Source organism: Thunnus albacares, chromosome 16, assembly GCF_914725855.1.
Source record: "Thunnus albacares chromosome 16, fThuAlb1.1, whole genome shotgun sequence".
NCBI classification, from domain to species: Eukaryota; Metazoa; Chordata; class Actinopteri; order Scombriformes; family Scombridae; genus Thunnus; species Thunnus albacares.
In genome coordinates, this window is record NC_058121.1 from 21,011,842 (window position 1) to 21,083,930 (window position 72,089).

Genomic DNA, 72,089 nt, shown 5'->3' on the forward strand with positions numbered 1-72,089 from the left:
TTGCCGGAGGTAGCACATGATGTTTGGTGGCTGTTGGGTGAAAACTGACTGACCAGTAAATCTTTGAAAATCAAACCAGAGGAAAATCCATGCAAGTCAATGGGGAAAGAGAAAGAAACTAGATGCAAGGAGTACCCACACACTGAATCAGAGCTCCCTTTTCTATATTTGCAATGTTTTGACCAACTACTGTTGATCTTCCTCAGGCAAAGGAAGACCTGAGGAAGATCTGTACTGTAGTTGGTCAAAACTCCTTTATTTGGCGCCCTAGGCAACCGCTTACGTGGCCTGTGCCACAGGCTGCCCCTGCTGCTTGGTCATCTTGCTCTCTTCTCTGCCAGGCCAAGCAAATCCGCCTGTTCTTGATGCAGGACCCTGCTTGACCACATGTGTCTGCTCATAATTAGGTAAGGCCCTTTTGTTTTCAAATGCTGCTACTAGAAATGCTTGTGTTTGACTATGGGTACAGTAATGTTATTTTGTCCAAATCGACTGAATGTTGAAGTGAGCTAACTTAAGCTTTGTATGGTTAACATGCCATAGAAATGATCCAAAGGGATAATGCTAAATTTGGAGACAACTTTGGTAATATCAAGTAAGCAGGGACAAGGCCCAGCACGGCCGCGTTTGCTTAGCGGGCAGCATATGATGTGCGTCACAACACCCGCACCAACAAGTGTGTGGGTGTACATTGGCATCTCGACTTGCATGATTGCGGGTTGACGTGTGTCAACCACAGCAGCTTGGATCTAAAAAAATGAACAATATATACTTCTTTGCCCTCTATTTCTGTTCTGCTTCAATCACAGTGCACCTCAATGTTTACATGTTAAAAACTGTTTTGCTTCCACCCCAATACAATGGAGTTGATTGGAATTGAACTTGTGGTGCTTAAAGCATGGAAACTGACTGAAATTTGACAATTAAAAAGGTGAACTGACCCTTTAATTTATAACCATTTTGTCAAAAGTTAAATTGCGCAATTTGTGTCTATGGAAATTTGCTGTTTTTTTCCAGCAAATACCCTACTTTACAGTAAGTAGTATTTACAGCTTACTTCTACTGGAACAATCTGAGTAATCCAATAAACAACAGTGATGCAAAACAGAAATACAAAAGTTTGTACAATGAGTAGTTTTACATGATGAATTCTCTTTTGTTTGTCTCTCTGTTCTTCTCTATTTATACAAGTGTCCAAAATGCACCACAAAGTATTTTTCACTTGTACCAAAGCAAACTTTACGGTGGTTACATGGGAATGAACTTGAGTTGAGGAAAGAACTGCAGAGGAGTCAGTTTATAAATCAGTTGTAGCATATACAGTACTTTAATACCTGGCAAATGCCTTAATAGGATTTGTCAACAGTTGTATTGCTATGTTTTCTAATACTATACTGCTGCCAATGTTGTCAGCATGCTGCTTTTCTATGATCTTTTGGGTGCCATGCTGTGTGTGTGACACACTTTCATCATGGTGTAGTTTAACTGTATTCCTTGTTGAACAAAACAAACCTCCTCAGCCTGAGGGGTTTCTCATGTCTAAACATAGACCTCAGAGGATCATTCTGATCGACTGCAGAGTTCCCAGGGTAGTGCTTTGGTTCCAGTCATGTTTTACTGTAAATTTAGTGTCTGCGAGCCTGGCCATGCATGAAAGTGAAAACGCAGGCAATAATATGTGACGTTTTAATATAAATAAAAGTCATTTCCATTTTTTTTTCTTTTGTATTTGCTGTTGTAAACACTGATAAGTGGGTCGCTGTTTCCCGGGAAAAACCCTTGGGTGTGCAAGCAGTAATGAATTTTATGTTTCTGGTAGCAGCAACAGTGGTTTGTTTAGAATAAATAGCAGAACTGGGCACACAGCATCAGTAGCCACACTGGCTAAACACACAAGTGGTACCTACAGAAACAGAAAAATCAAGAAAGTGGAAGACAGGTTTCTTTTTTTCCTTTACGGCTGGATCTGTAGTTTTTATTTCTAAGATACTGTCTAACTTGCAAGATAGTAGTGGCTCTAGATCTTCTATGTGCTATTTGCTTAGGAGCGTGACACCCTTGTATTAAAAGGTTGGGAAGGGGAAAAGAAAACTGCTGGGTTACACTTTGGAGGGTGTTTTGTGTATAACTTTGGATTAGGAAGACTGGACTGAGCTGCACCTTGACAGCTTTGTCCTTCATTAAAAAAACAATGTAAAGTCTCTAACACTCACCAATGCCCTTGGAGTCTGACTGAAACTTGAATTCTCCTCTCTTTTTGTATAAGTAAATAAACTCGGAGACGTGCTTCTGTGGTGTGCTACAAGTTGCCCTGCATAGCCTCCAAACTTTGATACACAACGTTTTTTCCCCTTTTCAACAATCATAAAGCTGGTCGTTTACCATTAGACATTGTCTGTCCCTTTACAAAATTCAACATTCAATGACCTATTGTGCTGTTAAGTTTGTATTCCACTCGGAAAGTGGAAGCTAGTTAGCTTAGCTTGCTAATGTTAGCAGTGATTCCTAATGAATGTTAATTAGACATGTTACTTGTCTAATTAGTATTAGCTGTCTCTCTTTCATTCATTTGTTTATGGTGATGGCAGATGACCACACTCTCAAAACTCACAACAGTCTGTACGTTACATGGTGTGAGTTATGGAGTCTCAGAGTAACGTAGGGGGTACTGAAATCCCTGATAGGGGCTGAGCAAGGCTAACAACTTCAGCACCCCAAAGTTGTAATTGAAGTGAAGTTGCAAACTATATTTAGAGAACGCCCACACAGATATTCCACCAATCAAATGCTTACATCATCAATCGGAACGAAAACTTAACACCTCCTGGAGAGCAGCAATGTACGGTAATTAAAATTTTGAAACAAGTGCAAGCACACAAGTAAAATCAGCAAGGATATAAATACTGATTTCTTGTGAAATTCATTTTTATTTTAGCTCCACTTTAAACATTTCTCGTGCCAGTGATTAGGCTTGGAGAGCAGCATTCGTCGGTACCAAATTAACCTTGATCGCACTGCGGTATAGAACAAATCTGATGAATTTGCATATGTGTGTCTCCACACATAAACCTTCATTCTGTTATTTATAGTCTTTTTACTCATCTCAGTGGAAGGGCCCATGCTTGTGGTTGTGGCAGCTGTTGCCAGTCCAGTCATGTCAAAGTAAATGTGACACTGGTCTGAAGTGATTGCGGGGCGGAGCATTGCAAAACACCACAGAGGTGATCATTTAGCACCAACATGTTGGCAAAATAAGAAAAAAAAAACACCCACACAATAACACAAGTCAAGTCAAGTCAATTTTATTTGTATAGCCCAATATCACAAATCACAAATCTGCCTCAGGGGGCTTTACAGTCTGTACAGCAATACAACATCCTCTGTCCTCAGACCCTCGATTCGAATAAGGAAAAACTCCCTAAAAACCCCTTTAATAGGGGAAAAAATGGAAGAAACCTCAGGAAGAGCAACAGAGGAGGGATCCTTGTCCCAGCACAGACTGACCGGGTGTGCAGAATATAACAAAAATTACAGAATACATCATTGAAAAGGAAAACAAAATTATAATGCATTAATAATAAATATGAAGAATGTGATGAAGAGGATGCCAAGCAGCTTCCAGGTGCCACCAGAACAGAACAGGACCTGTGCCACGCGACCTTCATCGACATGGAGACCTGGCAGGAGGACAGACTACACAAGCACACGGGGGAGACTCACATCGCACTGTTCACATACACAAGAACAGAGACAAGAAAAGACATTATTCACAGAGGAGAGAGAGAAGGATAAAGACATCATTCAGAGAGAGAAGGCAGTTGGGGGCCTGCGACACTCTTCTGACTCGACACACTCTGGCTAAGCCCTTCTGGATCAAGGTCTCTTATATTTGGTCCCACAGCCTCACTTGGCATTCTGGTTTTTGTCTCATGGCTCTATGGGGAACCAAAGAAGATTTAGTGGTAAGACATCTTGGTGGACGGACACGAAAAACAAAAAGACATCAGAAAAGCAGTGCCTCTGAGCGTAATAAGTATTTCTTTGGGATCAAGACGGCCAACTTGTGCAGAATTTTTGAGTCATGTTCTGCTCCACTTTGTAACCTTTACAGCTTGGTCTCCTCTTGTCATTTTCAACAGAAGTGCAACTTGGTAAAGCAGAAATGCCCCCCCCCCCCCCCCCCCCCTTCCCCCCACCCCCAAAAAATTATATATATAAAACCTCACAGCAAGGGGAGGAGGGGAAGAAAAAGGCATTTCAAAGTTGTGATGTTTGACCTAGAAAAAATGCCTACGAATCCTCTTTGAATTAGTGTTTGGAATTAGAAGTGGCAGCAGCACAAGCTCTCACTTCAAAAACAAATGGATAACAGTCAGGTTCCGATTTTCAGGGTCAGACTCCAGCTTTATTTGTTCGAGCTGCTACATCACCATCTTTGGTAGTTGGTACATTCTAATTAATGGCAGTGGAGGATGTTTGTTCATTGATGTTTATCTGCTTTGTTGAGAGAAAACTGCCACCATCACGAGTCCTCAGCAGCTAGTGTGCACGCTGATTATGGCTTTATTCGTTCGACACTGAATCTATGCTGGAAGTGATCCCAGCGCAGACACACACACACACACACACACACAAACACGCACACATACATAACCATGTGCTGTTTGTTATTAGCGCAGTTGTACACAAAAGTAAATGAACTGCGAGGACTGTACTGTGTTGTGTTGCTCTCTGTCACACACACTCAGACACACAATGTTGTGACTGATAAAATGATCAAATGGCAGCAGAATGCTGATTACAAGGAGTGATTCACCATCAACAGATGTTGTGTGATCATAAACAAGAGGATTTTTGTCAGAGCCATGAATCAAACTGCCTGCGCTAATGCTGCTGTGTGCGGCACAGAGCCTCATCAAGGTGCTATTATTATTCTAGGCAAACTTGTACTCCAACTCTGAGGAGAGAACAACTGGCTGAATTAAAGCTCAGGGTGAGTTAGACTTCCTCTTTGATCACGAGCAAGAGATTCAAAGTTTCCTTAAGATCTAAAACTTCGAGTCCAACATTCTTCCTCTGCTTCCTTCATCCTATTAAGTACTGATACTATGATACTTTCATACTAATAAAACTAATAATAGTATTCAGGGGTTCTGCTAGGTTTGCTAAACTGTTACAAAATGAAATTTAATCAAGGATTCATGCAGTGCATGTGACTTTGCTCTGCTGCTTTTCTTAATCTTTGCTTATTTGAGAAAATTCCCAAAGAACATTGCAACTCACTCCATTACACGCTTCTTCTTTTCATGTACTTCAGAGTGCTAATTATTCTATTTGTCCACAACTTTGTGATACGCAAAGAAGAAATGCTGGATTTAACACTTCCTACATGATCCATGAATGGATAACACCTTGACGGGTCTCTTTATGAACCGTTACAAGAATGAAAATGATCAGAGCTACTGTCACCCACCTCATGCATATATAACAAAAATACTATTTAGTGAGAGCAATGATTCATTTAATTTATATATGGAGCCCAAACTCGAAAAGTAAAAGGCTTATTTTACACAATTCCCTGGTGAGTATTTTGCTCTCTACAAGGTCTAAGTGATTAAAAAAACCCTTGTTAAATATATAATCAATGTAAGACAGTGGGAAACATTCATTTAGTGGTTGAACACCCACTGAAGGTGGTGGATGCAAAACCAAGTTTGTCCGTAATCATATTAAATGGGATGCGAGCAAATTGACCCGAAGCGCTGTGGGATAGTAGGTGTAATGCAAATACACATTTTGACTTGTTAAAGTAAGAAAAGCACAGATGTTAATTATAACATTAATGATGGCTCTGTTTTATTCAAGTGCCCCAGTAAGCCATGAGAGTGTGACAGTGAGCAAGCAGCTACATGGCATTCTGCTGTCATTAATTTATTATTTACACCTGTGCTTGTCCTCCTGTGACATGTCAAAATGTCTTCTGTGAAAAGGCCAATTGGCTGTTTATGCTGAACACACCTGCGGTCCAGCGGTAATCATCATAGATGATTATGACTTCTTAATTCTGTTATTTACATTTTAAAATCAGGAAAAAAAACCCCTCTATTTTTACTCTTCAATTTGTAGATTTTCATAAAATAATACATTTTTTTCAGGCAGGGCTCATAAAAATAAATACAGATACAATTTTTAAAAGCCTCTCTAAATTACCAGCTATTTGTGTTCCGAAGCACGCAGGAAGATAGGAAATGTGTAATGACTTGACAAAACGGCCTCTGAAGTCAATGCAAATGGTTCAATAATACTGTTTGTACATGTATTTCACTATTGACAATTTGGATTATGCCTCTGTAAATTTACCTGTCTGGCTAGAATCAATAGTTCACTCGGGATGGCTCTCCTTTAAAACAACCTAAGCAGCAGAATCCAGCTGCGGCCCATTAGCTGGTCCATAAGATGCCTGCATGCTGTATCCAGGAATATGAGAGCTGTGTGCTCTGCTGTGCATGTAGAGTAAGTCAGACTATGACTGGGGACCGCCTCATTAAGGTGTTAATTGGGTTGGTTACCTGCACTGTCCCACACTGCCCTGGGCAGTGTGTGTTCTTGTGTGTCAGCATGTGTGTGTGTGAGGATGTGAGTGCATATCTGTTAACCGTATGCGGTGGTAAGATGTGGGTGGGTGTTTGAAAAAATAAAATATATATTGGCAGAGGCCAAAAGAGGCATGGGGTGATGGAGATGGGATCTGGGGAGAACCCTGGTTCTCTTGGGGAATCAAAAACAGACGGGCGTTTTGATGAGATGTTATTTGATTCTGACTGATACAAGACCCTCTCTAATTGGTCTGCGCTGTGAGAGAGATGGCTCCCAGGCACAGCTGTCACTGGATCAGATGTATGCTGATGTGTCCCTGCATCATCAATGACCTTTTTGAAAAATGAAGGCCAGCACTATAGAAAGCTGTCATGTTGAACAGAGTAAGAGATGACGGTAGGGTTACAGAAATCAAGTTACCAACCTGATTCCACTTGTCACAATTTATTTTCTATGACAAATCAGTTCCTTATTAAAAGAGGCCACAAAGGAATACAGCCATTACACTCAGGTAAAATAATTATAAATATCCACTTTACTAAGTATTTTATTGCTGTTCATACACATCAGATAAAGGTTCTGAGAGTATGGCAGCACTGGGTTTTCTCCACAATTTGAACTGGGCCACGACCAATATGAAATAAATAAACTACAGAGATCTAAGGGTAATACCTCTTGGGATTTTTGGATTACACAAATCTAATATGTATCCTTTGGTATTGTTGTCCTTGGATACAACTGCGCTTGGTTGTCACTTTTCATGTGAACAACCAAGTGCAACACTGAATGTCTTCTCGGAGAGACAGTGAAACCAAAAACCTTTGATTTCTGACGTCGTTGGACAACACGTCATCACCAAGCATAAACCAACCCTAAATTAGCTAAACAAATATTGCTCACTGTATCCCAGAAGCTTGACTCATTTTTGACTTGATTTGACCACAAACCAAGAAATCTCATGCGAAACCAAGCTTTACGTGTGGAAGTTTGCTGATAAATAAATAACAAGACAAGAGTCTACAGCCATTCTAGCAGCTCTTTGGGGTGATAGACAATGGCTTGAGGTAAAGGCTAACTTCAGCATGCTTACATACTCAAATATCAACGCCTACATGATCATGTTAAGCATGTTCACCATCTTAGTTTGGTGTGTTAGCATGCTAACATTTGCTAATGACATAATTGTTAGCACTAAACACAGATTTTCACCTGATGATGGTGCAAGAGAAAATGTGAAGGGATCACCAAAGTTATTACAATTCGTCCTGAGGGTGACATGAATGTACCGAATCACATGGCAATCCATCCAATAGTTCATTTCACTCAAAATCACAGATGTCAGCGTCATGGAGGAAAAGGCAGGGGATCACCAAAGTTATTAGGATTAATCTTCTAGGTACTCTGAGTTAAATTTATTTGCAAACCATCCAGTAATTGTTGCGATATTTCAGTCAGAGTGGTGGACTTACCATCCCTAGAGCTGATTGTGTGGCTAAAAATACATAATTAAATAAGTAATAGATAAATACATAAATTAAAAAAGTAATACTGAGTCGAAATCCTCATGACATCCCAAAATCATTTGCTAATTTTCATTTAAAAAGTATTTATATAACATCATTAGATACAAAAATGAATTAAAATATAATTTACATTTAAAAAACACAAATTTGTAGTAAGTAAGTAAGTAATTAAATTTTTATAGTTAATTGTTCAGTTATATTTTTTGTAATTTTTATTTCCCAACATGAATGTCTAAATGGTGTTTAACATCCCTCTCTAAACTGTTGGAATTGAAATTATGGTGGAGAAATACTGAAGCCTTAATTTATTTATTATTTTGTTGGACTAAAAGTAGTCAAATTAAAATATATTGCATCCAAAAATACTGGGATCAGCTTATAAAACACCCACTATGTGCAAGTTTTTAATTGTACATTGTAAGGTTGCTAAAACCTCCCACATTAAAAAAAATGGAATAAAAAATACAGAGGACATGACCTCAGTGGTAGCTGCAGTCCTGGTCACACTTCTCAGCAATATTTTTGCCAACTGCACTGAGTTGGGTCCAGTCAGGTCCGCAGCCAATGTCAAGTTCAGCCTCAGGTGAAAATATCAGTGGCTGCACACCTGGCATTAAAGTGCGTCTTGGGTGATCTGAATACAAGTGGACAACTCTAAATACAGGTGTGAAAGCAGCCGAGACGCATTGAGGACACACTGAGATCCGATCGCTCAGACTACATTCAGAGGTGGTCTGGGCTGCATTTTTTTAGCAGTGTGTAGGCAGTGTGTCCTGGGCCCCATCTAAGGACCACCTACTCAACTGACGTCCTCTGTGTAAGTGGAAGTACGTACTCATTTGCACGCAAGCATAGTAGTTCCAGGTCTGAGAAGTGAAGCCAATGTGGAATTACCTTAAACCTGCGTTCTCTCTACTCACCAGCAGGGGGTGACTCCACTTGCTCCAAAAAGAAGTCCGTTTGTATTGAAGTCTATGAGAAAATAACTCTTCTCACTTGATTTATTACCTCAGTAAACATTTTCCCAATGAGTTTATAGTCTTAACCACTAGTTTCAAGTCTTCCTCAATACAGCATGATGTTCATTTTGTAAATTATGGCCCTATTTAGAGTAAAATAGACAATAAAGCAGGGTATGCTTTAGGGCGTGGCTACCTTGTGATTGAAAAGGTTCACCATGGTGGTACGCTGTAGTTGGACCCTGGGAAGCTCCTCCCCAGCTCCATGCTCTTGACCAAATATGGTCACTTTTTATCACTTCTGGCTCCAAAAAACCAAGATGGCAACGGTCAAAATGCCAAACTCGAGGCTTCAAAATGGGAGACCACAAACCAATGGGTGACGTCATGGTCCATTATTTTTATACGGTCTATGTTCACACGCCAACAGCAATAACACTGTAGTTGTAGCTGTGTGTGTCTGTGTGTGTGGAGCTGAGGGGGGGGGGGGGGAGTTTAGCCCCGCCCTTGGTGAAACACAGAGAGCAGAGGAGAGGAGAGAAGAGTCTACATGTACCGTCCAAGAGCCTCGACAGATGCGACTATCTCACTCGCCAAATCCATTGATTTTCCCGAGACCAATTACCCTGGCGTCAGAGATCTCACTCACAAGTTCCGGACAACGGGGATTCTCTGACTTTAATCACACATCAATGCTAGCCCCTCAGAGCAATCTCCACTGTTTATCCCTAGCCCCAGCCCTTTGCCAACTCTATATCGATTACTACCCAGCTTTAGCCCTGTACTGCGATCTGACGCTATCTGTGTCCATCCGCCAGCCGTCCCCCTCGCTCTCTCTGCCTGGCCAGAGGGGGCTTAGAAAAGGGAGAAAAGAGCGGAAGAGAGATGATTTCCTCATGAAACTGCCATTGATTTTGTGACATGCTGATGCCATCTCTTTCTCTGTCAGGAGAGAGAGTGAGCAAATTATCTGGTCTTGACAGAGTGGCATTGGTGTTTATGTAAAACTGTGAATGCTTGTGGTAAACGGGGTGAAGCCCGGGTGGTTATTTCGCAGCCAGGCAGGAGGAATGTGATAAGATGTGGTGATTTACTCACATGCTGTTGTCCAATATGAGTTTGTGTTCACGTCTGGAGCTGCAGAGTGGTTTTTCCACAGTTAAAGTCACGTAACTTTAACAAGAGGAAATAACACTTCTTCCTCTTACAAAAAAAACGTTGCATATATAGCCTAAGCAATAAAATGCACTCTTGTTTGACTCCATAGACATTTTTCTCTGTAGACATTTTGACATGTCATAGCAGGATACACACAGGTGTAATTAATGGAATTAATTATGGCTGCATTCCAAGTGTGCAAGTGTGCCAGATATTGTGTATGCTGGCTCATTGGCATAGTTTATTGGGACCCCTAAGTGGAGCAGAGCAGTTGTTAATAATTATCACTTACACCTGTGATTGTGACTTCATACTTCTGCTCCATTACTTTCCACAGTACTTTTTACTCCACTAGCCTACATGTGACAGCTAGAGTTATGTTTTTTTTCACTGCAAGATTTGAAGTATAAACCATTGTTAGTAACTACCTCAACAATATATGAAATACTTGAATGAACTTGACCAACTTTAACAGTAAAATTTTGCCTGCACATAAATAGATCAATAGGCTCCAACACAATATAAAGTAATATATAACACTCACAGGGGACATTTTTCTGCATCACAGGTCTCCTATAAGAGCAGGTGTAAATGATAATATTATTGATGGCTCCCTTCCATCTCAGTAAGCCTTGTCAGCGAATGATCCAGAGCCTGGATCTGGTTCACCTAAATGGAGTTCAGCCATCATTTAGCCGTCTATGTGATCAAATCTCAATATGCAAATTCAGTAAGAAGGGCTCTTTTTTAACAAACATGGTACATCTCAGGTCAAGGGAAGCTATTCAGGATATTCTCAAGGGGCCGCAAAGGAATGTGCAAAGTGACAGACATCCGCTGGCTACTTTTCAGAGGCTTAGCTAAACTAAACTAAACATTAATTTTACTGTAAAAATGTAATAAGTGCCAGTGGAGAACCTTCCCCATCGGTTACGTCACCTATGTCTTGCAAGTTGTACTTACCCCTATCCCAGAGCGATGCTGCAGTATGGGCTCTGCTTATTATTATTATTATTATATCTGGTTTTTCGACAGGCAGCATGAGATAGCAGGAGGAGGCAGAGTTAGCTGACTTGTTCTGCGGATTTTTCCCTTGAGAGTGTGGCCAAACTTTACAGATTGCATTAACACCTGGCTGAGATCCAATCACCATCTCCAGTGAACCATTAACATGTTTTTCCTTATCCAGCTAAGTTATCCAAATACAGATTGCATGTTAATGCCAGGTGTAAAATGGGATTTATGACTCTTCCTTACTTGTTTTATGTCACATTTAAAGATCGCAATGGTCTTATAAAAAATGTAAAACAAGAAGAAAACAAACCAGTGCCTCACCAGGAGACATGGTTGCTTTTTTCCTGCTTATGGTCCTGTTCCACTCACTCTCAGTCTGATCACCTACTGATGATGTTTTTAAAGAAACTAAGTCAAGGTATTCTTAGTGAAGCCAGAGAAATCAAATGTACCATTAGCCTGTCATTACTACAGCCACTTGTGGCCAGAATAGTAAAAGTTGTAAGCCACAAATAACTTTATTTGTGTCTTCATCTGCCACCCGCTTATTTTTTCTTGCCCTTCAGCTACACCACATGCTGACCATGTCTTCAGCCTTTGATCACAAGCAACATTTTATTAGCAGAGTTCTTATGACTTGGAGATAGATGTGAAATAGTTCACCACTAACTGCAGTTTGATTACCTCATCATAATTTGGCTCACTGGTGTCACTCTGGACCCTCGTGGAGCCAAAGTACTTGATGTGTGTGTGTGCATATGAGTTTGGCACATTATTTTTGGAGTTTGTGGGTTCCAACAGAGGTGTGTGTACTTGTACGTGTGTGTGTGATTGTGTGTGCATGTGTGTGTGTGTTTTGGCTGAGTCACGGTGGTGCTGGCAGGGTCGAGACGGGCTGGGCTGCGATGCGTTAAGTTTGGACGGGGTGGAGGAGCGGACGTGGGAACCCTCTCTCCTGTTCTCCCATCTGTTCTGCTCCATGGAGATGCAAGAGGTGATAGAGGTGCTGAGAGCGTGTGTGTGCATGTGTGTGACGGGCAGAGCTATAGGGACATAAAATCACACAGACATGTATAAAAGTATAGAGGTATGCAGGGAAACATAGAAAACACACACACACACATAATCATATTCATGAGGTGCAATTTTACACACTGCACATACAGATGCACACACACGCAAACTAAAATATTAATCAACAACCTACTAAAACTAAAATTATCTCCCTATTATGCTCAAACTGCACACATTCCTACACACACATATGCACACAGACACACACAAATGCCCACACTCTCACATACACGCACACCTCTGAGCCACAGATGGTAGAGTGAAGGGGTTAGGGCTTCCTGAGGTCTGTGCTTGAGCATCCTGTGGGCAACATCTCTAGAGCCAAATCTCATCTTCCTCCTCCTCCTCCTCCCGTTCTCCTTCCCTCCTGACATGACACTCATTCATCACCTGCAGGCAGGGATTCTGCTTTACAGCCATTTGGATGCAGGTGGTGCATCACTCTAACCTTGGCTGAAGGTTCGACTCGTTCAGCAGAGGTTGTGACGTGGCGGAGGGTGTACCTTCTTCAAACATTTTGACCTGTTTTGACACTTTATTTAGATTCAGTTATGATCTTTTTTAAAATTATTATTAAAAAAAAAGGTTAATTGCTGAGATTTGGGAACATGGTGACATCGCTACAACAAAGTTTGACAGGGCAAAAATTACAAGCACTCGATCAGACAGGTCAGGTTCAAAGCGAGCAAATTAGAAAAAGGAAACAGGGACATTTTGAACATTTAAGACATTCTGTTTTGTAGGACACATTTCAGTAATGCAAATTTGTTTTGACAAAAACAGTAATGTAGCTGCTGATAATAGCAAAGGACAACAAGCTAAACCTAATCTTATTGTAGGTTTTACTGTAGTTAAAACCACCAATGCTAAAGTCACTTTAAACAGGGAAACTCTGGAGCTCTAGGTAATGTATAAATTCATTCAAGTCAAACTGGTTTATGGCGTAAGCTGAGACTGGTTACTCATACCTCACACTGTGGTTAACAACATTTCTACACGACTTCCACAGCTGCACAGCTGAGCAGCTCTATGAGCTCCACTGCTAACGCTTTTTAGCTGGAAGGAACAAAGTAGCCTAAACAGAGACGGGAGGACTGTGTGTACCAAGCAGAGTTAATGTTAATTAAGCCAATTAAAACACTTATTGTGACCATTTTTAAAATTCATACAACATTTGAGGGGGTATGTGCCTCACGCCTCTGGTGGTGCCCATCCTATGTTATTATAAAATACTTTGTTGACAATTTCATAAATGAACTATGTTTGTATAGCTTTTATCTAAATTGCTTTACAATGTGCCTCTCATTCGCCCATTCCCACGCTGATGGCATGCAAGGTGCTGGTCTAAGCAGTGAGAGCTGTTAGGGTTCAGTGTCTGGATCAAGGACACATTGACACGTGCACAGGAGGAGGCGGGGATCGAACCGTCATCCATACGATGGATGACATACTACCTGCCAAGCCTTAGCCGCTGGTCCAGGAGGAAAGGTCTGCCATGTTTGTATGGCAGGCAAAGCATAATACTGCTTGAGACTTCAATCACAACCAAATGTAAAGCTGGCAGATGAAATCAAAGCTGACATCAGTTAAATACTGCTGGCAGCTGCTTGTGGTGTCCTGTAGTCATTTTGGGGGCATCTGCCCATTTCCTGCATACATTAGATTAGATTAGATTTACACAATTTGTTGGAGGGAATTGCAAAGAATTGGATGTACTGTATAAAAAAGGACAGACCCAGATTATTGAAAATAATATATGAAAGAACCGCAAGTAACATTATACAGAGGATGATATAATAAAAATAAAAAAAAGGATGCTGCATCCTCTTCCTCTTACAGATATGCTGACTGTAAACACATTTATATGTTTGCAGATGTACTGGCAAACATGTAGAATCACATTAAACAAACATACATAAATACAACTGTGACTAGATAGAATGAGAGAGCACATGTAGTCTTGAGAAATTCACCTCTATACCCCCCCCCCCCCCCACACACACACATATACACAAACACACCCTTCTCCCCATAATCCCACCTCCCCTGAGTCTCTCCAAACAGGTGACATCCTGTGCTGTTCCTGGTTTGAAATAATCTCATACAACAGATGGGTCCTTTTCCCCGAGCTTGCCAGCCAGCCCCGCACTGCACCGCGGGCACTCGTGGCAGAGAAAATACGAATGCTACCCACGCCAGGAGAGTGGTCCAATTCTCATAGCAGTGCCCACCATTGCCGCTGCCACCGCACACAGCCACGCACCGCTCCATAAGTACAGGTTTCTTGCTGGAAAATACCAGTGAGCTGAGGTGTTAATGCATGTGAGTGTTTTTTTTTTCGTTGTGAGGTGGTCAGTGAAACTCAGAAGAGCTGCAGGTGTAATGCTGCAGCGACAGGTAAGAAACCATGTGATTGCATATTATAGAAGCAGGCATGAGACCAACAGACGGGAAAGCAGGCAGCCAGTAATGTATGAAAAGCAGGTATGTGTCTTGAGTGATGCCTAATTCATCTGTCCCCTCGGGTTTGTCCAATCAGCTAAGCCCCAATCTGCCTCACACCATAAGGAAGAAGATAATAAAGAAATTGAGAGACGTGGAGAGAGAGAGAGAGAGGGACATAGAAAAGGCTTTAGATGTCAAAAACTTGAAAAGCGAAATTTAATTCCCCTCAATTTTTGTGTAAGGAGATATAAACTGTGTTGTTGGACATGTGGAAACAGTGACTAAGCTTCAAGTTGACTGCTATTTGAGATCATCATTGCTTCCAACTCTGATACTTTTCATTCGGTTAATGTCATCTCAACATCTGCTGGGACCGGCAGCTCCTGCACACTCAGTGCTGTGTTCGTCCCCCCATAATAGAATAGAGTTGCGAAGTGGGAGGAGCTATTTAGGGCGCCCCTGGTTTTCGGAAGTAAAATTCCTATTAATTTTTCCCACAGACAACATTATGTGCCCAACAGTTTGAGCACTTCTATGGCTTGGATAGGCTTTAAACTCTCTCGGTTAAATCATCAGTACAAAAGATGAACAACTGTATATCTGTGAAAATATTTGGTTCTCAGATAAAAAGTTGGTCTACATAAAAATTTCAGAAAGAAACCTTCAATCACCAAACTAAAATTCTGTCACGTACTAAAGATTATGTCGTTGACAAAACTGAAAACAATCTGCAGTTTAAATCTGTTCAATTTTAAATTTTGATCCAATTTATCAACTATAGCGCTGTGCTTTGTTCTCAACTGCAATGACAAAGGGGTCATGGGTATTGTAGTATTTTGGGACAACTGTCATAGAGATAGAGTGCTATTTAGTCCCGCCCAACCCGGGGGGGAAAACAATTAATTGCTCTCCATTGACTTTATATTGACTGAAGGTGCCTGCTTGTCACTCCTGTGTGCTAGCGAACAACAGAAAAAAAATTTTTCAAGCTGCTGAACTGAAAAACTGAGCCTTTAAGAATACAAAGGTGGATACAGGGCTGTGTGCCGTGTGTTGGAAGAGACAGACCTGACCTGAGCTGCACAGAGAGCCTACAGCTCAAAAACTGTAAAAATGACACATATACCTGGACACACTGCTAGACATGGAGAACACACATGAAAGTAAAAACAGAACAGCTGTTTAACTGAAAGGTATGCAGTGTTTGCAATAGATGTTCAATCACAGAATAGCTAACCTGCATTCAGCTGAAACGCTAACTGTAAAAAGAGGCCGAATGGGAAATGATTGCATGTCTGTGCATGTAATTTCCCCGACTATTTTTTACAAACTGTAGTCGCCATATCTGCTGTGAAATGTCAACCCAGCCTGTTATGTGGTGGAGTTTGCTATACAGTTGTGCTATCACTACCGTAGACGTGATGTCAGCCCTTGCATTCATGTATTGCATCTTAATGTAACAGGTTTCAGCATATGCTATAAACTACCTTCTCCTCCCTGGTAGACATAGGGTGCTAAAATAATCCTTTGATATGCTGAAATCTAATGTTTTTAGCTAGCTACAGGCATTTTGTTAGTGTTTCACCCCTTGGTTGCATATTATGGCGCCAATGGTTTTCCCCTAGCGCTCTGTCTCTATGCCAAAATGACAGACAAATCACGATTTCTAAGAAACAAAATTGAAGTAATTAAAACTGATGGCTATAACTTAAACCTAGGATTGTTACATTATCCGTGAGAGTCCCGTGTTTCTATCCTAAGTAACATTGAGGACAGCATTTAAAGAAAATTTCGAAATGGGAATACAGAATGAAGATTAACATTTACTGACCCAGCGGCCCCTCCCACTCTGCAACTATATGGAGGGGGGTCTAGCTAGTATTAGCTGTCTCTCTTCCATGGGTTCAGTTGTGGTGCTGGCAAATGTCCAGACTATGAAAACTGACAACAAGTGGTGGTACGTCACTCCATGATTCAATTTAGCAACACAGCGTAGCATATAGGCTAGTGCTTATGGCGCTGCGCAACAGCTAACAACATCAAACCTCTAGCTAGCTAACTGCCTGTGTGGCCGGAGATATACTGATATACTTTTTAATTTTATTTTGATAAAAATACAAAAGCACAGCTCGACCTGTGGATACAACTGTGCCCTTTTGATGAGCCTGAACTTAGGTTTTTCTTATGCCATGTTGATAGCCAACTGTTAGAGCTGATGGATATTGCATAAAGATTAATTCCAGTTTGAAAGGCCATTTCTCTACAACTGCTACCACCATTCAGATGCTGAAGTGTGAGGTTGCGTGGGAGTCTGTGTGTGTGTGTGTGTGTGTATGTGTGGGTGCTGGCCAAAAAAGCTCACTGCATCCTAAATTAATCACGCCACTTTAACATCTATGTGTTCTCTGCTGAGCCAGCTCTAAAGTTGGAGTGAGGGTGAGAGAGAGGAAGAATGCTAAGCAGCTTCCCAAAGCCTTAGCCTTATCACAAGGGAAACTCAGCGCAGTTAAGAAAACACTCCTCCTTGTCCTCATCTTCCATTATACCCCCCCTATATTCTTCTTCAAGCTAACCACCTCCTCCCTCCACCTGCTTCACCTCCTCATCTCACCAACTTGTATGCTTCTCCATCAATCCTCTGTTCTCCTCCTCATATCCCGCCTGTTACCTGATTAATATCACCTCAAATCCTCCCTCCTTCCCAATATTATCCCGCCCTCCTCTCTCCACCTCCTCGCTGCATCCTTCTCTGCCATCCTCCACCTCCTCCCTCTTTTCTTACTCCCCTGTTCTCGACCCGCATCCTCCTCCCTCGTCCTCCCTCCTCTGTGCCCTCTGAGCACTGTTCTGTTACAGCTCAGCTGGTGATGGCGTGCCAGGAGACTGCTCCTTTTGTGCCCCGCTGCTGGCTCGTGAGTGTGTGAGTGTGTGTGAATGTGTGTGTGTGTGTGTGAATGAAAGGGGGTTGGCGGGAGGTTGGGGTGGTCAGAAAGATTGACATGGGCATCCATCAACGGCAAGCGTGCGATGTGCCTCTCGCTGTCACAGAGATTTCAGTCGAGCTTGTCCGCATCAATTATCTGTGGTAGATAACTGGCACATAACTATACAAACACACACACCTACTACTACTTCCCTCCCTCGGCAAATACCACATACTGCTGCGGCTTCCCTAAAATTTTATTGATGCCAGCTCCCCCCCCCCCCCCCCCGCCCCCCGCCCTCCGCCCCTCTCTTCTCTCACCAGCACACACGCATATAAAAGCTCAACAACCTCAAACTCATCTCTCTTTCAGCACCAGTCATAATAAAGACACAAAAGAGGGCTGCGTGTTTTGAAGCCCAGTAGAGCATGACACTAAAGAGAAGAAGTAGCCTTGTTAAAAGCTCAAGCAACTCTGTCTTCTTCTGTGTCTCCCGCTAATGGATGGGTAAATTTAGAAATATAGTCAAAAGAGAAGAGAAGAGCAGAGGAGGAAATTGTTTCAGCCTGAGGAGTCTTCTTCTTTTGTGGTTACGGATTGTAAAGAGCTTTCCTTAATACGCTGGAAAGGAGTTTATAAAGAACAACCTGCTCAAAGTGTTTTAATCTAGAGCAAAAAATACACACTTTTCCTCGACACCGTGTCCTCTGTTGTCGTGTGAGAACAATACCTGCTGGTGAGTTGAATTTCAAGACCACATGGCAAAATGGCGACGAGATGGTTAGCCATAAAATATGACAGGATGAAAATGACAGAGGAAAGAAAGGACCTGTGGGGGATGATATCATCATAATGATATTCATCCTAATGCACCATCTGGAGTAATGGCTTTTGGATGGTCCTTTGACCAAGCCCGAAGCTACAGTGATTTAATGATTTATTGACAGTGGCATGCCTTATGGCTATATGACTAAATAAAAGCTTATAATCACACCATTCTGAAATCATTATTTCGTGCACATGTAATGTAGGTGGTTTGGCCAGAAAATGGGACAAGAAAACACCTAATCCTGATCCAGGATAATACATATCAGAGTCCTGGATGGCCATCTCCCATAATTCAGACATTTCAGTCTCTCAGTGTTGAAAATATCAACTCAACAGATGGCAAGGAATCTTCTTATACCGACTTTCAAGGTAGAAAGAACAATGTTAGGTGTAAAGTAACAAAAAACACAATGTACTCCAATCAAGGTGTTTCTCTCTGGTGGAAAGTTAGAGGAGAAGATCACTCCATATCTGTTAAATACTAAGCTAGCAGCTGGTTAGCTTAGCTTAGATAAAAGAATGTAAACAAAGGGAAACAAATAGCCTGGCTCTGTCTGAAGGTGACAAAATCCACTGACCAGCACTTATAAAGCCCACTTATAAACAAGTTATATCTTTTTCATGTAACTTCCTGAAGACTCCTGAAGTTACTGCTCCTGGCCAAGAAATAGCACACTAGCTACATAAACCTCTCCTAAAACTACAACTCAGTTTACCAGTCGGTTATATATAAGGAATGAGATATAACGTAAACCAAACCTTATAACAAGTTTGTTACCTTAAGACAGAGCCAGGCTATTTGTTTCCCTCTGTTTACAGTCTTTTCTCTAAGTTTAGCTAACCAGCTGCTAGCATTTAAAGGACCAGTGTGTAGGATTTAGTGGCATCTAGTGAGGTTGCAGATTGCAACCAACTGAATACGTTTCGCCCTCACTCTCCCTTTCAGGCATGTAGGAGAACCTACGGTGGCCGTAAAACTCACAAAAAAATGCAAAAGGCCCTCTCTAGAGCCAGTGTTTGGTTTGTCCATTCTGGGCTACTGTAGAAACATGGCAGTGCAACATGGAGGGCTCTGTGGAAGAAGACTCGCTCCCTATGTAGATATAAAGGGCTCATTCTAAGGTAACAAAAACACAACAATTCTTAGTTTCAGGTGATTATACACTATTGAAAACATACTTATGAATATTATATTCCATTTCTTCCAATAGATCCCCCTAAATCTTACACACTGGTCCTTTAATGGACAGATGTGAGAGTGATACTTATCTTCTCATCTAACGCTCCACCAGAAAGAAACAGTGTGATTGGAGTACATCATGTTTTTGTTACTCTACATTTGCCTGACATTGTTCTTTCCACCATAAAAGTTGCAAAATAGATTTCTCTCCATCTGGTGACATTTTCAACATTGTTCCAGTAACACATTTTTCAACTAAAATGTCCAAATTGGGAGATGGACTCTGATATGTGGTATGATGATCCTGGATCAGGAATAGAAGTTTTCTTGACACATTTTGTTACCTTTGGACAGAGCCAGGCAAACCTTCCCTCCCTGTCACAGCCATGCAAACAATGAAAGTGGCGTTAATCTTCTCAACTAAACAAACAAATTTTATAAGCGAATGGGTGCATTGCATAGTGCAATAGTCCTAGATCAGTTATAGAGAACTCCTTGAACTGCACACAGAGGCCCAAACTTTGGAGAAGTGTGCTTGAGAAGATAAAATAGATTACTGTTGAACACATCCCTCCTCCCTATGTAAATACCACACAGATACACTTGAACAAGGCATCTGTGCTAGGAACTGCTCCAGTGAAGGTGCTCGATGTCAACAGGATCTGTAGCAGCTCCCAGGTGTGTTCAGTTCTGCAACTGAATGACGATAAGCAGGACATTGCTTAAAGAGCAGCTGCGTTTTTCAAACCATAGTTTGTTTTTTTTTAAAGTGCAGTTTAGAACATTTCCACACTGTTTATATATCTAGATAACAAACATTCCCTTTACGCGCATGATCCAAAACTAAAATATGTCACATCTGTGAAAAAGGTAAATGTGGCATGTTTCATTGCATTCCCAATGAAATGTTCCAGCATGATTGTTATGGTTTCGGCGACAGCCTGCACGCACGTCTCCTGCCTGCCATAAGACACTCAGGCACAAAGACACACGCCACAGCCATGCAAACAGGATTTTTACACTCCCAGAGAAAATGAGATTATTTTTTGCCATTGAGATTATTCCAAGCAAGCGTTCATGTTGTGTCTCAGCCCTGCTCGAGCGCATATTGCACTTCTGTATATCCAAGAAAAAAAAAAAAAAGAAGATAATATAATAAGAACGGGAGTCAATTGCCTGGTTTCACCTACAGGGCTGAGCGGGCTCGGCCAGGGCTTGCTCATTATTCACGTCATTCATTCTCCCTAAGAACATGTTTTTGTGCGTCTCAATGCGAGGAGAAATGAATTGTCTGCCGGGCTGTAGTTTAAAATAAACAAGCGGCGCTTTCAATCCATTTCTAAGTCGGAGATGGTAAGCCCTGGCAATGGCCACTTTAGCCTGTGGTTGATAAGTGGTTATTGTGGGAAGGGGATGATACAGTGATGGCGAATGAGCGGCTGCAGACAGAATCCCATCTTCCTAGCCCCATCATAAACACAACAGTTCATCTTCTTAACGTCCCTCCCAGTGAATATGAACAAATTAAACCCAGACTGTGGTTCTTCATAACTTTGTTCACCATTTTTATTCTGTTTTATACACAGATTACAACTCAAACAGTTTAACTCTTTGCACTAAGATGCATTAAGCATTGCACCTGAAACTATTGGTAAACCATGTGGATCGTAACACATTTTGTCTTATTTTTAATTTGAATGTTAAATTATTGAAGTATCATCTGTCAGCTTTGTTTAATGTTAAAAATTCTTGCCTGCCGTTAATATTCAGTTGATTTTTTTGTTTTGTTGCTTTCTTTGTTTAGTTCGGAAGCAAAATATACATTTTTGAGATGCTTGATCTCAGTTTCTATGGGTCACACTGATTAAAAGATCAACACCTAACAGGTATGCCTAGTGTAGACAGCAGTGCAGACACTGTAGTAGTTAATTTCCCATACTACTCCTGTGTGGCTTCAAATTGCAGCAATTGGATTTTAATCTGTGTACCACTGATTAGTCATTTGGCTCCCCAGCCGCCGTGTAATTTGTTCCACAACAGAGAGCGGAACAGGCACGTGCGCACACACACTTAGACACACACACATACAGTACACACAGTCAACAGTTACACACAGGCAAGCATGCAAAGGCACACACACAGACGCTGAGAAAGTTGGATGCATGAGAAGGGGACTGGGAGGAAGACAAAAAAAAAAAAAAAGAGAGACAAGCTCAGAGAAAGAGCGAAGCAGAGAGGAGCAGGAGCAGAGAAAGAGCATACAATAGTCGGAGATTCAAGAGTATCTCAGCACCCTCTCATGGTGACTGAGGGCACATGATGCACTTAAAAGCTAGATTGATTGTCTGCATTGAGTGAGCGTACAGATGTCCAGAGGGGATGGACAAGGTCGTTCACTCGAGTCAATCCGTTTGGACTGTCACAGCAAAGTGGCTGGGACTCCTCCAGCCATAGGTCAAGAGTCTAGCAAGGAGCCACAATGGAGAAGAAGAGAGTCATTACACTTGACAGGCAAGGGCATGAGGGTGGGTTGTATGTTTGTGATTGAGTGTTAGTGAACTCAGCTCATGATCCTTTGCCTTTTCTTTGGGCCGGCTTTTAAACTTTAAAGGTGATTCACCTCAAACAGCTTAAATCTTGGCATGAAGTTATCCTTTAGCACAGTGACTGTCAATTATATTCCGGGATCACTCAGCGTGTGTTAGAGTGAGACCTACACACATGGTTCTTCAACATAAAAGAGTGCAAAGATGTCAGAAGTTCCAGCATCATGTAGTATTATCATATACTTTTAAAACTCGACATTTCATAAATTAATTAAATACTTTTTATTATTTCAGAATTATTTTTTTAGGACTTTTTGTATTTAATTTTTTTCCAATTAACTGATTGTTCAGAAAAGATAAAAACAATAAAAATGTCATTTTTAATGGCCTTCTTTCCATTATCCAAAAAACATGGCAGCTCACTAATGTCTTTTTCAGGCAATCTAATCTAATTAATCTTGAGTCTACTTTTTACCCCAAGACTGCTCAAAGGGGACGTATCATGCATATATATATATATTTTAGGGCTCTCCTGGTAAACATTTTAAAGACTTGTTGATCTTAAACTTTGGGCTTTTGACTTGCAGGGAGCATTTTTAAATACGATTTGGACCTTTGACCATGTTAAACATAAACATCCAATATCATAACAGTATAAAAATAACAAAATTACAAAAAGCATGATATGTCCCTTTTAAGATATCGAGATTACTCTGGATACCCTGGCCTGGTTACAATTTGACAAAAATGTTTTCGACCCCTCCAGATCACAAATTAAAAAACTACTATCAACTTACCAATTCAGAATTGCTGGTACATCGGTGCAATATCTAGTTATTGCAAGTTAAATTGGAACAAGTGCACACTAGAAATCTCGGTATGGGCAAAAACGAGATAAGTATTAAGAGTGAGATAAGAAATAATTAATAAGAGTCCATTAATAATGGTGTACTGTGTGATTTTGACCACTAGATGGCAACAGTAACCTACACACTGTCACTGCTGCCACTGTGCAGCTCAATAGGAGCAATGTTTCTGGGCAAAGTGCTCACTGTCTCACACTGCTTGGCAGCTCTTGAAGCAGTGGATGTTAGATGTTGATTCTCCCGCAGGGGCTGGAGATTAAGACATGCAGTCCTCTGGTGTCTAGACTGATATCCCAAAATTTGAATAATAATGAATTAATATCACATTTACTTGGGTCAAGTAATGCACTTGTGAATAATCATGAAGGCAAAGCACTCATTTAAAAACCCATTTGAATAATTACAGTTTTTCAACAGGTCAAATGGTAAAACTCAAAGTAATGCAACATAACCATGTAGCCTTGAGGGCTACTATAATCAAATTGTTTTTTAAACCTGCATTAACAGATTTTTTTGGCTACTTCCGGGCTGCAGAAACAAGTTGTAAACAGAGCATTGACATATTATCTCCTGTTATGCAGACATGGCAAATGTGTTAGCAAATAGTTGCCTATTTACACATCTGGCAGACAGGGAGCAACATTAATATTGATTTGGAGTCGAGCCTCTGGCCACTGGGTGAATGTAAGTCCAAAATTCACTTTCGTTTTAGCTCTATTTTAGTCCCCAACAACTGCTAAGGGAAATACCTGGCTCTTGCTCCATATTTATATTCAGTTGCTGTTTGGTGGTCTGTTATTTGGTGCTAGGCTATTAGCATACCGCAGGTTTTTAGAGCTTTTTCACTAAAAACAGCTGTCAGAAAGAGATCCACTCACTAGCCCTGCCACAGTAAGAACAAAGTAACTGATGATCACTGAGATGTGTGTACTGCTTAGCTGCACTACATCATCAATTGTCTTTGTCACAGAAACCAACTAATTACCTGACTTACACAGTGTTAGTAGCTACATAGCAGGAGAGGTTATCTACATTATTCTTTTAGTTCAAGGACTTCAAACAGGCTGAACAAAAAACTTCCCTGTAAATGACATGGACACCCTGTGGACCACTAACTAACATCAGCCTTCCAGGTTTCATCCCAGTTGGAACATTTAAAAAGCAGTTATGGTCTTTCACAGTTTGAACCTTTACCAAAAATGCATCATCCTGTCAGGTTTCATCAGAATGGGAACAGCGGTATCTAAGGTATCACATTTGACTTTACAATTTTGACCTTTAATTGTACAACCATCATTAGGTATGTGTGGAGCTAGCAAGGGTTTTAATGTGTCATAGTTTGGCAAAAAAAAAAAGCCTTTCAGAGATAGAAATTAAATTATAGTTAAATTATGATATTTTTAAATGGAACACAGTCCGTAGGATACAGCATTTTGGCCAAAATCAGACCTGCCTTGTCTAAAATATATTATAAGATTTGGAAAATAGATGGACAGATAGACAGACCCTTACTCTTCCCTTACTCTTCACACTGTACATTCGTTTATTGTTGCTTGATTAGTGTGATTCTCAAGGAACCTCTCCACAACCATGGCGACTCCCTTTCCTTCCTTTTCTCCTCAATCACATTGTATGTGTAATTTCCCCAGAGCCTCTATAGAGGGCCCCTCAAGATTACATGATGTCCCCAGGTCCTCAGCAAAGATGAGAGGCTGATATCACGCTGGTCCGCTCAGCTCTGACTCTTTGATTGGTGCAAACTTGACCCTCTCTCCCAGGTCTTAACCAATGGCTTGTGACTCCTGGATGCTGAGAATCTTTCTCCATTAACAATGAAACAGTGAATGATCATACAAATATATGTTGTACTCGGTAACATCTGTCTGATGAAGAGCAGTAGTGCTTGAAAATTATAAGTGGACATTGGAGCCCTGTAGTGTGCGAGCTGTTTATATGTTTATTTTGACATTTGGTTTGGATGTGCATGCATACTCCTAGCTTGTATGTACCTGGTAACATAACCTGCTTTGCTGAACCTAATGAGCACATTCTCATTGTAAGTGACCAATGGCATCAAAGCTGCCTGTGCTGCATGTATTTAATTGTGTCTCTCCATTTTTTTATTATCTCTTAAAATGGTTCATATCCTTCTAAAATAGTGTTGTATAATTCTGTATTTCCTGTTTAATGTTTCTGACGCAGTATGTAAAACACTTTGAATTGCCTTTGTGTTTGAAAGGTACTGTAAAAATAAGGCTGGAAGATACAAAAAGAGTAGACAGATTGGTCATGTCTAAATGTTTAGTCTGCGTTCGAAGCTTTGACTTCATCACTTCATTTAGTCATCCTCAGAGTCCATTGCTAAGGGTCATGCTTCTTTGGTAAGATATGTACCAAGAATTTTTGGTCACTTTTGCCACTTCTTGACTTTTTCCCCTGTTCAACATTTTGGGAAATACGCTTATTTGCTTTCTTTCTGAGAGTTAGATGAGAAGATTGATACCACACTCATGATAGTGGGATCAATCTTCTCATCTAACACTTGGAAAGAAAGCGAATAAGTGTATTTCCTAAAAATGCTGGACTCTTCCTTTGAGTTTGGGGAAGCATACTAGTCTCTTGTGTACCAGCATCATTTTCAGGGCTTGCTGTTGCTTTTTTACACAAGACTCAGCCCCCACTCGCTGGAAACTGCCCAGACCCTTTTTCTCAAATCAAAAAAAAAAGAAAAAGAAAAAGAAAGACACAAAGCAATCCTCAGGATATTCACACTCATTAAAATGGCAGTCCTCCAAGTTCTCCCACTGTCCCATTTGATGTATGCTTAACTCCTAAAAGAAGCATCAAAAGCAATGCCAGTACCAATTGTAATGGTTCATAATGGGTCCAAAGCCAAATCTATGACTCTATCAAACAGTGTTTTTCTCCATTATGTGTAACAAAGACTGACAATCAAGGCACTATAATTTTGACTTATTACACGCTGCATTTAGTTTGTAATGGGCTTTAGCACTAGAAATACTATACAATCCTTTATTCTATAAATTATGTATTTCATTACCGTACAACCCAATTTCTGATGTCAGTATATTGGACAGCTTTTTCTATTCCCTGAGTGCAGCCATTCACCCATTTCAACAAGACGTGATCCCTCTTCCTACACTCAAAACCACTCAAAAATTATTATTTCACTTTCATCCTTACATCATTTACTCTGACCTTGTGATATATCCTTTTGCCGTCAGTCAGATGTCTGATATCTTTTTTAGTCTCTCTTTTTTGTCTCACACACTGACTCACATACAGCTACATAATCAGACCTGGGAAATCCCGAACGCAGCCACTTCTCTGCTGTTGAGCACTTAGCAACTTTATAGTAAATGTAGTAGTTCTTTTTTTTATTTATTTTCAATATCTACAGCAGATTCACTTTAATCAACACACTCTTTATCTCGCTCTCTCTCTTATACAGCCACACATGCACACACACACAGCACACAAAGATGTTGAATCAGGATACAATCAGTCCCCACTGCCCATTACTTCAGAAGCTCAAAAGCTGCGTTAAAACACTCCAGGCTCCATGAGCCAATCACAAAGTTTGATTTCTCTCACAATGTCAGAAGATGTTAATTAGGCAGGCAGTCGAGGTGGATACCTAAAAATAGCGATGACACAGTAACACTTTTGCCAAATGTGCTGGGCCTACATCTGGGCTCCTTCAGGAATAGAGGCTTTGACGGATAAGAAGATCAAAATAGCACTTGTGGCTAAAATGTGAACCGCCTTAAACAGTGCAATCACACACTAACACATACACACACACATACACACACATTTCTATCAGTAATACGAGCAATTTTTGGTCCTTCAGCGGCAAGACAGAGCAGACTCATTTCTCTGGCACAAGAGTCATTTATGTCTGCCTGTAAGCTCTTTCTCATCATAACCACTTGTTATCTTCTCCAATCTAGTTTCTGTTCATGTTTCATCTGTTTCATTTCTGTTCAGCTCTTTGCTATATTTCCACTCTTTCAGCTCTATACCTCTCTGTAACCTCCTCTGAGGCCTGAACAGTTTGAGTGACAAGCCAGCTGATGTTGATTGCCAAAGTGCCAATTTATGTTTCTGTCAGGCAAATTGAAGACAGCGGGAGAGCCGTACATAGGCAAGAATCCTCTTTCTTTCTCTTATCATTATACTACTGTTATTCCTTACATGTGGATTTGTGATTATGGTAAAGCAAATCCATCAATCTTCCATGTTTCTGAACACCTTTCTCCTGACCTGTAGCCCTACCTTAAAACCCCCTGACTGTAATATCACTGGAGGGTTGCCATGGCACTCTTAAAAACCCCAATTAGGGCTTGAATTCATCTTCAGAGGCCTTGACAAGACTCTCCCTGCCCTCCTCCTCTTAACACAGATGTATCTCTACCTTCTGCCCTCCCCACCTTTGGCCCCTACATCACCGCCACACCTCCCGCCACAGGTTGCCAGGGAACGGTGACTCCTTGAAGTTGTGTGGGCGGATGGCTGGACAAGTGAAGGGGTGGATGGAGACAGTAGAGCGAGGTAGGGTGAGATTAAGAGCCTCTAGCTCCTATACGCTTTACTCTGCTTTGCTTTTTAATCTTCTTGCAGCCCCCATTGGCAGTCAGACACTGTGTGAGCCCAATTAGACTTGGACTTTCTCTCACACCACATAAGCTGATGACTTTGAACCCATTTTGTTATTATGTGCTGGTGCAGAATGTACAATTGTTCTTTATACATATTCATGCTGCATGGAGGAGTTCAGAATCTGAATAGTGAGTCAGTCATTTCATCGGGGGATTCTTTTTGTGTTTTGGCTAGACTGATGCATTTGAAATAAGTAGACCTGTCTTTTGAAGCAGGAGAGCCATGAACCACCAACAGCGACAGGGTGAAAGGCTCAGTTCCTACTGGTACTACTACCAAAATATAGGCTCTTATCATACTGTACTACCACATTACATGAATAAAGTCTTTAATCACATTATCATTGTGCCACAGGACATTATATACTAATATTTTGATAATATAATAATAATAATATAATTTGATCCATGTATCAATGGATCAAATGAAAATGTGGAGTGTGAAAAGGGTCATTCATGGTGACAAACCCACAGAAAATTATCAATCTACACTGCAGTTCTCCTCAACTCTATGGATTGTTTTTGGCGTCTTTCAGCTCATTGTTTTGGTTTTGCCCACACTGCAATTGTTTTGGGTCACTCTCACCAGTCTCATTAGCATAATTCCAGACACATTTGGCAGCTATTTTCAGCAAATAAAAATAAAACTCTGATAAACCTACTGCACAGTAACTACCCAGCATCAAAAACAGCAGACAGACAAAGATAGACTAGCTGGTGAACATGAAGGGAGAGTGAAATGTCAGTATTGTGTTCACTGCTTCTTCTTCTCCCAACCTCATCAATTCCACAGAAAGGCCAGTGGTCTGTCCATTATTTAAGTGATGCTTACCCATGATTAACCAATTAGTGTATCTCTGTAAATCAATAAACATATCAGTATGCTATCAAATCATGCTTAGTTGTAACTGCTCCCTGTGTGTTGCTATGGTGATCAAAGCAACATGTGCCTGAAGTGTTTATTATTAGGAAATTCAGTATTGCTATGAAATGACTTGCCTTTGTTATTTATTGGTCACATTATTGTTGATACTTAACATTCAAGGCACTTACTTCATGAAGCCAGAACAATTTGTTACATGATTGAGTATTGTTAACTTGAGTACTACTACAATAAAAGTGACCCTGTGTAAAAGTTTGTTGAACTTCATCAGTTAATACCTGTGTTATTTAATAGTTATAGATGCTGTATTAGTTCACTGATTAGTTGGGTAACTGTAATCACATTTTTCACCTTGATAATTCATACACATGCATTTTGTAAATGGATTTTCCTAGGTGAACTGAAAGTCTACGTCGCGTATATGTAATCCATGAGAAATCTTGAGTGCAATTATTGAAATCAAATAATTCTTTATGGAATAGTGAAGAATCAATGGTGAAAAAGAAAAGATGCAATACATATCTAATCAAAACTATTGAGAGACTTTCAGGGGAAGATAGATGGAAATAGTACAAAAACGCAATCTTTGGCCCAGTTATTTCTAAGATATACACTTATTTGCTTTCTTGCAGAGATTTGGATGAGAATATCTATACCACACGCATGTTTGCAGACTAAATATAAAGCTACAGCCAGGAGACGATTAGCTTAGCTGAGCATAAAGACTGGAAGCATGGGGAAACAGCTAGCCCGGCTCTCTCCAAAGTAAAAAAAATCAGCACTTCTAAAGCTCACCAATTAGCATATTATATCTTGTTTGTTTAAGATGTGATTTAACTAGAAGTGATGTACTGTAAAAATATCTTGACCAGGTACAGTGATATCCAGTCTCTGCTGGTTTCCTAGCTCCGGTTTGTACAGATTAAACAAACAAGATATAATGTGTTCACTAAGCTAGCTGTTCACCCCTGCTTCCAGTCTTTATGCTAAGCTAGGCTAATCGTCTGCTTGCTCTAAGTTCATATTTGCGTACAGACATGACAGTTGTATTGATCTTAAGCAAGAAAGCAAATAAACCCTTTTTTCCAAATTGGTGATAACACTGAATGTGTTAAAGGCAGCTAAAACGAAGCAGTAAACTACAGTTGCATACCTGCTAGTAGTTATCCGTTTACACATGTTCATTACCATTGCACAAGCACATACAGTGCAGTACAAATGTAGCTGTAAAGAGAGGCCACAGGAGCAAGGTTGGACACCCACACTGTCATTGGTACAGCTTGTGAGCTCTTTTTCTTTTTGCGGTATCAGTCCAATAGTTTTGGATCCCTGGCTCCCTAAGGTTTATTACAGCGTAATGCTTGTGGCTAACTGCTGAGAGGCTGGATGAGGAAAGGAGAAGTGTTAATTTACAGCTGTTGCAGAGACAGCACAATCACTGAGGCTGGGAGGGTACATGAGTTGCTTTCATTCCAGCTGGATGCGATGATGATGATGATGATGCTTGGTTGGTTAGTTAAGTTAATAATACAGCTCGGCACTGTAATTGATTTCTCAGTGCTTAATTAGTTTTTTCTCATTCACAAAAAAACGCTGTTTGAGGCAAAGCCAAGCTGCTGTGAGCACTGCTGTTTGGGTAATACATTGGTCAAGAGGATTTTAAATTTTAAATCTCATTGAAAATGCGTAGATGTTGTAAAACAAAACAAAAAATGTTTGTGCTACAATGTTCAGTTTAGTTTGTGTTTGCACAAACATAGATTTGATAGTCTTAAAGTTTCACTTTAGAGCATTTCTGACATGCCATATACGCATCAACTATTAAAGGTCTGATAGATGTTTGTGTTTTTACATAATTAATTAAATTCCTTACATTTGTTTTCACTCTGTGTGTATTAACAGACAGCATATTTTTTACTTAATTGTGATTATAACCCACCTAATATTTCCACATCTTCATAATAACAACACTTGTTTAGCGGTCGTCCCTCCAGGCTTCGGTTCTAACAATAAACTTATTTGTGTACAACATCAAAGGGGGATCTTTGGGGACTATCCCTCTTCGTTTTGCCTCATCCAATCTGTCGGAAGTCACTTCGAGGCTTGTTGTTGACCTTCACCAGATTGCTGCACAAGCCTTACTTGCACACACTACTGCATCAGTGTAGGAAAAAAAAACATTTTTAAGTGCTTTACTTTGATAAGAGACAACAAATAAGAATGGTTTGGTTTCTTTTTTCAAAAATGGTTCTTGTGACAGTGATTTCATACTTTATGTGCAGCATTGTATTTCTGCAGTAGGTACTGATATTACTCTCTCAACCTTGTATTCTGTAAGGTATATTGCACTATCAAATGTTTCAATTTTAAAACACTGCAAAAAACAAGATAGGCAGCACTTAAAGGACCAGTGTGTAGAATTTAGTGGCATCTAGAAGTTGCAGATTGCAACAAACTGATTACTCCTCCCCCCTCCAAACGTGTAGGAGAACCAACAGTGGCCACAAAACTTGCAAAAAACATGAAAGGCCCTCTCTAGAGCCAGTGTTTAGTTTGTCCGTTTTGGCCTATTGTAAAAACATGGCGGTTCTCTGTGGAAGAGGTAACGAAAACACAACGATTTTCATTTTCAGGTGATTATACACTATATAAAGAGACATATGAATATTATATTCCATTTCTGCCAAGTCTGTTCCACTAGATGCCACTAAATTCTATACACTGCATCTTGAAATGATTAAGAAATATTCTACACCAAGAATTTGCTATAAAGTATGTACATACATGTATTTCAGTCATGATATTTGCTCTTAAGAGAACAGTTCAACAATTTGGGAAATATGCGTATTTGCTTTCTAGCTGAGGGTTAGCTGAGAAGATCAATACCACTCTCATGTCTGCTGTACTGTAAATATGAGGCTAGAGCCAAGAGACAGTTAGCTTAGCATAAACACTTAACGCAGGGGGAAACAGCTAGCCTGGCGCTCACTAATTAACATTTATCTTGTTTGTTTAATCTGTACAAAAACCTAAGTGTAAAACTGACAACCATTTAACAGAGCACTAGCCATTTCCCCCTGCTTCCAGTCTGTATGCTAAGATAAGATAAACTAACTGTCTCTTGGCTATAGCTTCATATTTAACTGACAAATATAAGAGTAGTATCCATCTTCTCTTCTAACTCTAAGCAAAAAGCGAATAAGCACCTTTCTCAAAATGTCCAACTATTCCTTTAAGGACAACCAACATTTAACATTGATGATGAACTATTCTAACACCACAGAGGGGGTCGGTTACACAGAAAAAGACATCTTTTGCACAGCATCTGGTATATTGATTCCTTTTGCATGCATAAATCTGTTCAACACATGCAATCACTGCAATCAGCTCTGAACCACATGAACCACAGCTGCGAGTGTCTCATGTTGCTGGTGGTAAGCCAGGTCCTCTGAGCATAATGTTTGGTTTTGGTCTCTGGTTTGTTTGTTTCACTTTATGACTATGGGTGCATTGTGGTCTCTTAAGTGATACCCACATTACTGATGTATCACTGATCTGTGATACACAAAACATGCACACACATGCACATGAAAATGTGTGCAAAACACACACATACACACACAGGTGGCTGCTCTAATAAAGTGTCCATGTTGCACTGCATTTCACATCACTCAGTGTAAAACAAAGAACCATCTGCTACCACTAAATCCTTCAAAAAACAGCATCAGTCTTCAACACTTTCTCTGAACAACAGCAACTTTTCATCACCTCCTACTGTGCATGAGCTCTACCCTGAAACCATGGTGATGGTATTTATTACTGGGATGTGGTGTCAAATGTTAGACTGCCAATGGCATAACTGATGCTAATATTTCTGCCTCCAAAAGTGCTGCTATTTCCTTACTTTGACACCCTGTAACCCCCCTCCTCTTATGGTTTTCATCCATCCATTAACCAATCTATTCATCTACATTGCACATCATGTTATGACTGCTCTTTCTGCCTCCCATCCCCCATGGTACTCTTTGATACCCTGTTCCACCCACAATCCACCAGTCTAAGGTGGAACCATTGGTCCACCTTTCTGAACACATCACACAAACAAAAACTAGACACTGACAATGTCGTCTACGTATGATAATTATTGCACTTGCTTTTGTCAGTGGAAGCTTGACTAATTTAACTCAGCTCTTGTGTTATTTTTCCTTTGACAGATAACTCGCCATGAAGACATTCTCCCGGGCGGCTGCATCTCCCAATTTGCTTGACCAGGCATCATTTGAATAATTGTTGAAAAGCTTGCATGGGTTCCATATTAATGCCTTGATTTCCTGTGGGGTGCCATGGCTAGATGAAACATTACAGGACCAGTGTCAGACTCCAGATGTGATTGGTAGACCAAAGTGGGCAGTGTGGCACAACATGGGCGGGAAAAGCTGCGATGATACATCAAAGGGTCAGCCACTGGAAATAGCCATGGCAACCAGTCCGACTCACCATGACATCGCCACAGAGGGCAAACACGCCGTGTGAGGTCTTTTAGGATGTCATAAAACACTGACTCAGATACGAAATAGACCGTCTGGGAAAGACAAAAGCTCCCTCACACACACACACACACACACACACACACACACACCCTGACAAACAAAGATTTTGTACTCCATATTCAACATTTCTCTCTAGAACATCTTGCTGATAGAATATTGACTGTCTACCACAGTGCACTGTACGCTCTCGTGCACTTTACTGTTGTTTATATACAGAACTTTATAACCTAGTTTCTAGTTACTATGGTTACCTCATGCTCAGCGGATGGATGTCTCTTTATCAGAGAGAGAGAGTGCGAGAAAGAGAGAGATGTGCGCTATGAATGTATTCACCAAAGCTCAATTAAATCTTGTGATTTAGTTGAAATGGAATAAGATTTTAATTTGTTGTTGTCCAGTTAAAAGAAAAGCAAAAACACACATACACACTGACGAAACACAGAGTTATAAAATGATGCAAAAGCAGAGATACAGCAGTAGCAACAGAGCTGAATATCCAGCCTGAAGGGGATAATGGTATTGTTATTTTTTATAGCTCTATAGAAGCACTGTGTGTATAACATGTCGAACAGTCATAATAAGCCTTGGAGCAGCAATGATGGAAGTAGATCACTCAGAACAAAGAATGGTTATAGTTAAAGCACTGATTGAATGAATGGAATCTAATAATACAGGTGGGAGCCTTGAGATAATTGAGCAATAAGCTGTCCTTGTTTTATTTAGCTGAGGAAATGTTTTTAATGTTAGGGAAAACATTTTAACAGCTGTCTACGAATCACTCTGAGTCGGTCTTTGCTTTCAACATCACATCCTTGCACTAGTTTCTCCCTCAAAACTTTCTCAGATCATCAGCTATGCAAGTTAAATAATGAGCACCAGCCAGTCCTGACTGTCAGATCTGTATACGCAGTCAGTTAGATGTACAGCAACCTTCATCACCTAGGGCTCTTCACACCTCCTCATTACTCAGTCCAACTCTTCCCATCAGGACGCCGTTATAAAACCTTCTCGCCAGAACAAACATATTCAAAAAGTAATTCATTGTAACTGCCATTAAAATGATAAACAAGCAGTGAGAGACTAATTAGTCTCACATATTTGTACTTTGGCATTTCCTGTACAGCCATACTAGTAGTTATAGTTCTTAACTATGAATGTAATATAATCTATTTCTGGAGTGGCCCTAGGGATGGCAATGCTGGTCTGTCAGTTGGTTGGTCCACCACTTTGGTCAAGACTGAAACATCTCAACAACTACTGGATGGATTGCTGTGAAACTTAGTACAGACATTTACAGTACCCCAAAAGGATGAATCCTACTGACTTTGGTCCCATGACTTTTCATCAAGCACCACCAAGAGGTAAAATACTTTGGTTTATAACCAAATACCTACAAAGCTAATGACTTTCCCACCAACCTCTTCTGTATTTAGTCTTGCAAATGTTAGAGGCAAAAGTAAGATGGTGAAAATGGTAAACATCATCACAGGGCAATTTCTATTGCCAATTTCCATTTGGTTGTGATGGGTAATAAAGTTTTTCTGATTCAGATTGTTGTTGATATGAGAGCCATAATCCACTATGAGGCAAGACCAGGTTTATAAACTACATTTTTAATAGTGCCTCCAACAAGATATTCTCTTTTTTTCTTGCTTTACTCCACAGGGAAGTTGAAGGTTAAGGTCAACTACAGAACTCTACCCTGAAGCAACTGCACTTGTTCAGATCCAGCATCTTGCTTAAGGACACTTCAGCAGTGTGGACCGGAAGCTCGGCGACCCAGGACCTTGAATTTGGGACCCCACTTTAGAACTCTGCTATATTTAATGTGCTTGCATAAAAGCGTGTGCATGGGAGCAAATCATTAGACCACTAGCCTAATGATGCTGCTTATAAACCAGGGCAAAATGAGGTGAAGTGCCCACTTACAGATGTAGAGGCTGATGACAAATGGCTGTGACCTTGACTACATGGTAATGGTGGAGTCATCGTCGCCAATAGTGAAGCAACAACAGTCATCACATCAATTAAGCCTGAGATCATGCACAGTAAGACCTTATACAGGTGCATTATGAATAAAAAAATGGCAAAGTTGATTCAGGTTACAGCAGATCTGCTGCTGTGCTTTCAATTTGTCTTAACACTGAGCTCCTGAATCTCCCTTATTTAAATATTCCAAATGTATTTCCATGGAAACAGGACCAGAAAAAACAACAGTAAATTACATAAAGTGATTACATGCTTCAGCATCGTATATAATTTAATATATCCCACCAAGTACTTACCACAGATTCTGTTCTTGGTAGAATTTAGCACATTAATCACAGAAAATTATAAAACGCTCAAAACACTGTTTCTCCTAAAGAAAACCTCTATCTGAGATACAGTACATATAGTTTTCAGAATGTTATATATTGCAATCATCTTGTGTGTCTCATATCCTGACAGCATGTGTGACTAAAACTGGAATTAAGAGAGGGGATTCTATATTTCTTTTGGCTTCCAGTTTAATTCAAAATGGATTTAAAAGGACATTTAGTTATTATCAAAGTATTAGCCAGCTTTCCACTAGCTTACAGGACATTGCAGAGCTTTTATTGGGTTTGATCTACTCGCAAAACGGATTTTAAAGTGATAACTTGAAAGTAATTTTTAAATACTTAGATTGGACTTGTTTTTTTAATCTGTCATTATGCTGTTGCACTATGTAAAGCTTGATTTTAAATATGTTTTTCAAATTCTACCAGCATTGATAAAGTTTCAGTTGAACTATAAAGAAAAAGAAATATGCTTGTTTGCTTTCTTGCTAGTTAGCTTAGACGATCAATAAAACTCTCATGTGTGTACATTAAACATGAAGCTACACCCAGCAGTCAGTTTAGCTTAGCATAAACACTTCTAAAGCTGATTAATTAACACTTTATATTTTGTTTGTTTATTCCATTCAAAAAACAAAAAAAAGTGTAAAAATCGTAGATTTTTTGCCGGGCTCAGTTACTTCCTGGAGTCTCTGCTGGCTGTCTGGCAAATTAAAGGTGATGACACAACAACAGGAGGTTGATTAGTGATCTTCAAAGGTGCTGACAGGCAGATTTTGTTACCTTTGGACAGTTAGCTGTTTCCCCCTGTTTTCCAGTCTTAATGCTAAGCTAAGCTAACCAGCTGCTGGCTATAGCTTGTTGTACAGATGTGAGAATGGTATCTTCTGATCTAACTCTTAGCAAGAAAGAGGTGTATTTCCCAGAACGCTGAACGAGTGCCCGTTGGTAAACTCAAAGTCCCTTAATCACCCTCATAAGGTAATTTAAACCAATGTAGCTTACAAAGTGGCAGGGCAGTGGGCTGTGAGTTACGTCACAAGAGATAATGAGGATCCCCACAGCTAAATGAAATGCACATTTAAATGACATGCCTCTCAATTGTGTAGACGATTGGTCAAAATGAGTGTGAACTACAAAGTTGTACGGTATATTTTTTTCAACTGTCAGGGACTATTTTCCATAGCAAGTGAAAATGATGGACACAATGAGGCCACTTATTGCTAGAACTGCAAAGAAAGAGATGGCTACAGTAGGCGACAACATCAAAGTCACATATAGGCATGGTTTATGCATTCGTGGTTGTGTATTTGTGTGCGCACAAATAAGCAAATGACATGTGTGCACACCCACATGCATGCTTGTGAATGCCCAAACTCGGTCACAGTTAATGACCTGTAATCAAGGCCATATATGCACAAGCATGAATGCATAGTGTATGTACTCTGATGTCCTGCGAGTGATCACAGTGTTTATAAATCTACATTTTATGCCAGTTTATCAAACTACAATCACTGAAGACGGGTGGAGCTCAGGTCTCAGTCAGCAAATTTGTATGGAAACAGGTCATGGACTCCTAATAAAACATTTACCGCTTGAAATGAAATGAACTGACCCCTGTCTGCAGGGAACACGGAATTAGAGGGAAGCTTTACAAATGTAATGGGGGCTGACTCAATACCCATCTGTCAAGTATGACTTATATTATTAATAAAACCACCACGGCCCCAATAGTCTCCTGTGCTTCATGAAATAAGCACATAATGGCAAATTAATCTAATATTTATTTGCAGCATACAGCTAGCTATTAGTAACCCTTGGCAACAAAGTCTAGTTCCAGTATAAAGCAGAGGAACTGAAAGTATTTTTAATAAATTCTGTAAGAACAAGATTGTTAATGCACACAGATAAATTTTGAAAAAACATCCAAGTAATGACCACGCTGCTGATTTTCATCCAAGCTCGACTGTGAATTGTCAGTGGATGTATTTTCTAGCTTTGCTAACACTCTGGGAAGAGCAGCAACAAACTTTCACTATAATTGACAACAAGAGAGACTGGCTGGAAGCAATCAGTTAGGCTATCCAGCGCTATGGGAGTTGAAACAAGTTCCAAAAACCAGGCTGCTTTAGCGCTAAGGAACACATGTGGAGAGGTGCAGCTTACAGCTCCCACAGTGAGGAATGTGAAACACAAATCTTTAGAGGTAACAGACTGTATTCATTCATAGTAAAGTATAGTATAGTATAGTATAGTATAGTATAGTATAGTATAGTATAGTATAGTATAGTATAGTATAGCCTAGTATCTCTCCATCAAATCACGACCCACCAGTTGAGAATCACTGGAGTAGAGTAGAGTAGAATAGAGTAGAATAGAGTACAGTACAGTACAGTACAGTTTATACAGTAGAGTACAGTAGAGTACTGTATAGTATAGTACTGCAAGTACAGCACAGCACAGTACAGTAGAGTACTGTATAGTATAGTATAGTACAGTTTATACAGTATAGTACAGTACAGTATAGTATAATACTATAAGTACAGTACAGCACAGTATAGTATAGTATAGTATAGTATAGTTTATACAGTATAGTACAGTACAGTATAGTATAGTACTGTAAGTACAGTACAGTACAGTATAGTAGAATAGAGTACTGTACAGTATAGTATAGTGCAGTTTATACAGTACAGTACAGTATAGTGTAGTACAGTTTATACAGTATAGTATAGTACAGTATAGCATAGTACTATAAGTACAGTACAGCACAGTATAGTATAGTAGAGTACTGTATAGTATAGTATAGTATAGTATAGTATAGTATAGTTTATACAGTATAGTACAGTACAGTACAGTATTGTATAGAACTGTAAGTACAGTACAGCACAGTATAGTAGAGTAGAGTACTGTATAGTACAGTATAGTATAGTATAGTATAGTTTATACTGTATAGTACAGTACAGTACAGCATAGTATAGTACTGTAAGTACAGTACAGCACAGTATAGTAGAGTAGATTACTGTATAGTATAGTATAGTATAGTATAGTATAGTATAGTATAGTATAGTTTATACAGTATAGTACAGTATAGTACAGTACAGTACAGTATAGTACTGTAAGTAAAGTACAGCACAGTATAGTAGAGTAGAGTACTATATAGTATAGTATGGTGTAGTATATTTTATACTGTAAATATAGTACAGTACAGTATAGTATAGTACTGTAAGTATAGTACAGTACAGCATAGTATAGACTGTAACATACTCACCAACATCAAATCCTACATCACTGTGTTACAAACAGTAAAAAAGTAAATACAAACAGCAGGATCATAAGTGTTGTTTTATCTCTGAGTGTAAAAATCAACGCTGTGCCCATTTTGACTCAATGTCCTGCACACATAAGAGTTTATTTATCACTTGTTGATAGCTTTTAACAGCCACTCGAGACCCGCATCAGCTTCCATGAGAGGAAAAACAACACTCCAATCAACACTAATCTCCAAATAATTGTCAGTGAAATATCAATACTTTGCGGTGTGGTATGGATTCAGCCCAGTCTATAAAATCAGTCATGATGTGGCTGTAATCAAGGTGTGATTCATGTACACAGCAAACATTCAAGTAGATTGTTTACTTTCACTGGCGTGTTATTTAGTCTGATATTTCCTGTGCTTATCAATTGCTCACACCTCTGTAATGACTATAATAACTACTCTAACTTCTCATATTTACACATAGTGTTGCTAGTTTACTATGTTGTATACCAACCTTCATGCTCTGAATTATTCAGAAGAAAAAAACCTTCCTGTTCACGCTTTTGTCACATATCAATCTAATTTCTCCTACGTGTGCTTGTCCTATAATAAACTACCCCATGTTTTCCTTTATTTGCCCTTCTCACACTCCTAATTGCACAAGTGTCTTATATTTGTGAACATGAAACATTTGCAAAAATCAGAAAGCTGTTTAAATATACTGTATGTTCACTTAAAAAGGATTTCCCAGCACTCTTGTATTGTTGTAGCCCACAACCAGACACAATCACTAGAACTGTCCCAGCTTATGAGCTGCTTGCTATTCAAAGGGTAGACGGTTGTTGTGTTGTGTAACAATAATTCCAGACAGGCTGAACATTCTTCTTCTTCTACTGATCATCCTGTCCTTAGGAAGTGTCGAATCATGAGCTAATCACCGCTTAATTAAACAGAGGTAGGAATGCAATTATTTTCAAGTCACTGAGCAATTAAGTAATCAAATTGTTAATACTGTGTGTAAATCATCTTCATAATTACTTCCTTTTTCAGTGCTTAACATTTTTGTAAGGAAATGTCCAAAATTTCGAATATTAAACTATTGATTTTAGATTAATAGAGTATATGTTTGCGAATTGAAATCTCCATTGCATAAACTTATTTTACTTCAGGTTACTGCTTTACCACAAGATCACAAGTCTTTTCATGCATCACGTGTATTACAACTAATTTAAATACACATTTATGTACATATTATGTAATATTCAATAGTACAAAATGTTAATATCTGGTGTAGTTAACACCTTTTGGTGTATTTTCTGCGGGTTCAATTTAAAGAAAAGTACTTGTAACAGAATACTGGATCATAACAGAAAAACAGCAGCAGTTACTAATTAGCAGTCATGACGTATATTAATGTTAAAAATACTAAAAGTTTACATTAAGGCAACTTAGTAAACCTGACCTAAAAAGGCTGCAGCTCTGTCCGTGGTTCTGAGACGGCCTTGGCCTCGTCATCATTTTGTTAAACTCCCAATTTTACAGAAATAGCTTTTTTGTTGTCCCTGTGATCCTGAATAATTTATTTCGAACCGTCGTTCCGTTGTGACATTTGCTCACATCGTCCCCGGGTAAGCATGGACAGGAGCATGAATCCCTCATCAGAGCTCGAAAAGGTCAAATGATATTGATCTCACTATGCAAACGCGCTCTATATTGTCAGAATCAAACCTCCAAAGTTGGGGTCAGGTCGGACATTATCAGGTTAGTTCGGACTCATTATCAGACGCGGGTGTTATGATTCCTTTTACAAGCTGAAATTGGGAGATTATAAAAGAAATGTATCATATCTGGAAAGATAGAGTTTAAATGCGGTGATGAATGGACAGAGGCTGTAAGTTCATCCGTATGTTGGTGGTCAAATCTCGGTGCGTAAAGCGCGCGCTCTGGGGTGGGGACTTCTTTGGAGAGGCAGAACCAGAGAGCACAACTGCACGACTCTCCGCATCCACAGGTTGCTACGCGGATCTCATCCTCCTCTCGGAACATCATCTGGCAACCTAGACCTGAGAGTACATCTGGTGGAGATGAACTGAGAAGTGGTTAGAGGACGCTTTGGCTGAAGGATTTGGATTTGGACTGCACATAGACGCTCATGAGCAAAATGCCAAATCCAAAGCCTTGGTTGACTCGATTATTACCTGCCTGATTATTACATTGTATTGCGCAGGACTTTTTTTCTGGCGTCAACTAACATCTTGTCATCGTTTCTTCCCGAGGACTGTGCGTTTTATTCGAGACCAACATGCCACAGGTCCCCTACTGCAGCTGCACCACGGTGACAACAGCAACATAATGGCATGTAGGAACGGTTGCTGCTGCGGCTCCGGTCCAATAAACGAGGATAACGCGAGGTTCCTGCTGCTGGCATTGTTCATCATCATCTATCTCCTTTGTGGGGCCGCCGTCTTCTCAGCGCTGGAGCAGCCAAAGGAGCGAGAGGCGAAGGAGCGCTGGGCGCAGAGGTTCGAACATTTCAGCCAGAAGTATAACCTGAGCAAGAAAGACCTGAATAACTTCCTCAGGAACTATGAGGAGGCGAACGTAGCGGGTATTCGTGTGGACACAATCAGACCTCGATGGGACTTCACCGGCGCGTTTTACTTCGTGGGAACTGTGGTTTCGACCATCGGTGAGACACAGAAACAGGCATTAAAAAACATGTAAAATGCAATTAATTAATAAGATCTACCACCCATTTCTAGAAAAAACATAGTCATGTAAGGCCTCTTTGAGGACATCACCAATTATTATTTTGTGTGTTTTATGCATCTTTTCTTCCCCCCAAAATGTGACTCAATATCTCAAGTGTCTTTTTCAGAAACACTAAATTTTCTCATACCAAGACCAAGTTACTCCCTTCCCATGAGCCAAATAACAATTTCTCTCTCTTTCTCTCTCTCTCTCTCTCTGTCTCTCTCTCTCTCTCTCTCTCTGTGTTTTGTTTTGAAACATGTAAATTACCAGCAGAATAGTGTTTGCATAAGACTTTTGTCACATGAAATATTTTGATCTGTCATAGCAGAAAAAAAGCACATGTGAAACAAATAACATTAATGGCACAATTGGCACAACTGAAAGAAATGAAGCCATAATTAACATAATTAGTTACACTTGTGTTTGACAAGTCAAAATGCTACTGTGAGGAAGGTCTGTTCATGAACAGAACTTCCATTGAAGGCCTGTTCGTTTCTCCTGTGCGTTATGTTTATTTCCTCTTAAGTGATTAACACACTAGATACATTTGAACTTATCTAACATCAGCTGTGACACATTTCTTAGCCTTGATGTAGTATTTACAATCTGAGAGGGAAAAAAAAGGCAATTCAACGCCAGCATCACAGCAACATTTGTCCCTGACAATCTGTTGTCTGTGTCAGCACTAGCTGTGTCCAGGATGCTCAAGACAGACTGTCTGGGAGCACCAAAGGCATCAGTGTCCATATGTTAAACAGAGTAAAGAAGCAGAGGCATCATAGTGGCCAATATAGCACAGTTATACACAGTGACAAAAAAATCTGTTTGATATTTTGTTGTCGATACTGTACCTCTCTTTTTATTTTTTAATCACCTGGTTCTTCATGGTGCCATTTCAACATCTTGCACTTTGATTGCAGTTAAGTGATTTATGATGGTTGACAGTTTGACAGGCCTTGTGATTGGCTGACCGGCTTAGACCATTTAAATGAGAGTGAAGATGACGGATGATGAGGGCTATAACGAATTAATTTTCCAATTGAGCACTTTTTATACTGAAATAATCAGTGTTTTTTTTTGACAGATTTTTTCTGACTGGAGGTGGCCTAAAAATCTTCAAGATGAAGATTTTTATTCTATTTTATGTACTAACAACCCTGACTCCTCTGTGCATATACTCATCCCTCCAGCAATAAAGAAGACATCCTGATTTTCAGCCTCACTAACTCTGTCACATCTTGGTGACTTGTCTTTTGTGAAGTAGCCCTCTGAGAGAAGAGGCATCAGAGTTCTTCATATTGATAATGCGTTGACATGTGGCTCCACACTCGTTGGCTGTAGCACTACAAGGTGCAGTCGGAGGTTGTAATGAGACTAAATCCTATCTCTGATCTTATAAATAACAGAAGCACCATCATAACATGTCATTATAACCCTCTTCAGAAGTACTGTATAGGTTGATATCTTGCTTGTTACTCAGAATTTAGTTGTCTTAAGTCAGTTAGAGAGATTTTCTAATATTTAATTCATATCAAGTCTAAGCAATCCATTTTTATCCTTGTCAGTCTGCTTTTTTTTTCTCTTCTTTTTATCTTATTCTTTCGTCTCTCAGTTTTGGAATCAATAGCTGAAGTATAGTAGCTGAGGGGAAAACCCAACCAACGCATCATCAATCAATGGTGCCTTCTGATTTTTTTGCATTCCCAAGGAGAGCACTGTGCGCGTCACAGCTGGAAGAGCACAACAGAGTGTTGCATCTTTTGACTAACTGAAGTGTATACGTAGTCAGAGCATATGCACCCATGTTTAGAGCTCCACTGATCTCGAGAATCCAGTTTCTGAATCTCAAAATGGCAAAAAAAAAACAGATTTGTCAAATGATGACAAAATCACTCATTTGTCTAAATAACCTAATTAAAATATATAACACTGTGCATAGATTGGTCAACTGTCACATGTAAAGCAATACTTTGACATTTTGGGAAATATTTGCTTTTTTTTGACAAGAGTTAACTAACTAGCTTACTCTCAGGAAGAAAGAGAATATGTGTATTTTCCCAAAATGACAAAGTGCTGCTTTAAATATTTTTCTTATTGTTGTAGGTGGCAAATCACTAGTCAAATTGCAATTAGGAAGAAAAGGTCAGGACCGCACGGCACAACCCACATCAACACTAACCGCAGTCACTGTGCCACACAGACATCCTGACTCAGATGTCATACTGACACAGTAGCGCACACAGTTTATCCTCTTCCTTTAATTTATTGTATATTTTATTAACGAGGTCAAATGACTCATCAACATTGAGTGAGCTTTCGAAAACAAGAGGGAAAAACACATCCATAAAATCCAGCCCATTTGGCTTTATCATTGTGTTTGGAAGAAAACTCTACCTCCAGCTCAATTAGCACCTTGAGAACCAATTTCAATGTGGAGGCAATCAAATCCTCCACAAGAGGTCTGCCTCCAGCACACTGGCAATTAGTCATGCTGCAGAGTATGTTTTTTTTTTTTTTTTATAACAGAAGATACAGTAACACTTATCCTTGTTTGTGTGTAGCTCAGCGGCACAATAGTGAAAAGGGCTCTAGTGTTGTAAGCTGCTATACCTGTCAACAAGCCATTTGTCACAAAACATGGTGTATGTAACAGTGTAATCGGTAATAAATTACAGTAAATATTCAGACTTTCAACAATGTAATGAACTGGGGAAGCGAGAAAATGAGAGCAGACAGACAGGCGGCGCTTCATTGAGCTTTCGGCGTTATATGAAGGATGAAAAGGAGACATCAGTGGGATGGGTGCAGTCGAGAGAGAGAGAGAGAGAGAGAGAGACCTCTCACTTCAGCTCCCATGTTGTTTCTCTGCCAGTTCACTGGAGACAAATTGCGACTCACTTTCCCCTCCGGGCACGAAACAGTTAAATGGACTCAAAGCCCCCCAAAATCTGAGAAAATGATCAAATTGAGATGACTGAAAATACCTCAGCTCTCAATGCATGTGTGAGTGACGGAGCGAGTGACAGAGGGAGAGAGAGAGGAAGAGCGCGTCACCAATAGCAACCTAGTAGAGTGAAGCAGTTGTGGGGTCTGAGTGTAATTTTCACTTAGAAGAAGAGGAGATCAGTAAGTAACCATCTTTGTTGATGACAGAGAAGATGTCAATTTGGTTTAAAAGGTAAGTCAAACAGCTGGAGGCAATGACCACATTAATCCCCCCTCTAAAGTGCTCCATTCATGCATTGTGTTTCATTTGTAAATGTGTGTGTTTGAAAGAAAAAGTGAGGTGAAGCTAATGCTTTGATATAAAGGAATCCTTTTATTCTTTTTCATTATTCAACAAGTGGCTGCTGTTCAGAGCTACTTTTCTGTTTCCCTGTTTCTCCTCCTAGTATTCACCTCATTTAACATTTTCACAGTTACAAGTGAAATTTCACAGATTTCTACTTATTCCATGATGTTTCTGTGTATCTAAGGGTTTGGGATGACCACTCCTGCCACCATTGGAGGGAAAGTCTTCCTGATGTTTTACGGCCTGCTTGGCTGTGCTGCCACCATTCTTTTCTTCAACCTCTTTCTGGAGCGTGTCATCACCGTCATTGCCGTCATTCTTAAGTCCTGCCACGAGCGTCACCATAACAAGGCTGTGCTTCCGCAAAATGGCCGGCGAGTCTCTGAGGGGAGTAGAGCAGGTGGAAATGGGGGAGGTGGAGGTGGGAAAGGTCAGGATCTTGCTGGCTGGAAGCCTTCAGTCTACTGTGTCATGCTCATCCTTGGAGTGGCGGCCATCTTGGTGTCCTGCTGCGCCTCGCTCATGTACTCGGCAGCCGAGGGCTGGGGCTATCTGGACTCGCTCTACTTCTGCTTTGTGGCCTTCAGCACCATCGGCTTTGGAGATATGGTGAGCAGCCAGCGGGTCGTCTACGAGGGCTACGCCACGGCCGTGTACCGGCTGGGCAACTTCTTCTTCATCTTGACCGGCGTCTGCTGCATCTACTCCCTCTTCAACGTCATCTCCATCGTCATCAAGCAGGTCCTCAACTGGCTGCTGAGGAGGCTGGAGGCTCCCTGCCGCTGCTGTTTCCCCAGGAGGGGTCACCACCCTCACCGGCACCCGCGACGGAACGTGGTGGCTCCAGGCCACCTGCGTGCCCGCAGAGACCCCTCCATCGAGACAGATGCCATCAACGAGAGCGAGACTGACACTGGGCGCAGGATGTCTGGGGAGATGATCTCCATGAGAGACTTCCTGGCAGCCAACAAGGTGAGAGCTTCAGGGCCGGAGACAACAGCTTGTGTGACTTTCCACTTGTCAAATGTAATCACATGTGTTATTGCAAGCAAGATATTCAGTTATTTCCAAGAGTAAATTTATTGAACAAGTGGCAGAAAGAACAATTAGTTAATAACCTTGTTTCTCTGTTGTCGTGCTCACTACAGTCGTTAACTCAATATCTGCCCTGCTCTTAGTCATCTCGCTCATCATCAGCTGTATTGAACTCTGAATGCTCTGTTGCAGCATGACTGTCAGCGCTGAAACCTCCTATGAACCTTAACACACATGCAACATATAAAATATCATAACCTGTGCATTCTTCCTAATATCAAAACTAATATTAAATCTAATTGGTTATTGTCTAAATAATAAAACAACCCAGGTTGTTTTTTTAAGAGGGGTTATTAGCATTTATTAATGGCTTTATTAATTAATAATGTATAAATCATTTATAAACCAATAATAAGAATAACATTTGGGTTGCCAGGTTATGAAAAATCCTCTTCCAGCATTAAACTTGCTTTTTCTTTTTTATCCCTTTAGTTCATCAGGAGGAGCCCTCCAGTGGACTAATTGACCACTTACTCTCTAGAGAAGGACGGCAGGGCACCTGGACCAAAATGCATTTATATTATTAACATTTACAACTTCAAATTTGATGGATTACTATAAGAACCATTTATTAATGACTTACTAATATTTACAATTACAGTCTTGGTGGCTTATGAGAAATTATTAGAATATTATTATAAAACATTATAATGGCTTATAAATGCTCTATAAACCATCTGTAAATGATTTATTAAGCATTTATAAAGAAATTAATTCATGCTTATAACCCTTTATAAAAGACAACTTATCTGAAAATGCTACCCAAATATGAGATAGTATGATTGATGTTTTAATAAAAGTCTCCTGTTTATATAAATAGCAAGTTATTTTTTGCTGCTGCTGTGGGCTACATAGACGATATCTGTAAAAATGTCTCTGAATGCCAGTGGCCTCACCGCTATAACCCCTTCAACAACCCCTCTAGACACTCAGAGGAGTCCATACATTAACATAACTGCAACTCCACCTTTCAGACAAGAGGGATGAGCAGTACGTGCTGCTGAATGTCAAAACCGTGCTCATTCACCACCACCGATTATTCTACACTGAGACAAAATCTGAATTTTCACACTTGACAAACAGCCTGAATGTTTGCTCTGAGAAAATTAAAAGTCTAAATAAATGGTAAAATGCTGTAGAGGCACAGATTACTCCGAATTCAGACGCAGTAAGTCATTTTTATATTCAACGAAATTACTTTGTCATTACATATTCAAGTTTAACAATTGAGAGAGAAGTTAAATTGCATTAAAATTATCCCATATTCAAATTCTTCTTATTCACTTCACAGCTCTTGAGATACATTTGTCATTTCTTACACATGACTCAATCTAGCTGAATTAAAATAGCACTTTCTCACACTATTACGCACCACCTGATTTGGATAAAACAATGGTAACTTCAGGGCTATTCAATGCCTAAACTCTTTTCACACGTTGCAGAAGTCATTGCAAAAGACCACATGCTTTTGAATAGTGAATACAAGGAACCCAATAAGAAAATAGCCGTGTCTACTCATGAAATCAGATGTGCCTGCCAACAGCACATTGTATTAATTCCTGTTTCTCACGGTTTCACAGTTCACACGTACCACCTCCAAACACAGACAGCGAATAGTTCCTCATCTGTTGATTTCTTTATCTCCGCTGTCCTGCAGGTGAACTTGGCTATTATGCAGAAACAGCTATCAGAGATGGCCATCGGACACCCGCGCCAGTCCAGCTCCAGCTCACGTCAGAACGGTTTCTCAGGAGGGGTGGGCGCCCTTGGCATCATGAACAACCGGCTGGCGGAGACTAGCGTGGACAGATAGGGGAAACAGCATGGAACCTTTACGAAAGGATGCAAAAGGCTGCGAGGATGAGACTAGCAAGGACAAATCGGCACTGAGGGATGCCCTCCTGGGGAAAAAAAAAAGACAAGATATGGGTGGTGTACAAGACTGAATTTATGACCACACAATATATCTTTTCCATTGACAAGCAGGTTGACCCGCAGCGGCTACAGCCTGGAATCAAACCATTGTAGCACACTTTCCCATCATGAACATGACTACATCAATGATGCATGATAGTTTTCTGGAGTCTCACATCTGGACCAGTGTGCAGGAATTTTCTCCTGTGAGGAATTCAGTTTCCATGGTGATAAAAAAAAGCCTGCCTAGAGCTCTTATATCTAAGCTTTAAAGACCTTATTCACTACATGCTACTTCACCGCTAACTGCAAATTCCACTCATCCACAGTACTTCACAAAACTCACTACATCCCCTACCCACATCCTCAATGTATCTGTCACTGTAAAGGACATTAATGAGAGAAAAATAGCTTTAATAAAATGTCTGTTTCTTGGTTTTGTGTCTAACGGTAGTCTTTACATAAAACAGGCTGACATGTAGAGAATAAAACAAGAAGCCCGATTCATGGATAACTGAATGTTAACCTTCAACACAGACTACATTATTTTATGATCAGATTATCAATGACACTGCATCACTCTCACATTCTGACTAATGTCTTACAGCCATGTTATATCCTGTTAAATGGCCTCTATCTTTGGCCCTGCTTTCATTCATTATCACGACAAATAGAAGACAACCTCCCCCTCCCAAAAACAGACATACAAACAGAATTACAAATCAAACAGACCTATCTGGAGCTGAACGTGAAGTGTTCTGAGTCTGAGATGAAACCTATTATATGAGACTGCTGTTTACTTTTGGGTTTGCTGCACATTATCCGAGCAGCACAGATGCAGACACGAGGACATTTTCACACTCTGATGTTGTCCAGGCCTGTAGGTGGTTTGATATTGATAGAAATTTGATTTTTGCACAACAGTGTTAGGGTTTTGTTTTGTTTTTTTCACAGCATTCTTGATTCACAGCAAAGTACAGCAAACAAAAAGCAGCGACAGAAAGATAAGACTGTTAATAACATTCCTTTGGAGTTCAGTGAAACCTGCAAGCAGCCAAAATGGAGAATGACTTGTGGACGCTACATAATGCTTGATGTAGGAGGATGGTATAGGCTTCTTCATTGGCTTTGTAAATGCATCTGAGAGGGCGTTGAAATTACAGAGTAAGAATCCTGCACAGGCTCCAACTTTGACGTCACCAGCTGAGCTTTTGTATGTCTGGGAGCAGAAAGCCGACCTCCCCCAGTGTTATTTTGATACAATGACAACCTAGTTAACCAGCGAAAAAAAGAATGTGCTATGATATTTTTGTATGGGATCAAGATTTGTTAGTATCATTTCCAATGGTTTCTAGAATAGTAATAAATCTGTGAGTCATCTGAATGTTGCAAATATCGTTTTCAGTTCAAAGCACAACCTGAGAAGAAGGAGGTGAGATCTTGATGGCGCCGTGCGTTAGTAAAAAATATGCTGAGAATAAAGAATGGATCTGTATGAAAAGAAATAAACAACATGTAGGTGACTCTTTGCAAAACCTTTAACCCCAAACGGTGATCATCCACTCGAAACCTAGCAACCGTAACTAGGCACAGCAAGCTATTAATTTCTCTACTTGCTAGAGCTGTGTGCATGGAGTTGTAAAGTTTGGAAGGTATTGTCTTTTTTCCAGCCTTTCCAAAACCAAAAATGCATAATGAAAAGTGAAGAATATTGATTGCATTTGTGTTTTTTAATGTAAGATGCTATCATTAGCATGCCTGGCTAACTGGCTTAGTATTTACAGTTGTAACTGAGCGTTACATCCAAGACCAATGAGCACATAGTTAAGTTTCATTAGTTTGTGGCGTTACAGGTTAGGTTAAATTAAAGCCCTGTTCATGACTACATCCACTGTAGTCTCTATGAACAGATACCTGTATTTGCGTGAATGCAGAATCTGTAGTTCTGGTTTCCGTTTCCGTTCCAGCGATTTCTACAGGAACATGCTTTAGTTGCATGCAGGTAAACCGTTGGTGTGGGGAGCAAACTGGCTGAAATGTTGTCTGGACCTAAAACACCTACACACAGTATCAATGTTTATTTGGTTTTAAACTGTTAACGGAGTATAAACTGGCAACTTGTGAAACAATCTGGTCGTAAACGTCATTTCTCAACTCCAACTCCATTGTTGCTTCTTAAGTTGCTAATCGGACTGTAAACAATAACCAAAGCAAGGAAGAGGAAGTCTTGGCCTGGATATCCGCTGGCTACACAGGAAGCCCTGAAACGTTGGCCGTTGCCACCAGAGGCTAAATTGTCCTCAGATGATAGTCGGAGGGTTCCGACTATTGCATCCACTGTGAAGTATTCCCCACTTCAGTCGGCCCCGTAGGTAGGTGGGGTAACATTAGGGCCCTGGCCTGCTCTTTATTGGATTGGGGGTAGTTTATACTCGAGCAGCTCCAGCCATGTATTAAGCTTTTGCCCCAGTCTTTTAGCATCATGTATGCATGCATATTTAAAACCCATTTTACAAGATTCTCATTTGAAAACATGAAGTCAGCTGGAGACAGCATTTTCAATCAACTATGGAGTGAATGTTAGCTTAATTAGCTACCTAGTTATATCTGCCAAATCTGCCAGGAATAGTTATCATCATCATCCACTAGCTAGAAATGAGAAGCCTGCTTTTGTCTACCTCCGTCTGAAATCAATGAGCCATTGTTTCATAAATTACCATGAATTTTGAGAGGTATCGGCCATTGTTATCACTGTAAACTACATATGTGTGTGTGAGAATGGAAATCTCGAAAGATGTATCAACGGTAACTAGGTGTTTGGGCCTTGGCAATTGGTCAATTGCAACAGCTTTAATTCATCATTCAAACAATCATTAGAGTGTATTTAATTGTTCTACTCTTCCAAGTTACAGTTCAAACACAAAGTGCACCCTTGTCTTAACGTACATACGAACATTTTGCTCTAATCAATATATCATTAAAGTCCAGATGAAACGGCAGTTCAAGAATATCTAACTTCCATACGTACGACGTATTTCTGAGTGAAACAGGATAGACAGGTGGGACATAACATAAGGAGGGTTTTGATTTGAACATTGGAAAGTGGGCATGTCATAATAAATCTTGGCTCTGTGCTACTAAAAGTTGAAGATTGATTGATGGGTGGTTGAAATTGGTTAGGACAAGCCTATGTAAGCACACCTCATATTTTGTATTACAGGAAGAAAACATGATTGGATTTTGATATAAGTATACAAAGAAATTGGGTTTTTTTTGTATTTTTTGACATATATTGCTAAATAGGTGCACAATATGACCGGGGATGTGACCTAAAAGGGTTAAAAAAAAAAGAAGGCATTTTTCATTTCATCTCAACTTTAACAGTAGAGAGGGAGAAAATAACACAGACACAAACAAATCCCTAAATAAAGAACTCCGAACTCCAATATCTTATTCAGAATAATTGGATTGACAAAAATAATCATATCAAGCAGCCTCCACTCTTTGCTATGGAGACAATCCTAACCTTGCCAGAATAATATGATACAAACTGCAAAAAATGCAATTGATTTGCCAGTGCCAGAGTTAACACACACACACACATACATATATATTCACATGTACACAAAAGATAGCCTAAAAGAGAATTAGAGAATATGTCAGAGAAGCTGTGCCTACACAGATAATAATAGCTTTGAACCAATGCCTGTGTGTTCTTGTCTGTGTGTCTCCATGCATGTACAAATGTGTGTGCGACAGGGGAGACTGGGAACACATGCATACATACAAAGACTCTTTGTTAAAGCTCTTTTCTGAGTCACGACAACTCCCTGAGAGTCATTGACACCAATGTCATATCCACTGTGTTTGATTAAATTTGAAACACTCTAATGGAATAGTTGATTCTTCACTGCTGCAAAAGTGGCCTTGGTGTTACCCCACCATTCATGGTTCAGAGGAAATAAACCTAATAGGTGGGTATTTTATCATTATGTTCACAAAAGGTGTAAAAACTCTGTGTTCCTGAGGAGAGACATGATATGTGTGTGACTGCACTCAGAGCAATTTTGAGAACAAATGAAAGTGTATAATGAAAGTGTGTATTTGCCTGATTGTAATATTTTGGGGGGAATGCTGTGTTTTATATATTACACACCTCATGTAATGTGTAATATATGCAATATTATACTTTAAAAGCTAACATCAGACAGCAGCCACCTTGATGAAAGCCCAGTTAAGTCCAATGGGTGTTAAGCAATTCTTTTGCACATATACAGACATGTCTGACCAGAGGGATTAGCTGCACAAACAGCGCCAGCCATGCACAATTAGTTAATTACCTTAATGACTTAATTAGAATGGGTGGAATGTGTTGACAATGTTGTGTGCATAATTATTGATTTATCATGTGCATTGTATGAGTGTGAGGGGGGAGGGCGAGTAGCGAGCAAGCCACTCAAATAGTCTCTGTGAAAACCAAGGCTGTGAGATCCAGGTGTGACATGGTGCTAGTCAAACATATGCAGAGTGAAGAATACATTTGTACATAAACCCAATTAAAGGAAGAGAATATTATTTCTGCAGCTTTATTCCATCCTGTTTACTGTTGACCACCCAGATCAAGACCTTCTACAGTGCTGCTGATGCTGTCCTTAAAGTTGTACATCAAAGCATACCTTGTCCTTTTAAAAATGGGTGTTTCAATAGTGTGTCAACATTTTATGGGTGGAATTACCCACGCTGGTTCTTTTGTTATCTTTATGACATACAATATATTCACTTTTTGTCTTGTTGAAAACACAGCTCACAGTTTGCTTCTTTATCTGCTTGAATGTTGGCCCACGTGATTAATAATCAGCCAAAATTGGCAATAATGTACAATTAACCATGACACAGCATGACATGTGATGTACATTAAAATGTGTTTAATAAAGTTTAAAGAAAACCTTGTATTAAAACATTTACAGTGTGCTAATCTAATGAAATGGACAGTGAGGTTTGTATCTACACACACAGACAACATTTGTGGAAACCACAGCGGATATTGCAGCATCAAGACTTGAAGGTATGATGTCATCAAATCATATTTTTAGTCCATTGCCTTCCAGTTTAATCTGAGCTGTGACAGAGCATAAAGATGTTTCATTTGATATATTTAAACCAAATTAGTTTTCTTTGAATTTGGGGCTGTAACAGACAGATATCAGTCCCAGTAAAACACCATGGCACATGGTCATGGTGTCCAGGAATAATTTTATCATTTTCTCTTCTCTTGCTTCTGTTCCACCAAACCTAAAATCCAACACAAGTTGGATCTGCTGTCAATTTGATGAACAGATTTTCTTGTTAGTGATGATAAAAAGACGAATAATATTAATAAAAATACAGATTGGACGCTTTGAAGTTACAAATTAAACCTTGGTTTCACAGTATTGTAAAAATAATATGTTTTTAGTGCAGCTACAAATAGTGTAATGTGGGATGCCTAAGCTCAAATGCATCTATCTCTTTTTCTACTAAATGCTAATGATTAGGACTGCTGTCAAATTAATCCTGGAGTATCATGCAATTGAAATCACATGACTCTACACATGTGATGTCATAGATTGGGGCAATGCAATCTTCCAATAGCAAGTACTTGCTGTGAAGTCCAGTCAAAGGTCAGTGACGAAGGATTTAGAGTAATCTAATGTTACGGATATAAATTTGTCATAAATGAGATAATGTTGCCAATCGTTACTAGATTGTATTTATGATATATTCATGCGTCAAAATATGCTATAATATGGTTCTTTTTTTTATTTCAGTCAATTTTTCATTGTCCCACTTGAAAATGTAGTTTGAAATGTGGGACAGCGAGGTTTTACTAATGTGGGACAGTCATATATGTTGTTAAATTGGTGAAATATGTATGGTATTGGGTGTGGATATAATGTACTGGCTTCATATCAAAATATATTGCTGAACTGCCAATTGCAGAAATTGTCCCACATTACTCCAATTCACCTCATATTAAGTCTTTCCCTAAACTGTTCATGCGACAGGTGATGTATTTTATTTTTTTTATTTTATTCATTTATTTATCTTTTATAAACAGCTTTATTGAAACAAGTATACAACATGTTTACCGCACGTTGTGTATACAACTTGAGTCTACACTCACAAAACACGCCAGGGTGATTAAAAGTTGTAATAAAAATAATTTAAAAAATAAAAAGTTAAATAAATATCTTTTAAAGCTTATAGCGGTTATACTTTTAATGGCTTTTTTGTTTGTACATTCAGATACTGGAGAAATGTATTGTTTGATATGGACAGTCAGCTCTAAAAAGTTTAGCTTTTTGTGTAAGAATTTGGATTTGTGAATATAAAATTTGGTCAAAATAGTGAGCAAATTAATCAGACAGAACTGCGAAATTTCTGCCATATTCAAAACATATTCATATCCAAACAACACATTTTCCCAAAGTAATAAAAAGTGAGGGTAATTATTGATCAGCAATAGATCGTGACAATTTACTCCACAGTTGTTTGCCTGAGATGTTTGTCCTACGGAGTTGCCGTACCCCCGTGACGTCACTACAGAGCGTCAAGTAACAATGGTAAGTGAGCAAGCAGTTTTCTCTGCGGCTACTATATTTATTCTACTAAAACACATTATTCACCAATAAAACACCAAACAGGGTGCTTGAAACGTCTATATTCGTGTTTTCGTGTAGTTTTTAAACGGTGGTATGTGTCAGTTGTTTGATAATAATATAATCAAAAGTCGGTTACAGCCTGCTAGCAGGAGGCTAGCTACATTAGCTTTTAGCTCGGTATCAGCGAAGTCATTCATATAACGCTGTTTTGTTAAAGAGGGCTATGTGTTCGGTGTTTTCTGTTAAGAAACATTTGTCTTTGTGTTAACACAAGCTATTTAGTAGGCTATGTGAGCTAATTTGAAGTAGCTGCCACCAGCGAGAGTTATTCATAAAATCTCTAACTGCTGCGATGTATTAAACGTTACCGGTATAACATTACCAGACGCTACTATTTTGTCAGTTTTATGAACATATGTGTTTAGCATGTGTGTAACATGTTTTGTAGGGTCAAAGCCAGAGCGGAGGCCACGGTCCAGGAGGAGGCAAGAAGGATGACAAGGTGAGCATGACACAGCTTTTAACTCATCTCTGAATGTGCTTGTTTTGGTTGTCCAACGCTGATCTTTTTGGTGGCCAAGGGGGGTTTTACGTGACACATATGGCAATAATTGTGTTTAAGTTTCCAGTAATTAACTCCGTATTAATTCTGTGTAGTATTCTGTGATATTGTGTTTTAATTACGCCCCTTTCTTCCCACTGCCTGACCAACCACTGGTCTACCACAGGTCTCATTCACAACTCTATGTAAAGATAATAAAAAAAAAAAAAAAGCTAAATCAGCTTTATGTAGGCTAAACTCTTCTACAGCTGTTTGTGTCAAGGCAAAAATAAACAACAAAGCCATTGGAAAGTTTTAAGAAGAGTTTATGTGTTTCTAATTTGACAATTTGTCATCCCACTTTGTGCTATTTGAAGGATAAGAAGAAGAAGTATGAGCCTCCAATCCCCACCAGAGTTGGCAAGAAAAAGAAGAAGACCAAGGGACCAGATGCTGCCAGCAAACTACCTTTGGGTAAGGAACTGAAAAACTAAGGGATGGTAAACCTATTTCTGTTTTATGTAGCCATCAGTACAGTCCCAAAGTGTCGTGTCTCTGCAACTTTGTTGTTTTCAATCTGTAAGTTTTTTGTCTGACAGTTTTGATTCTTTTCATTTGTACTATCAGTCTGGTCACATGCTGCTCTGTGTCTGTCTTTCAGTCACCCCTCACACTCAATGCCGCTTAAAGCTGCTGAAGCAGGAGCGGATCAAGGACTACCTACTGATGGAGGAAGAGTTCATCAGGAACCAGGAGCAGATGAAACCCCTGGAAGAGAAACAGGAGGTCAGACTGTGTTACAGAAACGCTGTCCCACTTGCTATTTGTGCTGCTCATTTGGGTAAAGTATAGTTAATATAATGCAATTCTTGACTTTTCTTTACAGGAGGAGAGATCAAAGGTGGACGACCTGAGAGGGACCCCCATGTCTGTGGGCACTCTGGAGGAAATAATTGATGACAACCATGCCATCGTTTCCACCTCAGTGGGATCAGAGCATTATGTCAGTATCCTATCTTTTGTGGATAAGGATCTGCTGGAGCCAGGCTGCTCGGTCCTGCTCAACCACAAGGTACCCCGCTTTAAGAAGAGACTGATTCAAGACATTAAAACAGAAATAATTTGTGTTATGTAACTTCTTGACAGTGTGTCTTAACTATGCCTTTGCACAAGTTTTGAAAACTTCTCCCAGTTGTTGTAAAAATTCTCTGTAGTTGTCTATCGCTAACTGTATTTGTGTATAACCTGCAGGTTCATGCTGTGATTGGGGTGCTGATGGATGACACTGATCCCTTGGTGACAGTGATGAAGGTGGAGAAGGCCCCACAAGAAACCTATGCCGACATCGGAGGACTGGACAATCAGATCCAGGAGATCAAGGTATATCACGCAGGCACAACAGTTTTCTCACAGGTTGTGGGAAAACAACTCAAAACAACATTAAGCTGAATACAGCCTTTATATATTCTATAGAGGGTTGAATCCTTATCAAATCAGAGCTACACACATTAATGACCAACCTCCAGTGGATGTACAGAAACTTAAAAATAAAGGTCCACAACAAAATGAAACAAACAGCAAAAAAAGCATCTCATAGTCATAAAATACCATCACAAACATAAGGATAGAATTTTAAACCTGGATCAGTATTTAAAACTGCTAAAGCAGTTCATTTATTATTTGAGCACCTAGTGAATACATATAACTCCTACAAGTCACCAAAGCCTAGTGTCTTAATTTTATGATGATATGAAATGAAGAGACACAAGCAAATCCATGGATTCATGAAGAGTAACCCACAATTATTTTTATTTTATGTGATAAAGGATCATTTGTCATTTAAAACCCTAGTCCAAAATCAACCGTCAAAGTAATTTATCACTTACAGTCTTCGTAGTATGAGATCCTCACCACTGTGGACCTGAAAGGTGGCTGTTAAAAGTAAGATGGTAGTTTAGTTCCTCATAGAAAACAGTGAATGCTTCAGCTTGAATTCATGTCTGTTTATAATTGTATTTTCTCAGCGGATAAAAAATATGAAAACACAATTTTTGTTTTTGTTTGAAATGCTCAAACACTGAATAACACTTGAATACACTGCTGTCATTTCTAAACAAGTCACTTCCACAGTGACTTGATTACGTCACTTGCAACTACATTTGCTTACCAACCAGCATAAGCAAATTGAATGATGCAGTGCTCATTTTGGCTTCATTTTATCAGTCTAACATCTTTTCCTTAGATGGCTGAGGCTGACTGTGCGGTTGTTTGTTGTTTTTAATAGGAGTCAGTGGAGCTGCCTCTCACACATCCAGAGTATTATGAGGAGATGGGCATAAAGCCCCCCAAAGGAGTCATCCTATATGGACCTCCTGGCACAGGTGAGTGCTTTCATTAAACATTTTATCAGTATCAAAAACTCCTGTAGAAGAAAACAAGAGGATTAGAAATATGCAATTGTATTAGGTTTGATGCATTTAATAAAAGCTGAACAAATAGAAGCAATCAATTATTAATATCTACTTTAAACAGCCAATCATCAGAAAATGATCCACTATTTATACCCAATCATTGGTGATAATGTTTATGTAGTTATTCATTGACTCAATGCAGTGTTACATCTATGATGCTGATTAGTTGATATTTATAACCTAACCATCAATTTTCCTGTTCAGCCAAATAAGGATGAATTCTTTCTCAAATGAGATCCAGAGATAAAGGTGTTGTTGTCCCAGTTTGACATCACTGGCAAAATACATTTGGTCATCAGGGACCTTTTTATAAACATTGCACAGTTGTGAATGATTGAAAACACCAAAACAGCTTTAGCAATTGTAAAAAAAATAAATAAATAAAAAGCTTAGCGTGGGTAGTTTTTCTGAAGAAGTATAATTAGTCATAGACCACAGAGTGTCTTTATGAAGCAATAAACCTGTTTTTTTTACGGAACAAACACTAATGTGTTACTAAAACCCTGAAATTTCATGCATTCAAAAAGATCTACCACACACATCATACTGGAACTTCTCAAAATGAATGGAAACCTGGTTGAAAGGATTGTAACGGTAATACACGTTCTCAAAGACAACACCTAAGCATGTGACAGAGGTCGACGACAATGTGTCACGTTTATTATCAAAGTAGAGGCAGACTTTTGTAGAAGTGTGAATGGAGAGGAAAGTGTGAATAGCAGTGAGTGTTAATGGGAAGTCTCCTTTTTATATGGTGTCTGCCTTTATTCATCCATCTGGTCCAATCACATTCCTTCATTTTTTTAAAATTACACATCATTTAGTCATCATACAGAATTTGTACTTTTGTACGGAGGCTGTTTCTTTCTCTAACCTTTCAGACATAATACGTGTTCCTGTAATCACTCTACAAGAACCATTATTATCTTGGAACAATGGGTGCTTCAGGGCGGCTAATGGTGCACTATTTAGGTAGTCGTATTAGTTTTGTACCGTTGGCCTCCTTTTAGTTATAGTTTATGAAATGATAAAAGAAATTATTTGTCAACTGCACAAATACAGACATATATGATAAAGATAAGAGACTCTGCAATAACCCACACGCCATCCTCCTTTCTATTATCACCATCTCTTACTGCCTCATATTGCCTTGTGTATGTCTCTTCAAAATGGATATAGAATTGTTTTATAATATCTGAGCCAAAAATATTGAGTTATACAACAATTGAACATTTACAGAAGGTGCATGTATATATTTCTTTCAGTGTCGGTACTGAATTTTGATGTGCAATTTACCCTTTAACCATCTCATCTGTGTGAAGATGTGACAGAACAGTGATGCGTTAGACCTTTATAACTGCTTTTAGGTGCACCTGGGCAGTGTGTGATATTTTGCATGTAGGGTTCCTAAAAAAACCTTTTTACAGCATATAGCAAATCTATGAATGAGGGAGACTGGCGAGTCAAGCAATAAATAATCATTACACAAATTAAAATACAATAAATAAATCAAATGAAATGTGATTAGAGACGGCGTAACCCTTTGAAAATTAAATGGCTGCAGGTTTTCCTCCCAAAAGTCACAGGAAGTGACATTTAATCCAAGATTATCTCAAAAAACAATCAATATTTAATAACACTCACCTGGATGTCAGACAGCTAGAATAAAAACAGTAGTGTTCTCAAGAGTTGAAGTCAGGAACCTCTAATGATGCTTAGTAATGTAGTCATTGTAGTCTCATGTTAAAGATATACTTGGAAATGTGCGAGTGTATTTGCTGAACTTGCCTCTGTTTTACACGCACCAGGTAAGACGCTGCTCGCCAAGGCCGTAGCCAATCAGACATCAGCCACCTTCCTGCGAGTGGTGGGCTCAGAGCTCATCCAGAAGTACCTGGGAGACGGGCCCAAGCTTGTCCGAGAGCTGTTCAGGGTGGCGGAGGAACACGCCCCCAGCATCGTCTTCATCGATGAGATCGATGCTATCGGCACTAAGAGGTACGCAGACTGAAACGTTGATAATGTGGCACCTGTGGTGTTGAGGAGCTAAAAGTTGATGACAAAATGTTAGATTAGTAAGTGAGATAACAGTTTTTTTTGCTTTTAATACCTGACAGCATGTTAAGAGTTTGATTTACCGCTGCAGGGTTTTCCTCATCATCTAACTGAAAGTGTGTTTGTGTTTGGGATATTTAGAATGCTTGTTAAAAAGCCAGATGAGAGTTAGGACCAGAGGCAACAGGCAGTGTTAAATTAAAAAAAAATCAAAGCTCTATTTGTCTGTGTTTTCATCGCTGTAGGGAGCAAAATGTGAAAAGACAGTACTGTTGTTAGGTAGGCTGCTGGCTGACTTAAATGAAAGAGCTTGTAAATGGCTTAGACTGGATATCGACTGCCTTTAAATAATGAATGAGCTCGTAGGCTTTTTACCTCACGCAGACAAACAAATCAGTCAGCGGTAACGAGGCTGCTTGACGGACGAGCTGGAAGTCCTCAGAGTCTGAGAATGTGAGCTGATGTAGTGGATCCCACAGACACTTAAAGACAAGTGTACGTTTCCTGTCCGTGTCGTGCAGGTATGACTCTAACTCCGGCGGCGAGAGGGAGATCCAGAGGACCATGCTGGAGCTGCTCAACCAGCTGGACGGCTTTGACTCGCGAGGCGACGTGAAAGTTATCATGGCCACTAATCGGATAGAAACCCTGGATCCAGCCCTCATCAGACCTGGTCAGTGGGAGTCTGATTGGGCCTGACTCTGCCTGTATCCGTCACTTTCTCTGTCTGCTGACTGATGTTTGGGGAAATATCTGTATTCTGCTTTTTTGGAAGTGAATGTTCATATTTTTTTTCTCTCTTTGGATTAACCTCAGTACACATTTATAGCTATTTATATATTAATTTACACCTGCATTGCTTGTGCGTCAAATATGATTGCACTTAATTAAGTGATAGTGGATCAGATCTGCTATTAAAAAGCTTTATTCTCTCTGTGAATAGTTATCAGGTTGTTCTGTAAAAGTTTAAACATGCGGGTAGAGAAGCTACCTCTCTTAAATAATTAGTATTTAATCAATTACCCAAATATGATCTGATGATGTGATGCACTGCTGGGTTTATGAATCAAATTAGTTTTGAGTGAGTGTTATTGGCAGTTAGTCTACTGAATAAAATGTCAAAATTTAAATTGGCAAACGTGCGAGAAGGTCTTTAGCAGCAGTTTGTGATGTCATTACTATCCTCCTCCTCCTCCTCAGGGAGAATCGACCGTAAGATCGAGTTTCCTCTGCCAGATGAGAAGACCAAGAGGAGGATTTTCCAGATCCACACTAGCCGCATGACAGTAGCGGATGATGTCACCCTTGACGACCTCATCCTGGCTAAGGACGACCTATCGGGAGCAGACATTAAGGTAAGAACGAGACACGCACTGCCAGATGATTGATCACACACACACACACCTACTAGTATCTGTAGGAGTTGACCATCTTAATATAGGAGCGGATTAAGCAGCATGACATGGGTCGTGTCCAATCGAACTGCATCCTGGCACTGCAGATGCACTCTGTCTGTTTTCTTAATTTGCTCCGGACCAGTTCTGCAGCTGTGGCCACTTATCGATCACGTGAGTTCAAAAGGTCTTGGCAGTGAACCAGCTCACGCTGTGGCTCAGCAAGACGGAGCAAACAAGATGAAGCTGTTTTAAGGTTTAAACAGCAATGTGGGGTTTTCTAAATTATTCTAGTGTCAACACTTATTTAACTGTATTAAATCCTCCATTCAGAAAAGATGTGAGCTCAGATCTTTACCGCTCACTGACTCAACTCTGCTGCCCCCATGTGGGATGTCACAGAACGACACTTTGAGCAGGTTTCTAGCATGTTGAATGATACTTAAAGTACTTTCACGTAGGTTTATCATCATTCATCATGATATTACCTCATCAGTGGTGCTTAATCTGTCCTTATCTATCCTGTGGTCATCTTGATTTATGTTTGTTACAGTGGTTTTCAGTTGACAGGTTATCACGGTGGAATAAAAGTAGCAACTACAGCCGCCTTTCAACCTTTAAAACTCACAAGAATTCGGGTGGAGTATTAGTTTAAAATACTGTCAATACAGCATTGTTGTGTTTCTGTCGTTCTGGTTCCAGTTAAGCTCTTTACATATTTCATTGGTTTCCCTCAATGAAGCTTTTTATACAAGTTTACCCTGTTTAGCAGGAAAGCTTAAACACAGGTTTTATATTCTCACGGTGTCAGTATGAGCTACCACAATTACTTTTGCCTCTTTTATTCTATCACAGACACATTTATTAAAAGTGAAATTAAGCGTTTTCTTCACGTCCTCTCTCTTCTCTCTCCGTGTCCTTCAGGCCATCTGCACGGAGGCAGGCCTCATGGCTCTGCGGGAGCGCCGTATGAAAGTCACCAACGAAGACTTCAAGAAGTCTAAGGAAAACGTCCTGTACAAGAAGCAGGAGGGCACACCGGAGGGGCTTTACCTCTAACCTTCAAACTTTTATGTTTCTCTCACTCACCCCCACCTCTTATCTTATCTTTACCCATCGCCGTGTGAAAGAGAGGAGGCAGCAGCTGAGTTGTCTGTCTCCCCAGAGAGAGTTTTGATATATTTTGTGCATGTCATGTCTGGCTTACTTCACTCTCTTGTTTACCGTTATATGTTTAAAAACAATAAATAAAACGACAAAAAAAAAAAATATCTGTAAAGAAAACGCTCATTGTGTACGAGTCATCTTTATTTACCGGAGCGTTTTGGCTCCCGGCGCCCTCTCAAATCTTGTTTGTACAGCGGCAGCATCTGTTGACGTCTGCTCCTTATTAGATTACTGTATATTGAGTTCATCTCCTTGCTGTAATATCTTCACATAATTAATCACATGAATTATTCAATTAGTTCAGTCTCTGTGTTGTCGCCCTCTGTGTCACAAATGGAATCAATCGTAACAATATGCAAATTTATGTTTTTTTTTCACCCCCCCCTTATAGTCTTCCTCAATCTGTGGATAATATATGTGTTATTTCAAGACAAGATAAAGGCCTGAAGGAAGTGCCTGCACTCTCCTTTAAAAGAAACATTCTTCACTAATTACTGGAATATTCCATAGGACTCCTGCACACTTGATGACGGCACAGATGCACATAATTAAATCTTTAGGCTGCAGAAAAGAGCTTAAACAGCCTGACTATAGCATTTTATTCGGACATTGCCTCCAGGAGCAGCATAATGTCAATGCACTAATGTTTCATTCTTAAATGTTTTAAAGGGACTGTCACTAAGAGAAAAGTGAGAAGTCAAAGTGAGTTTTGGTGCATGTTCTGCTTTCCGCACATCATAATATATCTGCAGTTGGAATACCAGCGCCGTCTGTGATTTGATTTTGCTGTCTTGCTTTCAAATCGGCCTTTGAGTTATTACAGCACGGTTAAGTAAATCCGGCTAAGCTGCCCTCGCTGCAGTCTGACATGCGGAGAACAGTAGCGCTGATTTAATTCCACTTGATGTGGAGCCATGTGTAACTCAGTGCTCAGCAGAAAGTGGCCCCATGCAGCAAGCATCGAACCACTTTACGGGGCCATCTCAGAACGCTGCTGCTGCTGCTACTGCAGCCCCCTCCTCGGAAACACTCTCCTTATTAAATCAGTCACGCATTTCAACTGCAGTTAGGCAGCTATAGCTCATTCAAAACGCTGCTGCCAGAGTTCTAACAAAAACTAAGAAAGCTGAACATATTACACCAGTTCTCAGGTCTCTGCATTGGTTACCAGTGTACCATAGAGCTGAGTTCAAAACACTGTCTATAAATCACTTAATGGGCCAAAATACATCTCTGACTTGCTTCCATCCTGTGTACCCAATAGGCTTCTTAGGTCATCAGGGACCAGGATGCTAACTGTTCCTGTAGGATTAAAACGAACATGGTGCTACACATACCTGGAATAAACTTCCAGGAGAGCTTATCTGTCTCAACTCTGGCTACTTGTAAAAACAGGCTGTAGATTTTTATGTGCACCTTTGCCTTTAATTGCTGCTAATAATTGCACTTTGACTCTAAAATGCACTGTAAGTTTTATTCTTTTTTATCCTTTTTTTAACCTTTTGATCTTTCTATGCTTTTTCATTTTTATCTATTTTATGCAAAGCACTTTGAATCGCCTCTGTGTATGAAATGTGCTGTACAAATAAACTTGCCTTGCAGCTCGTATATCGTAGCACATTCAGCAAATGGAAGGAAAAAAAAAACACATTTAAATCAAGTGTGGCTTGTCAGACCGGAGAGGCTGGGGGGGGGCTACAAGCAGAGGGGTGTGCGCTCTAATGAGGCATTTGCCCTGTCAGCTCGAGGCAACTCTGGGTTGGGTATTTCTAAACCGCCCCTGAGAGCGCACAGATACTGATGGGGGTGGGGGGGGGATAATACGGCAGGCAGGGCTGACCATGGTGTTGGCATTCTCTGAAATGTCACATCCACATTATTGTTCATTCACGGTGTGTACAGATTGTGCTCCACTTACTAGTTCTCTGCTTAATAGCAAATGAAAGATTATAAATACCAAAACATATAAAGAGACCATCACACCACACACTGTTTAAATGATTACAGCCATGCAAAACATTTAGATAAACTTTCCAGTTTACCTACAGTAAAGTTTTTTATTTGTAATTGGTACAAATATGGTAAAAACTTTTAAAGGAAAAGTGACAGAAATCCTGCAAATATAAAATCATTTGTACATTTCATTTACTGATACGTTCAGACTCAAAACTTACTGAATCCTCAGTACCTCAGGCCCTTTTTATCTGTCCTGTTTAGAGAGCAGTAGGAGGTTTAAGGTGAGAAAAGCGGGGTTGAGACCAAGTTCTTGCCATTTCCAAACCCCACTGGTTAAACTGGGAAGATTTATTGTGCAAGTATTTTATTGTGAATGTCTGTGTCGCTGCTGTAAAAAGATGTGTATGTGTGAGAAAGACACAGAGAGTCACAAAGCAGTAAGAAATATATGTATATATATATATATATATATATATATATATATATATATATATATATATATATATATATATATGTATATATATATATATATATATATATATGCTTATGTAACAGTTATTTCCTGTTAAACCGGGCAAAAACACTGAATAAATTCAGGAAGAAGTCCCGATTAGTTCCAGCGGATTAACAAATGAAACAGCTCAGCTGAAGTTAGAGTTTCTTGACCTGATGAGAGGACTACAAACAGCCTGGTCTCTGACTCAACTGCAGGGATTAGCTATATTTTGCTAAAATGTTCATATGAATCTTTAAACGGTTAACAAGAAAAATTGAGTTTGTTTTGTTTCGGCAATTAATGGTTATTTATTGGGATCCTCATAGCTGTTACCAGGGCAACAGCTACTCTTTATGGGGTCAACAGGAAGAAATAATTATAAGCTTGTATGATTGTGTAAAGCAAATGTGAAAATCAAAAAAAAGTGAGAACAATATTACATAACTACATAAACATACAAAAAAACAACAGGTAATTAAAAGAACAGAACATACTCCAGTCTACAAACTGAATAGTGTACATTACACTACATTTCACCATTTAATTCTTTACATAATAAAACATATAAATCCCCCATCAGTCTAAATTACCTGAAATATATCTAAGACTTATTAGGAACCTCTGCAGCTGTGTTTTAAAGTAATCTTATTATGGGATTTTCTGATACATGATGGTAAATTATTCCACTGAACGGCCACCCTGTCACGTACACGTCTCTTTAAAGTATTAGTTCTGGGTTGTGGGAGAGCAACATTATTATCTCCAGTATGAGTCTAGTTTTAGTGTTAAGAATAAGAAAAATGATGCAAACACACCTTTTACAGCCTTGGATGTGCATGTAAGACACATTGTCACATATTTTATGAGTTTGTTCAGAAGTTAAAGATCCCCCTCCAGGCACATTTTAAGATGTATATGAAAGAATCTGAACAATAATGTGTCTGATATGGTTTTTCCACAAAAAAAAAAAGTTCAATTATCTTCTTAAAATCCTTAAAATTACATCTAGTCCTTCTCCCTTATTAAAAATTCCAGAAACTATGAATATGCAAATATTTTTCATTTCAGGAGTTTAACCACTGGACACAAGATGTCTCCTACTTCACTGTTAAGTTCATTCTCAGTGTATGTGCACTGCGGGCCTCAAGTTTCCACATCGCACTTGTGTAAGTTGAATATTGGACCGGGATCGGCTTCTGAAGAAGTTGTAATGTCACAAATCATGCTTGTAGGCCCGCTCTTTAATATCAGATTTTCAGTGAGCTCAGAGAAACTTTCCACTTTCAGTAGATGAATGTGAAAACAAACATCTGCACAAACATCATTCTGCACAATGAAGCTCAAACATCCAACTGTAGGAACGAGAAGAAAAACACGTTTTCGAGTGGAGGGATTTAATAAGTCTTTTGTCTGTTGAATCAAAACAGAAATACAACCCATCCTGCTGCAGTTAATGGCTCATTTCAGTGAATTAAAGACTTGTGCCTCTGTGAATGGCCCCTCTCCCCTCATATAAGTCGTTTTCTGAAGGGCCTGTGCTTTCTGTGAATGGTTTCTCTTCTTTACTTGCCGCCTGCATGGCTGCTGTAAACAACTGCTGATGATTTGTGCACTCTGTCCGCTGGGTGGTGCTTTTGTCAGGTACACTTGACACTCTCAAACAGGCTGGGGGACTTTGTATGTGTGCACACTATTGTGACAGCACTGCCACACCGTCTGCTTTGTCAAATTCTGCGTTGTCATTGTACCTGCCGAAGTGTGTGCAGTTTTATTTAGGAGGCAGACACGCGTTAGAATGAGTAAAAGACTTGAAACAAAACGCGTTTTTATTACATTAAAAGCAACACACACCGGTTTATGTTCCGTCACAATAAGTAGGCAACAACCCTGCCATGCTTCATTGTTAATTTCACGTAGGCCTACCACACTTTGTAGTAGCCAATAGTAATTCTGCGCACTTCCTATATCGAGCCTATCAAACATTCACCCCGCACCAATGAAAACCTGTCGCATTTTCCTTCCGTCTCCACCGAACAAATCTCAATATTTACACATATTAATAAAGCGCTGGAAACGCGGCCCTGAACGGTGTGTTGGTTTTTAAGTTTCCCGTATTTATATTTATTATATTTCCATCAAGTGCCACTGCCTGGTGCAATGCAGGTCCCGTGTAGCCAATCGCAGCTGCCGACACATGGAGTATAATATTGCAGGTCTGCAGCGACCAATCAGAAACGACATCACACACCGGCACAGCAAATTCTCCAGTGCCAACCGGGCTGCTTCCTACACTAGCGGTATCCTTCCGCGGCTGCAAACTAGTGCTCCTTGTGCGGGGAATCTAACTCTCTTGGCAGGAATAATACGAATTCAGCTAGATAGATAGCAGCTTCGTATGATGTTTTACACAAGCTCTACTACGTGTTGGATATTTCCATGTGAAACTCGTGATTATATATATTATGTGAAGTTGTGAGGTCTCACAATTATCTGCTCTATCTTAAAGGCACAGTCTGGATTTTTTTTTTCAACAGTGTGATTATAGTTTTCAAAATTGCTACATATGGCTGTTAAATTACTGGAAACTGATAGTAAAACATGTCAGAAGTAAGTCTTCAGGGGATTCATCTGGTAAATTTAACATAAGTTGGAGCAATAGGCCTTTTTTGTCTCAGATTTAGCTGTGATTACAGTAATTTTTTCTTGCATACATGTCAGTCATGTTTGGTTGATGTTTTCTCTTGCCCTAATATAGGGATAGTCTAAATATTATTATGGCTGGTGATGACTATCAGGCGGTTGGAAAACGGGTGGAAATCCCCAGATGAGACAAGTCTTTCCCAGTCTTACTAAACAAGCGACAATTAATAAAAACCAGACGAACAAGTTAGTGAACCCCATCCATCTACATGCGGGCTACCTTAATGAAGAGCAGAAGAACAATGGTGATAGTAAACCACGACTTATCTTCAATTTGCTGATTTATTGCAACTTCGATTAACTTGGCCTTAAACTTTTCAAAAGGCTTCTGAAACAAACTCCTCAAAAACGGACTACTTGAATGTTACTTTAGTTTGCAGCATTTGTCGTAGTACCTACATAAAACAAAGATACAGGAGTCAAGAAGTATGGGAACTGTGACCTTTGGTAGAAGATTATAAGGTAAACATTTATGTGAGCAAAAGTAATAACATTTTTTAGAAACATTCATGCTTTCCTTAAAGGATCTTGTCCTCAAACGACCTTCTTGGCTTCTTGTGAGTTTAGTAATGGTTTTACCTCCCATGAGAGTCCCATGTGTACTGTAAAAATGTTTAATGTGTCCAGAGGTAATGGGATGTTTTGTGGGCCACATTCTATCTACATCATGATAAAGATGGACAATCAATCTTCAAGGATGGCTTTATCAATTATTAGTTAAGTTAAATGCCCACTGCGTCCCTAGTTGTGTAGTTTAATATGAGTGTGAGGATGCTCTGAGTGCACTGCAGCCGGCGCTGATTGGCATGTCTCCTGCTGGAGGCCTTGCGTTGCTGCAACAGCCCTGAATTGAAATAAGGAAGTGAGTGATCAGTGCTAGTGTGGCGGAGGGATACACAGGCAATCCCCATTCTGGCCACGGCCAATATACACACTCCTAACCCGCCAGTGGAACTCCATCTAAGGAACGACCACACTCCTAGTCTGCCTCCACAGACCAACAAGCACACAACCCGTCCGACATGGTACGTATTGCCATTCATTCTGTGTACTAGGGGAAATGCGTTTTAATTATAGGGAGGAATATAACCTGTGTATTACAAGTGAAAACTTGGTGCAGCTGAATGCTTTTTTCCGCTCCTGTTATTTGCTATTCAGTCATTGATTCCTCTTATGAGCTTGTTCGTATGCGGAGAGGAGACGGAAAACGCCCGCAAAGCGCAATTTTTTAATGCGTTTTCAGAGAGTAATGTGAAGCTCTTATTGGGAATGGTCTTTGTTGTCTTAGCGGATTTATGTCTAAGATGTTCACCTTCAAATTAGGTCCGTATTTCCCCCATAACTGCGCAATTCATACAGCATTATTGGCTATCGGGCTATATCGGGTCAAGTAGCTGGTTCACAGCTGCATGGTGCAGACCGAATTAATTCATGGACTAGATAGATTTAGTGGCATAACTAGCAAGCTATTCTGGGTTATTACAGCATAATTCTGCAGCACATAAGTGCATTAGAGTACAGTTTACAATCCGCCTTAGGAGCGCAGGCGTGTTGGGAAGCCTGCCGAGCGTTATTAGAAACATAGGAGAGCCCTGTGCTGACATATTTCTGACACGTTTTTGAGACATATGTTTAAGAGATAGTCGTGTTTTATTCGCCGTCCACACGGGGTTTGGACACGGTGCTCTCCGCCCCCCCACTCGTCACGAAGAAAACGAACAGGCAGCGTTTGGTTTCCCTTTTTCTAGGTTGCACCATCGAGCCGTGCCGTGCCGTGCCATGATGGGGGGGGGGGGGGAGGGAGAGAGGGTGGGGGGGAGGAGGAGGGGGGGTGGGGGGGGGCGATGACAGTGTCTCGTCAGTGTTCCGCAACGGAAACTCACCATATCCTGTAATTACAAGGTTATAGCTATATTGTATCGCCTGGTCTGTAAGAGCTTAAAAACAAACAAACAAACAAACAGAAAAAAAAAACTCGATACCAGACGCTGTTCCGCCTTCACTGCGGGCTCTCTGAGGGTTTATCTTTGGCTATGTTGTGTATTTGTGTTATGTCGGCTGATTTGGTTGCCTCTTTGCAAATTTTCGATGTTATGCAAATGTGATACCTGTGTGAGTTGTCCAAGAAGCTCTTTCTGACACTGGCTACCAGAAAACATCAACAGCTGTGAAGTTTAGTCGAGTTTTTGTCCAAAACCGACGTGTGAAATATGAATATTACAGGACTGTCATGCTGCACTTCAGCTTATATACTTTGGAAAGGCTACGTATGATTCTGTAATAACTAAAATTCCAATAAAGCATAAGGTTTTAATAGGCCTCGGTGACTTGCAAAATATGTTAACATGCAAATTACTACACCAGTCTAACCAATTTCACCAGATGTTGGACATACGCGATTACATGCACACTGACATCTGCAACCAGCTAATGAAACAGAGCCCCTCCACTGGTTACGCCACATAAAGGAGAAGTTACCAAGTGGAAATGATATGGATGTGGAAAAGAGGCCATCAAGCTAATCCATTGATTATCAAGCTTGATAGATCATTAATGGCCCGAGGGAGTCAAGAAGACATGGACCTCTTTCCCCCCCTCTGCTGTGATCAAATATCCCATATATGGTATCGAGCAGCGATGCAGGTTCATGTTGCAACGCAGCGCAGTAATTGGAGTGTACAGTGGAATTGTTATGGAGTTAGCCTGCGTATCAGCATCTCTAAAAAGTTTAATACACAGGCGTAAGCCCCTTGTCTGCATCAATACACCCGATGAAGTGGAAACAGCCTTCCCCATTGAGGTGGAAGTATCGAATAAGTAGTCGGACCGTGCTAAGGCCCTATCCTATTCCTGTTACGCTCTTGTTTGCTGATGCATGTTTAGTAACTTGGGGGACATCTGATCCACTGCAATGAATAATTTATATGCTTGGCGGCAACACCTAGCCGTGTTCCATGTTCCCAGTGTCTAGGAGCGATAAAGTGCTCTCTGTGGTGCGGAGGAGTACCTAGCCACCTACCACCACCAGGCCATATGGTGGACCGGCGTTGTCTGCAGGGTGTAGGGAGGCTGGTGTTGTTTACACCCATCCTGTCTCCCTCCTCCCCTCCAGACACGGCCCGGCCCCAAGGCTTCACTGTCTTTTGTCCAGCCTCAAAGAGAAGAGGCGTTCAGCGCTCTGTTGAGCTCAGGGCCCCTATAGAAAAGGAGTGTGTCAGTCACACTGACTCTTTGTGTTTGTGCCTGTGTCATGGTGAATGGAAGTGTGTGTGTGTGTGTGTGTGTGTGTGTGTGTGTGTGTGTCACACCCATCTGTCAGAGTGACAGCTGGCTTTGCACCTTTCACTTGGTGAATATAGCGAAGCTACTTAAGGAATTGTTACTGCACATCACAGTGACAGATCAGCAACTCTGATCGAGCATTAAGCGTTGATAAAGCGTTACTAAAGTAGAAGATAATCGTTGGCGGTCTGTTTACACCATTTGGCATCCCCTATCAAATTAAACCCAGTGCGAACAGGCAAGGATGCAGTATGTTTGTACAAGGGTGATATGACATCAAGTGATAGCGGTAGATATTCCTCGCTGGCCCAGTGAACTGCCACCTGCCTCCCACAGTCCTGTTTGGAACGCATTGCTGGGGCCAGCTGCCCGGGCAACAGCGGGAGTGGTTGACCCACTCATGCCAGAGCGAACCACTGCCAGCAGAGCACCCCCTGTTCCCAAAAACACACACACACACACACTCACAGAGGACAGGAGGACAGCCTGGCAGCAAACAACCCTGTCCATAAGACACTGTGGATCGTGAATCACAGGGAGTTTCCTCTGAACAGTATGTCACATATACAGAGAGGAAAAAGAGATAAGCAGAGGGGAAAGGTCTGGAGGAGGAGTTGGTATTGGCTGAGGTCCAAGTGCCAGGGAAAGAAGGAGGAAAAAGAAGAAAAGGAAGGGATGGGCCGGTAGTGGGCCTGGTGGTGCAGCAGCGCAGTGAGGCCCCAACAGCTTGGGCCTAAGCCAGGGGAGGATCCATAGCACTGAGTCACCAAACCCCACACCCAGTCCACTTAGAGAGACAGCAGGGGACAGAACGAGACAGCAAAGATACAGCAGGAGCGACACACAATGACAAAGAGGGTGACTAAGGGAAAATAGGAAGAGAGACTCATCAAGAGAGAAAGAGTGAGAAACGAACACAAGGGAAAAAAAACACGAGCTACGACAGAAAGATGGCGCCAGAAAATGCTCAGATGAGACAAAGAATAATGGTCAAGCTGGGTGGCGCGTTAGCATCAGCAGGGCTGTTTTGTCTCTTGACATTTCCCACTCTCGCAGATGGAAAGGAGGCAGGAAGGGAGAAGAAAAGCATACGCTGTTGTGTGCGAGGCAGGTTATTGAATCATGTCAACTAATCATATGAGCGCTGCTGAGGTTATCCATGAGCCCTCGCTGGTCGCATCGATCCATCTCATGGCCGCTGCTCAAGCCATGAGGAGAAGCCTTTTGTTTTTTGAAAAGCCAGAGTTAAAGGTCAGCTCGCAGTGTGTCATGCGGCGATCTGCTAAATCATACCTATTCTAGCTGAACCTACTTATTTACCGGCTTGATTTATAAAATAATAGCCTCACCTCCATACATGGACTTAACGAGGCTCAGGTTTCCACAGCCATAGGACTTTGTTATTGGATGTGTGCTTGGCTGTATCCAAAGCTAGATTGCTTGCACAAACACATAAACACACCGATGGGGCTGTAGGAATTTGCTTTGAGGCAGAACTGGCTACTCTGACTAATTCACAGGAAACATG

The 72,089-nt window shown here is 40.2% G+C and overlaps 3 protein-coding genes and 1 long non-coding RNA gene across 6 annotated transcripts in view; all 4 read left to right on the forward strand.

Annotated features, from left to right (window-relative positions):
• The first annotated feature begins 340 nt into the window (after window positions 1-340).
• Window positions 341-35,965, forward strand: LOC122965813. 2 transcript variants are annotated; one of them, XR_006398303.1, is made up of 4 exons: window positions 341-407; window positions 27,541-27,689; window positions 32,894-34,590; window positions 34,895-35,965. It is a non-coding gene; the product is annotated as an uncharacterized LOC122965813 (long non-coding RNA). The 2 variants fall into 2 exon arrangements; XR_006398301.1 differs by lacking the exon at window positions 341-407 and adding an exon at window positions 19,605-19,644.
• Window positions 35,966-40,437: 4,472 nt separating this feature from the next.
• Window positions 40,438-48,295, forward strand: LOC123000002 (potassium channel subfamily K member 13-like). 2 transcript variants are annotated; one of them, XM_044377418.1, is made up of 3 exons: window positions 40,438-41,492; window positions 45,034-45,821; window positions 47,602-48,295. In XM_044377418.1, the coding sequence occupies exons 1-3, from the start codon at window positions 41,156-41,158 to the stop codon at window positions 47,755-47,757; spliced, it is 1,281 nt and encodes a 426-aa protein (XP_044233353.1). In that variant the 5' UTR covers window positions 40,438-41,155; the 3' UTR covers window positions 47,758-48,295. The 2 variants fall into 2 exon arrangements, with proteins under 2 accessions (XP_044233353.1, XP_044233354.1); XM_044377419.1 differs by lacking the exon at window positions 47,602-48,295 and adding an exon at window positions 46,377-46,529.
• A 6,110-nt stretch (window positions 48,296-54,405) lies between these two features.
• LOC123000000 (26S proteasome regulatory subunit 4) lies at window positions 54,406-62,250 on the forward strand. Its single transcript, XM_044377417.1, has 11 exons — window positions 54,406-54,460; window positions 54,948-55,001; window positions 55,418-55,514; window positions 55,702-55,826; window positions 55,927-56,112; window positions 56,292-56,420; window positions 57,325-57,421; window positions 59,320-59,509; window positions 60,088-60,239; window positions 60,767-60,921; window positions 61,885-62,250. The coding sequence occupies exons 1-11, from the start codon at window positions 54,458-54,460 to the stop codon at window positions 62,017-62,019; spliced, it is 1,323 nt and encodes a 440-aa protein (XP_044233352.1). The 5' UTR covers window positions 54,406-54,457; the 3' UTR covers window positions 62,020-62,250.
• Window positions 62,251-68,187: 5,937 nt separating this feature from the next.
• LOC122999793 (calmodulin-1) overlaps window positions 68,188-72,089 on the forward strand; it is a 13,439-nt gene continuing 9,537 nt past the window's right edge. Inside the window, exon 1 of the mRNA XM_044377037.1 lies at window positions 68,188-68,304. Coding sequence (XP_044232972.1) covers window positions 68,302-68,304 — 3 coding nt within the window. The 5' untranslated portion in view covers window positions 68,188-68,301. The remainder of the gene's footprint in view (window positions 68,305-72,089) is intronic.

What these genes read in the sequence shown, in the direction of transcription:
- LOC123000002 (XM_044377418.1), top strand. Translation starts at nt 41,156, where the DNA reads ATGGCATGTAGGAACGGTTGCTGCTGCGGCTCCGGTCCAATAAACGAG. An exon ending in AACTGTGGTTTCGACCATCG is followed by an intron (nt 41,493 to 45,033) that starts GTGAGACACAGA and finishes TGTGTATCTAAG; the next exon opens with GGTTTGGGATGACCACTCCT. An exon ending in ACTTCCTGGCAGCCAACAAG is followed by an intron (nt 45,822 to 47,601) that starts GTGAGAGCTTCA and finishes GCTGTCCTGCAG; the next exon opens with GTGAACTTGGCTATTATGCA.
- LOC123000000 (XM_044377417.1), top strand. An exon ending in ATATGGACCTCCTGGCACAG is followed by an intron (nt 57,422 to 59,319) that starts GTGAGTGCTTTC and finishes TACACGCACCAG; the next exon opens with GTAAGACGCTGCTCGCCAAG. An exon ending in TCCAGCCCTCATCAGACCTG is followed by an intron (nt 60,240 to 60,766) that starts GTCAGTGGGAGT and finishes CCTCCTCCTCAG; the next exon opens with GGAGAATCGACCGTAAGATC.